Source organism: Genypterus blacodes, unplaced genomic scaffold (assembly GCF_046128005.1).
Source record: "Genypterus blacodes isolate CSIRO-AG114 ecotype Tasmania unplaced genomic scaffold, CSIRO-AGI_Gbla_v1 ptg000045l_1, whole genome shotgun sequence".
Classification (NCBI taxonomy): domain Eukaryota; kingdom Metazoa; phylum Chordata; class Actinopteri; order Ophidiiformes; family Ophidiidae; genus Genypterus; species Genypterus blacodes.
The window spans coordinates 2,858,524-2,925,000 of record NW_027466858.1 but is presented as its reverse complement, the minus strand read 5'-3'; the positions used below and the strand labels follow the sequence as shown (position 1 = coordinate 2,925,000).

The following is a 66,477-nucleotide window of genomic DNA, read 5'->3' as shown; positions in this document are numbered from 1 at the left end:
GGAGAGGGGGAGAGGGAGAGGGAGAGAGAGAGAGACAGGGTGAGAGAGGTTTAGAAATGCAGCTATCAGGCAGGTCAAGCGTCCTCACACATCATGTTTATTGCGTAATGAAGGAGCCAGGAGATGTAAATACTGTGCAGGATGAAGGAGGAGATGAGGAGAGGAGGAGAGGAGGAGAGGAGGAGAGGAGGAGAGGCCATCTGTCTCACTAAGAGGCTTCCTCCTTCCTCTGAGCCGCCGGGGCTGCAGGCTCCTCTCCTTCACCGGCCTGACAGCAAGCAGAGGTGCAGGGAAACACACATCTGCATCAAGACTCACCACCTCTCCACCAGGAGACGACTCGCTCCGGCTGTTAGAGGAACAACTGAGGGGGAAAACAAACAAAAGATCAATCAATCCAGCCGCTGACGGCATTCAATGTGGATCAACATGGATTCAGTCTTCAGCTGGATCTCTCTCCTGAGTCAAGGTGCAAAGGTGTGACTCCACACAGCAAACAGCCCCGTGTGTGTGTGTGTGTGTGTGTGTGTGTGTGTGTGTTCAGTCATCTGGATGAATGCCACAGGGGGCGCAGATAAAATGGTGAGCCCTGCTAAAACATGACTCACTCACTGGCTCACTGACTGGCGGCGTCCTTAGAGCGACGACACAAACACCGGCGGCCATGTTGGTCCCACAAAGACAGACAGAGCAGCAGACAGAGCAGACAGACAGAGCGACCTGCAGCTCAGGAGACAAACTTCAGAGAGATTACGCAACGTCGCTCTGGTGATGAATATTCACAAGTGCGGCCATGAAATATTAACAAATGAATTCTGAGGTAACTGCTAATGATTCCACTTCCTAATTAAGACACTTTAAGGGTTGACGAGGCTTTCCTTAAGGCTTTATGGTTGTGTTGCCAGGTTGTGTTGCCAGGTTTGTGATCCTACAGTATTATGGCCTCAACGCCTGCAGCACAAGACTCCGCCGTGTTTGATGCTACGCCTGAACACTTACACGCTTTCTGTTCGCCCACCCCCCCTGCTCGTTTAATCCAAAAGATCCATACTTGTGCCGTTAGGGACCCACGCAAAGGTCACGGGGTCAGAGGGACGCTGTAATTCAGCAAACTGGCAATGCAAAACGCACCATTATAACCTAGGTTGTGGTATTATGGGCTGTGTCTCTGCATCTCTGCTGCTTTGTCCACATGTGTGTGTGCGTGTGTGTGTGTGTGTGTGTGTGTGCCTGTGTGTGTGAGGCCCCTTTGTACAATCTGGGTTCCTCGTCCTCATCCTCATCTCTTTCATTAGCGCAATCTCTGCCTCTCCTCTCTCGTCTTGTCTCCCACTTTATCTCTGACTGTCTCCTGCCTTCACACACACACTGCCCCCGCGCCGAGCACACACACACACAAGTCAAGCGTACATTGTTTCACAGCTGACCCTGCACCAATAACGGAATGTTTTTTCATTAGTCGAGCATCATTTAGTGGGCAATGAAGGAGGACGACAGATTAGTGTGTGAGTGAGAAGGGAAGTTTAGACCCCAAAGACACACACACACAACTACACACACTTGTTTGTCTCCTCCTCTTTGTTTCCCTCAGCCAGCCCATGTTGTGTGTCTCATTCATTAAGCATCCATCTTCGTCCCAACATGCAGTTTGTCTGCAGGAAGGATAACAGGAGGACAAACAATCAGTGCAGGGGTCGGCGCTATCTGGGCTCCACACACAACAAACACCATGGCAGCGGCACCGACCATCGACTGCAGCTCTCTGACCTCAGGGAATTCAGTCAATGTGAGTCGATGTCGGGCTCCGCCGGGAGCAGCGAGACTCTGCTGAGATCAGATCAGACGGGGTGTGAGCGAGGAGGACGCTTTGTCCTCGGTTGTTACAGACATAATGGCAGCTGAAACACTCAGCTGGATCCATGCGGGTTCAAACGTGCGTGTGATGCGTGTTTACATGCCGTGTTTACATCCATACATCCATCCATCAGTGCTGCTCAGTCTCACACTTACTTATGTGTGACTCAAACCCGGAAAAGCAGTGGAAAATAGATGAATGGGCCGTTTGAAGTTGTATTTGTGCAATAGATGATCAATCACAGCAGCTGGATTGAAGAGTTTCTGCTGTTGAGTATCACTGCACGGGCCTCAGTAATGTGATTGAACTTGTTTGCTGAGTGTGTGACACGCGTTGCTTTAGATCTGAAACCCAAGTCTGTGTCAGAAGTTATGAATGGACATCAGCTCGGTGCATCGCTGCTGCTGAGCCCCACAGGAGCCGGAGTGAAGCAGAGTGAAGCAGAGTGAAGCAGAGCGACGCTCCGCCGCTCCCCAGGTTCAAGGCTCCACCAGCAGGCAAACTAATGAGCCGGAGCCTTCCTCCATTTGGGCCGCAGGAGGGGAAACACTTCATCGAAAGCAAATTCTACCCCAAATGATCCGACGCAGAGGAGATCCTTCATCACCAAGACGACGAAAAGGTCACGCAGCCTTTTTCTAGATTAGATTTTAGATGAGCCAAAGTGTGAGACAGTGGCATGTTTAGGTAGACAGGTCTGTTTGCTGCCGTGTACTAATCTGCATGAATGTAGGCCGACGCGCCTGTCAGCTTAACGTGTGCCGCCGTGAAAGGCGAGGGGGGAGGAGGAGGAAGAGGAGGAGGAGGGAGGGGGGTTTGATCAAAGCTGGGTAGAATCCTGTCTGCTGCAGCCTCACAGCCAGAGAGGAGATTCCCCCCAAGAAGAAGGTCTTACAGCTGAAAAGATACAGTTTGTAAATTGCTTCCACCTTGTTTTTATCCCTCTGGGTGACACATGCACACACACACACACACACACACACACGGCACAGCAGTAGCAGCAGCAGCAGCAGCAGCAGCAGCAGCAGCAGCAGCAGAGAGAGAGAGAGAGAGAGAGAGAGAGAGAGAGAGAGAGAGAGAGAGAGAGATTCTCCCCTCAGAAGGATTTCATGTTTCTATGGAGAAGATTGTCTATTTTTAGGTGTGATATAAATAGATTTTTCTGTAGCTCCAGCTCACATTCATACTGTATCAGCATGTAGCAGGCGGCCATGTGTGATTTTCTTATCCTGACGCGTCCCTGCGGAGGCTTCTCTCACTCTGTCCTCCTCTCTCTCTCTCTCTCTCTCTCTCTCTGACCTCCTCTCTCTCTCTCTCTCTCTCTCTCTCTGTCCTCCTCTCCTGCTGCCGTAACACCGGCGCTTAAACAGGCGACTCCCCGGCTCAGATCGGCAATTTGTCTCAAGTGACATTAGTGCTGAGGTGTACGGGCACAGCGGTCACGTTTACACCCAGGGAAGGAGTAAAGGCCTGTGTGTGTGTGTGTGTGTGTGTGTGTGTGTGTGTGTGTGGACCTTCTCCTTTTCCTCAGACCATTAAAAATCCCCAAAAGCCCCAAAGATAACGAGCATCTCTCCACACAAAGCAACACCGTCTGATACAGTGGAGCCATGGCGTCTGCTGGAGCGTCTCAGATCCACCCGCAGGTGTAAGCAGTGACATCACTGCGCCCACTGATGTCCGTGTGTTTGCTTCATCTGCGTGTTGAAGAAGTGGACACGACCGAGTGGAGGGACACACCGGTGTGGAGGTGGGTGGGCGGGTGAGACAGGGAGCAACTTTGTAGCCTTGGAAACAGTTGCTAAGTAGCAAAGCCGGCGATCCCTGGACAGAGAGGGACAAAGATCGAACGGTGACAGGAAGCAAAGTGCATCAAGAGAAGAAGAAAAGGAAGAAGTATCCAGATTAGTGACAACGCCAGAGGATTCACACGATGAGCTGAGTGATTTGATGAAATGGTGATGTGATGCTGTTATGGCAGCTTACAGTACATCAGTACGGCCATGAATGGAGGGGAAACACCCAGAGGAAAGCCATGACACTGAGTGAAAACATGGGAGCTCCACACAGACAGGAAGCTACACAGGGCCTCAAACCCAGAAGCTTCCTGATGTGAGGCGGCGGTGCTGCATCTGCATCTGGAGAGAGCTGCAGCCGCAGCCGCACTGCAAATAGGCTCATGCTTAATTGACATTTAGAGATGAAGATGAAGTTAAGTAAAGACTAAGACCATTGTCGTGTAAGCAAATGTGTCTGTCTGTCTGTCTGTCTGTCTGTCTGTCTGTCTGTCTGTCTGTCTGCCTGTCTGTCTGTCTGTCTGTCTGTCTGTCTGTCTGTCTGTCTGTCTGTCTGTCTGCCTGCCTGCCTGCCTGCCTGTGTATCTATGCCATCTTCCTCCTCATCTTCCTCCTCCTCCTCGTCCACAATGTGACATCACTCCTCGCTCGCTGTTGCAGAACCTGAGTGACAGACGACGGGGACAAAGAGGACATACCATTAATATGCTAATCCGTTGCGGCTGTGACTTTAACACGCAGAGCTCAGTCCGGATACACGTGTGTGTGTGTGTGTCAACTTAGAGGCGCGCTGTGTGAGGAAGATGATACGAATAGAACATGAGGGCGGCGAGCAGGCGGCACTGAGCCTTCAAGTTGTGATCCATCGGTGGCGTTGAGGGGGAAAACCCGAGACCTCCGCCCGCTGAGACCACACGTGCACGACGTCACGCGGGAACACGGACTTGTGCTCCGTGTGTGTGTGTGACTGGCGTGTCCTTGCCATGTGCGGCCTTGTCTGCTGCTTTGTGCCGCCATCAATAATGCATGAACGCCGCTCCTGCACAGCACTGGAGCCTTATGTAAGACAGTGTCGGGTCGGAGAGGAAGATCGACCCCCGAGGACGGCCTGAGTGATGACAACACACACACACACACACACACACACACACACACACACACACACACACACACACACTCATATGTCATCTTTAGATCTCACACGTACACACAGTATCAAACTGAAATGACCCTGTGGACCAATAGGTGTCGCTTCAGAAACATAACAAGTTTGTCTTTTTCTCTAAACATTATGTATTGTGTTTGTGTGTGTGTGTGTGTGTGACACGGCTGATGGTTCTGCTTTGTGTGGTTGTGTCGTGCTGAAGCGATGTGGCCTGATGTGCCTCTGGGCTCCCTCGCTCGCTCGCTCTCCCTTGCTCGCCCCTTCCCTGTGTCTATAAGGCGCTCTAAGTAGTCTCTCTCTCTCTCTGCCTCGCCGAGGAAGATAGAGACAGACAGCCAGAGAGACCGTTTCATCCTGTCTCCCTTATCTCCACTGACAAAATCCCCCCCTGCCTCCAGAAAGCAATTTAAAGGCCAGAGAGAGAGAGGAAGGGTGTGTGTGTGTGTGTGTGTGTGTGTGTGCGGCCTTAAGATAATGGGGCTATCAAATACTGAAAATGAATAAAACATACGCACATAAAATCTACATTAAAGTTGTAATAAAGGAATGATCTTTGATTTTATGACTTAAAAACTTTAATATCTGTTTCCCGATCACAAAGAATCCAAAATATGACCTAAAACAAGATGATAATGAAGCTAAAGTATAAGATGTTGTCCCTTATTACACCTGCACATGTGGGCGGTAAAGGGTTAAACACTGCAAAAGGATCCTCACCTTTAACTTTTGAATAATAATGATTGATTCTTTGGCGTTCGAGTTGCTTTAAGAACATTTGTGTGTTCATTATCAGAGCTCCTTTAATCACCGCTTAGCATTTGGCTTAATTTGACAAAACCTTTGTGGCACTTTAATTAAGCTTTAGTCCTTCACTCTGCACGAGGTGCTCACAGTATGAATATGAGGGAAAGTGTGTGTGTGTGTGTGTGTGTGTGTGTGTGTGTATATGTGTGTGTGTGTGTGTGTGTGTGTGTGAGATGCTGTCACAGATAATTAGCAGCTTGTTGTGTTTAAGACAACTAAACCCTCGGCTCTCTGTTGGTAATTAATGCATATTGGATTAGATTGTTGTATAGTTTAGTGTATATAGTAACTTTATATTGAGTGATATAAGGACCAGATACTAAAGATTCTAGCAGTGAGATCCTGACACACACACACACACACCTGGTCCAGAGTTTCATCTCATCCGCGGATCAGGGTGACGTAAACAAAGTAATTCATTTAAACCCAGATGACAACGGCTGATTGAACATTGAGGCATCTTAAATGGCCAGACCAGCCTTGTATCGTCCTCTTCCTCTCACAAGCCCCTCTCCCCCCTCCATCTGCATCATGTCAAAGCACCGCACGTGATCTTCTTCATCATCCAAACCAGAACGGCGGATCAGAGGGGAAGTCAGAGCCGCGAAAGCTATTAAGAATTATGAAATACAGTTATGAAATGGATTTTGATTGAATAAATCTGCCCTTACAAAACCCAACCTCTTCCTCTGCTCTGTGTGTGCCGGCTCAGATCAGCTCAGGCCTCTCAGTCAATGAGTTGTGATTTCCCAGAGGAGTCTGGGATTACGCCGGCAGCCGATCTCATGTGAGGCAGTAATCTGCTCTGTCATCCCGTCGTCAGGCTACTTTCACACTTCCCTTCACCCCTGGAGGTCAGTTAAGAAGTAAATGTGATTTCAAACTGGCCCAGAGCACGGTTGAACCTACTAATAAGCGGGGAAGTATAGAAATAAAGAAAGTAGGTCTTGTATGTGTAATATTCATCCGTTAAGATATGCAGAAATGGACCCGGGCCGTACTGGAGAACCCGATGAGCCGCAGCAGGAAGCCTGGGTCATTACAGGCTCATTGTGTGTGCAGCAGGCGAGGGCTGACCGCTGCCCAATCAGACCCACGCCTCAGGGACATGCAGTCTGATTGGGCCCCTGAAGCCTTGGAGACACTTTAGGATTACGAGGATCTACAAATAAACCCGACTGGGCTTGATTGTCTGAATATCCTGGAGTTTACTCGTGACCCCTGTGACCTTGAGGTGTAACTTTCAGAGAAGCGAGTGAAGCCGGGTTTAGACAATTACTGCTTCAGAAATGAACCTGAATCAAAATCGATACACACTTCCCCTTCAGCTGTTCAGGGTTCATATCCCAGCAGACACCAGGAGAAACCAAACCGCCCTAATAAGCATCAAACAGGTGAATACAAAGGTTTCTGTGCTGTAGAGACAATAGAGCTCTGAGGCCACAGTGGTGTAAGAGCTCTACTTAGTGGTTGTTCATCGTTACTACAACAGACGAGCAGAAACACAGCGTCTTCTCTACTGACCAAAGGTTTGTTTTGATTATTTTTCAAGCTACAATAAAAAAGGTTTACATCAACATGGTTTCATATTTAGTCACAGGTCAGTCAGTCATTAAAACATCAAGCCTGCACACAATGAAGTCAACATTTCTGTGAGGTCCAGTATTTTACAAGTTCCACCTGAAACACTTTCACTTAAACCCAGACTGAAGATGAGATTGATGGAAGAAGCAGCAGCACATTCTGGTAACAACTAATTTATTCTGATCAATCAGTGAATACAAAAACATTGGAGGTTGACTGACAGCACGAGTCAACAGGAAGTATTTACAAATGTGTATCTACAAGTAGGAATGGGATACTTGCTTTCCCAAAACGGGCCGGAATACACCAGAGACACCAAGTCAGAGTGAGCAAGTGGAGGACCATCAAACTGAGGTGTGTGTGTGTGAGTAACATGTCAGAGCAGATGACTGCAGCAGCTCTCTCGCTCAGGTTAAAGTCTCTGTCCACGGCTCTCCTCTATTCTCCCCCTTTGGTCCGTGACAAACAGCATCTAAGAGGCCTCTTCATCGATCTTGGGTGCCAGGTAATATTTCACGTGACCCATATCTGCAATCTTGTACTCCACCACTGTGAAAAGAAGGAAGTTCATCAGACTCACCGCATCTGTTAGACACTGAACCCAGGCCGACTACACTGGGAGTCAGAGGACACACACTTACCAAGGGGGATGTCAGCAGACATACTGAGGGTGACCGTCTTAGAGAGAGGAGTGGCCTTGGTGAAGAAGTTCAGGTAGTTGAGGGCGAAGATCAGCTGGACGGGCTCGTTCATCTCAATAGTGACCTAAAACAAAACAAAGGATCAAAATCAAAACCCAGGACAAGGAAACTAATCTGTCTGCCTCTAGGTGAAGCTCCTGAGGAGACGCTGCCACCCTCACACCAGGCCTGGACACTCACCGCCTCCTCCTCTTTGTCTACGCTGCTGGTCTGGGACAGCTTGACGTTTCCTGTGCCCAGCTCTCCAGAGGCGGAGAACTTGACTCCGTCCTTGGCGCAGGAGATCATGACGGCGTCGCCAATCTGGGACAGGTCGCGACAGATGCGGGCAAACTCCCCCGAGGGCATCTTCACCACGCAGCTGTACTCCTGCTCCTGGAGGGACAGAGACACGAAGCGGGTCAGGACAAAGACACAAGGCGGGTCAGGCCAGAAACATGAGGCCAGCAGACCCAAACAATCAAAGGCAGCAGACTGAGGTACTTACTGGGATACCAAGCTGCTCCACATCCAAGTCCATCAGCTTCATCTCATAGTCTGAGACTTTCTCCTGGTCTGCAAGAGTGAAGAGACAATATTAACTAATGCTGCAGAAATCAAACATTTAAGAGCCATGCTGCTTAATATATAAACAGTGTGTCTGTGTATACAATTAAAAAAAACTCACTGAGTGTCTCAAACACCAGGGCGAGTGTGTCTGCATTGTCTTCTGCTCTCAGAGTGATGATGTCCTCGTTTCCAGCACACTTCAGGATTTTTGACATACTGCATTAGAAAAGAAATACAAACATTTAATTAAAAAAATTGAAAAGTTTGATCCAGTCTAATGATTAAAAGTCCAGACTTCCATACATGTGTAAAGATAACATGTTTGTTGATATTATTTGATTCATACAATCCGTGAAATCATATATGCATCATATCCGTCCGTCTGCATCTCTGCAAGCTATAACAATCCGATCACATTAATATGTATTAACGCTGACGGTTGAAGTCAAATCAAAGCTAAATGCTAATGTGGTACACAATGAAAGAGGCAAGTGACCGCCGACCGGAAGTGGAAGTTCCCGGGTTCGAATACATTTCGCGCCAAGCTTCCCGGCAAATACTTTGGCGCTCAAATGACGTCACAGACAACGCTGACAAGTGAAGTCTCCCAAACAGTTACATTTATACAGAAACACCTCACAACAAAACAAATTAACAACTTTACACTCTAGTGATGATATGAGTGAACAGGGTGAGCTCTGACCGAGAGAGTGAATTTTGAGCCGGGCTCTCTGAGCGGGCATGCCCGGGCAAACCCGCCAAGATGGCTACCCCCCTTTGTCAGACTGTCAGCCCATCGTTTAAGCTGGCTAAGAAGGCGGCGGAACAGACTAACACGCCACAAAGAGGCGAAGAAAACAACCTAATCAATGTTAAATCAGACATGTTTATTTAACCTTCCCAGCGAATACAAACATCCGGGTATTTCCTGTCAGCTACATCACTGTCACTTTCTGCCTCACGCGCACACATACACATACACATACAGACACGGGATTTGAATGACGACTCAAAAACACAAAGTAGCTCTCAAAGTCTAAGCTGACAGTGGTGACAAGATAGAAGAATAACACCCCGGGCCTCACCTGCCGAGGTTGACCCCCATGGCGAGGTTTCTGTCGCAGCGGTACGAGTCGAAGCCGTCGCTCCGCAGGGTCAGCTGGACCAGGGAGACGTGAGAGGAGTCCATGCTCTGGAGGGAGATGCCGGACGAGCTCACGTCCCAGCAGGCCTCCGTGATCAGGTCCTTCAGAGCCTCCAGCACCTTCTTCAGGATGGAGCCTTGAACCAAGCGAGCCTCGAACATTTTGGCGGTGTGTTAAGTGCGTAGCTTCGAAAGAGAAATAAAAATGTTTTCTGGGTCGCGTCCCAAGTTTTCCTTTGCAGTTTGAAACTATGAGCAAGTGGGAAGAGCTCCGGTAAAGCGGCTCCTTTGTAAGTTGTTGTAAAGTAGGAAAAGTGCGACACAGAGCAGATCCTCCACTGCAGAGCGGCGTATATGGCGTTAGCGCGCGCCAACGTCAGGCTTTAATAATACGGCGTCTTTACGTCATTTCCGTATCCTCACAGGAAGTCGCGTAAATCTGCAACTGTGCAACAATGTCGACCATCTTGGTGAGGTCAGCTCAGATAGATAGATAGATAGATAGATAGATAGATAGATAGATAGATAGATAGATAGATAGATAGATAGATAGATAGATAGATAGATAGATAGATAGATAGATAGATAGATAGATAGATAGATAGATAGATAGATAGATAGATAGATAGATAGATAGATAGATAGATAGATAGATAGATAGATAGATAGATAGATAGATAGATAGATAGATAGATATTTGGAATTTATTTAAATAAAAAAAGAGGTGGACAGTTTAAGTCATGAAGTGAAATATTTTATCGATAGTCATTTTTTACATTTGCAAATACACTTCTTTCACGTCTTCTGCAATTTCAGCTTGTCTACACTTCAAGCGTTGCATTTTCTTCTCCAGGTATTCACAATCATCCACAGCGTCCTCAAAGTCCATGAGCAGGAATCTGTTGCCCCGCATTCCACAGAGGTCCTTCAGCTTGAGGTTGTCAATGTGCAGCTTCTTGCAGGTGTGCTTGATCCTGGTCAGGGCGCCAGTCTTCCTGACCGTCTGGCCCTCCAGCTCGGCCAGCTGGGCTTTGTTGGTCTGGACCGCGGTCTTGGTCAAGTCCTGCTTCTCTTTTACCTTTGGCAAGAGCTGAGAAAGCAAAATAAAATGAATAATGTCAATGTTAATCTCAGCCATATGTTTGTTGGGATTAGCCATCATCTGTACCGTACCTGCCTGGCACTTGTCATCTTTTTGTTGATCTTCCCTGACAGCTCATGTCGCTTTTCATTCTTCCGTTTGCCCTCTGGACTGTACAACGCCTGTATCTCCACCTTCTGATGAGGGTTGACGGCCAGATCTATGGCGTTCAGTTCTGCTTTTAACCTGTCAATTTTCATTTGGAGCTTGATGTGCTTTCGCCGCAGCTGGATCAGATCATCCTGTTGAACCTGCTCTAATCCCTGGATGGACTTCACCTTGGCCCTGGCTGCGTCTTTACCCGCATGCTGCACCATCACAGCTACGTCCTGTTTCATGGCCTTGTATTCAATCCATTCATTTTCCACCTGAGGATCAACATTTTATATACGTTTATATGTAGTCATATACTTCTCATGCACTTTTACACAGCAGCGAGACAGTCATATTTTCATCAGCAGTATCAGTTTTCTGGTGAGAGGCTTATAGAGTATGAGGCCTTAGAGTGTGTGGCCAAGACTTTACCTGTCAGTTAAACAATGGGCCCAATCCTGCTTTTTAGCGAGATGAAGCATGTTAAAGTTAGTTTCAAAGATTTATGTGGGCTAATTATCCCTTTGTTCAGCTACAGGGGTCATCTTTGCTCAAGCTTACAAATCAAATTATCTTCTATTAATTGCAAACCTGCTAGAGGCCTGAATGTCTCTAAATGTTCAGAGCAGGAACTTTGTTTGCAGTACAAGTTTCCAGTTGTAGATTTGTGTGAACATATCCTGTCCTGATAATTATTGTGATGAGACATAACAACACTTCTGCACATTATACAAACACTCAATAGCCTTTTTTAAATGTAAACATCGAACCAAAGCCAGCCAACCTTGTCCAACACCTCTTGGGCCTGAGCCCTCAGCTCTGCAGCCTGCTGCTGAGCCGTTTCTGAGTTGGCATTGAAGAGCTGATTCAGCCACTTAAAGGTGCTTAGGAAGTTGCTATACACCTGTTCAAGCCCTGGGGCATTCCTCTTTGCTGAGGGACCAGTCCCCCTCTTGAAGTATGCCACCAGCTTCATGTGCAGTTGTGCGCTGAGCGGCTTGACCGCCTCTTTATCTTCATACAGCCGGTAGAGGAGCTTCAGCTGTTCTTCATAACTCTGTTCTGTGAGAGGAGGAGCAGCAGCAGCATTGCTTTCCTCGTCTGATTGCTCCTCTTCTTGACTGGCCTCTCTCTCTTGGGTTTCTGGATCCACCGTGAGAAGTCCATCAACATTCGGGTTTTCAATGCTCCCTTCAAGCGGTTGCTCAATCAGGGTGTTTGTCTCACCGGCCTCCAGGTCGTCACTACAGTGGTCTTCTGCAGCCTTTTGTTCAACAGGGGCCTCCTCTGTGACTTCCATACAGTCAGGGAGTTCATCATGCTGCTCCTTTTCAGACACCACATCTTCTTTTCCATCATTAGTATCAGTAACTTGAGATGCACCCTCATCATTGGCTGGATCAGCAGAAACAGCCGCCTGTTCTTCATTCTGCAACTCCTTTTCCTCCTGATCTGGCTGCACATCCATTACAGATTCAATAAGAAAAGAAGAGCCAACTGTATTTTTCAAAATATCCAGCTCACAAGCTTCTGGCATCTTTTAAAGTCGGCCTCAGTCACCTATGAGGTCACTGAGGTCCATGGCTGTAACCAGCTATGAGGTCACCGAGCCCCTGACCCCTGTGATTGTTTCAAAGGTGAAAAATAAAAATCAGGTAGAAAACTGTATAAATAGTCGGGGGTTGAGTTTGTTTCCTTTGAGTGTCTGTCTGACTGCTGGAACTTTATGAAAAATGAGAGAGTAAGGATCAGTAGAGGCTCTACATTTTAATTTATTTTTATTGAGATGCAACATTTAAATCCTGATCCACACCAGTTGGTGGCAGTAATGCACCTCTTCATTGTTTGGCAACTGCCTTAAAAAATCATGAAGAAGAAGAAAAAGAGCAGCGGTGTTGGTGATGAGGCTACTGCAGGAAATCCCCAGAAGAAGAAACAGCAGCAGACGGATCCCGGTGGTAAGGATGGGCCGCCGCCGCCGCACCGAGGAGCTCAGTGACTTCCAGCGTGGCACCATCATCGGCTTCCACCGGTCCAACAAGTCGGTGCGGGAGATCTCTGCGCAGCTGGCCGTGCCGCGCTCCACCGTGAGCGCCGTCATCGTGAAGTGGAAACGACTCGGAGCCACGACCGCGCAGCCGAGGAGCGGCAGACCGCACAAGCTCACCAAGCGGGACCGCCGAGTGCTGCAGCGGCTGGTCGGCAAAAACCGGGACTCCTCGGTCGCTGCGCTCACGAGCGAGTTCCAAACTGCGTCCGGAAGCGACGTCAGCACGAGAACTGTGCGCCGCGAGCTCCGCGACCTCGGGTTCCGCGGGAGAGAGTCACGACAAAGGGCAAAGGTCAAGCCCAAGCACAGGGTCGAGAGCCGGCTAGAGTGGAGTGACACGCACCGCCACTGGAGCCTGGAGGAGTGGAGGCGAGTCCTTTGGAGCGGCGAGTCCCGCTTCACAGTGCGGGAGTCGGGGCGGGTGAGCCTGCTGGAGTGCCGCGGAGCACCGGCGAGGCGCGGCGGGGTGGAGGTGACGGTGTGGGGCTGTTTCTCCGGGTCCGGACTCGGACCCTTAGTCTCACTGCAGGGGACTCTTAACGCGATAACATATGACGACATTCTGAACAATAACGTGCTCCCGACTCTGTGGCAGCAGTTCGGTGAAGGACCTTTCCTCTTCCAGCACGACAGACCCACTTCACCGAGGAGATGGTTCGCAGAGTTCGGTGTGGAAGAGCTCGACTGGCCCGCACAGAGTCCAGACCTCAACCCCATCCAGCAGCTGTGGGCCGAGCTGGAGCGCAGACTCAGAGCCGCACCTCATCCCCCGGCGTCTGCTTCCGACCTCAGCGAGGCTCTCAAGGCTGAGTGGAGGCGAATCCCTGCAGCCACCATCCAGAGTCTGGTGGAGAGTCTCCCCAGCAGGGTGGAGGCTGTGAGGGCGGCACACGGGGGCGAAACTACACCTCCGGGACTGGAGTTAGGTGTTCAACAATGACGTAGAGGGGATAATAAAGACTGAAATTAATATATAACTTGACCTAAAAGACCTCTGATGTTCCTGGGATCCACAGCTGCCGTTAATTTATAAGAACCATCTTTTCCCAAAACACAAAGCTTCCTAAACCTGCACACAAATGACTTACAAGTGAAGAACAGTGACGTCTGAAAAGTTACTTTATTTATCAAGGAGTGACTGATCTGTCAAGACACACAACACCAATAATCACACAACCCTGGACCCCGTTTCTCCCACACACACCCGCTTGCTTTTCTCTGCCGTTAACCCCCTGAGTGTAAGTCGATGCAGGATCATTAAAGTTGTGTGTACTGGACGCACACCAGGTGAGCTTACAGAACAGAATGCTGAGGTATTAAGGAATGTTTGACAGACTGTTCAGAGTGTAGAGACCAGGTATGTGAGTGTGTGTATGCGTGAGTTAGTGTGTGTTTAAAGAGTGTCGCCGATGATGTAGTGGGTAGCCATGGCGATGATGGGCGCTCCCGTAGGCACACCGGGGAAAGGACCGCTGGAGCCGGCGATGTCCACGTGGGAGTAAGGCAGAGGCTTGGCCGAGTCCACGCCGTGCTGTGTGGGAAGCACAGGAAGAGAAGTGAGAGGTTAAGACACACACACACACACACACACACACACACACACACACACACACACACACACACACACACACACACACACACACACACACACACACACACACACACACACACACACACACACACACACACACACACACACACACACACACACACACACACACACACGGCAGGTTAACACGCTCTGATGATGGCCGCCACTCACCTTGTCCAGCCCGGAGGTCATGATGAGGAACGCTGCCGGGGCCTGATGTCCTCGGGGGGTAAGGGTGGACGGCAGGTTGTTGGCCTGCAGGATGTCCTCGTACTCGGACTTCCCCTTGTGGAAGTCGTAGTCCTCCCGTCTGATGGTGGACACCTCGAACACGTCGCCCAGCACCTCTCCAGCTGCACACACACACACACACTCTGTTAGTTTTTTTCAACGTCCCCCACGTGCCTCAGAACTGTGAAGCAATTTTGATAGAATAGTTTCAATTGTTGCCGCCCCCAATATTTTATTTAATTTTCTATATTTCTATGAAAAGCTTTATTTTGAAATGAATAAAATGAGAGCGTTCACATGGATGTTAAAGCTGTCTTCAGTCTTATTTTTTTGCACAGGACACCATGGCATTAATGCTATAACATATAAATGCTATAAAGTATGAAGACTCATTTTTAGAGCTCCTGGTGGAAAGTATGAACTCATCCATATCTCATTGGCTGAATTGTGATGATTTATTATTTGTTGGAATTGAGAATTTCCTCTTTGATTCTCCAGATTGATGGATAAATATCTACACACATATGTCGCTATAACACTTTGTGATATTGATGGTCTCACCTTTCTGCCACTGGCTGGCGTTTCCAGTGCGGTGGGCCGGTCCATTATCCATGATGATCTGCACAAACAATCAAACCAGGTTTAGCACACAGGCTGCTGAAGGTGCAGAGTGTGTGTGTGTGTGTGTGTGTGTGCACCCCCTCACAGAGTAGTTGGGTCCCATGGCTCTGATGGCGTGTCCAGTCAGAGTAGCGATGGTGAAGAGCTCAGGCGACGTCTCCAGCACAGCCTACAGGAGCAGATGACATCATCACACAGGTGCAGAGGACACGTGTCACTCAGGCAGTTTGAGTGAATTGGGATCTCTGTCTCTCACCTTCTCCTTCATCTCACACAGCAGGTCGGCCATCACCATGCGTCCCTCAGCGTCGGTGTTTCCCACCCTCACTCTGCGGCCGGCGCGGGAGAGAACCAGCTCGTCAGCCACATAGCAGTCTGAGCCAACGCTGTTCCTCACCATGGCCATTGAACCAACAACCTTCAGATGCTTTGGCTTCAACTTGGCAAGAATCTAAAGAAAACAGATGAAGTGAGGCAGAGTTGTGAACATTTTAAAGAACCTCAAGTCTGAGACGCCACTGCAGCTCTGGAGCTCTAAACCAGCTTCTATAGCAGGTCTAACCAGCAGAGCAGCGCCTGGCCCGTTTGCAGGCTCATCATCATCATCAGGTACGCAGACGCCTTACTCACCTGGAAGAAGCCGGCGACAGCAGCGGCTCCACACTTGTCCCTGTGCATCCCGGCCATGAACCCACCGGCCTTGATGTCTGCTCCACCCGTGTCATAGGTGATGCCCTGGAAACATGGTGTTAGATCTCAACACACACACACTCAGAACTCATCTCTCCCTCCCTCCCATAACAAACCACAAATATTCAACCCAATCTTCCCTTTATGGCTACATTAGGGCCATAATCTTGCAATTCACTAGTAAGTCTCAAGTCTTGGCTTCTTTCAGTTTGATGCGTTTGCGGCCCCAGACTGTGACGTCTGAGAGCGTCTCCTTCCGTCTCACCTTGCCCACTAGCATGAGGGTCTTCTGGATGGGTCCTTCTCCACAGTAGTGCAGCTTGATGACTCTGGCCTGGTGACGTGGCACAGCTGCACAGAGGAGCAAACTGAAAGTAAGCAACCATCCTAAGGCATGAGTGTGTATCTACAGAGCCGTGTGAGGAACGGGCGTTCGTACCGTTGGCACAGCGGTTGACAGCAGCCAGACAGGGATACTCCTTCTCCATGAACTTCACGTCTCTCAGCACCTCCACCTAGTGGTGAGACAACACACGCTGTCTTACCTAAGGCTTCAGATAAACTAACAAGACTGAACATGCAGGCTGGAGTGGTTCAGCCGGTAAAGTGTATAACCTTCACGGGGCTGTCTTTGAACAGCTCCGTCACGTAATCGGCCACACGGGGAGCCGCCATACGTTCGGGGTCTGAGCCGCCGATGTCCCGGTAAGCCAGTCTGAGGGAGAGAGGGCGTGGCTGTGAGTGAATGACTGGCACATCATGAGCCATTTTAATCAGGAAGGCGTCTCACTCACCTCCCACTCTCCATGGCGTGGGCCAGTTCCACCAGGCGCGGTCCCTGGGCCTCCTTGGCCACCCACAGACCCAGAACACAGGCTTTGTATTGGCTGGGTTTGATGTTAGCCTCCCTAACTTCCAGGGGCTTTTGGAAAAGTAGAGATTACATGGTAGCACAAGTTTAACACAAAGATATCATTTTTTGCACATTGTTTAAGATTTAACCCTGCATGCATCTTAAGGGTCCAGGTGTTGGGTTTTATTTCCCAGCTCTCACAGCTCAGTAAGGAAGACAAACTGTGTGTGCAGGTGGTGTTTGAGTCCGTCTACATATGGAGGAAGGCGTTTCTCACCATGTAGAGAGCATGAAGGGCCCCGAGCGCTGCCACCAAGGTGCTGTTCTTGTAGTCCTTGTGAGCAGGGCAGACCAGCAGAGGGCGCTGCATGCCTGCTTTCAAGGCCCTGGAGACACAGCAGACGGTCAGTGTCAGGGAAATATTACAAACTGTGTGGATGAGTGACACCAGCCACCGACTGACCGCTTGATGCCGTTGGCGGCCGCGTCGCCGAAGCGCCGGACGTCATCGTAGTCCCGGTTTACTGGACCAGTGGCGGCGTAGACCATTCGGTTACCAGGGAGACCAGGGACCTTCAGGAGCACCATCTCATCCCCCACGCCGCTGTCCACCTAGAGACACATGACGGCGAAATAAATCAGGACTGCTTCTTCATTGAGCTGATGTTGAAGCCACAGTGTGCTCGTGTGGACTCACAGAGCTGTAGTCCTGCAGGGGGGCTCTCAGACACTGCAGCTCAGCGGGCAGCGAGTCATGGCTCTGGGTCACCAAGATGAGCCCATCAAAACTGGGAGGAAGAGGAAGAAGAGGAGAACAACCATCATCTACCACAAGCCTGTGTCAGATGCACAGAGGTTAAAAGACAAACTGGTGTCTGGAGAGGAAGTGAAAGCTTTTCTTCTCTGAGTACTCACTTCTGGTTCTTGCAGTCGGCGGTCCATTCGATGGGCTGAGCGCTGAGCAAGGGAAACACAGAGTAAATTCTTTTTAGTTTTCAGTCGAGTCAGCAAGGAGCGAGTCGGGTTTTTGGCCCTCTGGAGTCACAGCTGCACGTTATCCTTCTATGATCGTGTCCTAATCAGGTGTGTGTGAAGTGGAGAACACGCAGTGCTGTGTATCAACAGGACTTTAATTCCCTCTGTTAATGATCGTTGAATGGGTCAAAGTCTGGAGAGCTGAGACTCCTTCAGGGTGTCTTTATCTCTAGGACTCCCTGCTGCATGATCAAGACTTTGCTCCTGATCTGGACTTTATAGACAATAAGTACCGCACTCAGCCTGTTACACCATTACAGCAGTTCGATTTTATAATTATGCCATTCAAGAGTGTTTTACAGTGCACACGCGCTCCCTGCATCACGCGATACTGTCAATCAATTAAACGTAATGTTATCAATCGGAGTGAATTTTTAGGCACCAACTGAGTCTGACTCGGCCGGGATTAGATCAGATTAGTCCATTCGATGCTTTCAGTAGAACTCAGTAAGTGGATTCTTTTGTTTTCAATTCAACCACAGCCTCGTGATCACGTCACGGTAGCTGCTCTGATTAAAACCCACCCGTGTTCAGGCGCACGGCAGGAAGCCGCAGGGTCGGGAACTAAAGCTGTAAAAGCAGCAGCAGCAGCACTATCGGTCTCACCTGGTGCACATCGTGCTCCTGATCTTCCTCGGTTGAGTCCGGACAGAAAGGAGCAGCTGACTGTCGCCGCGTACGGATACTGCGCGAGCTCCTCCTCGGTGCGATCACGTGACTGGCAGAAGCGCCTCTGATGCATTCAGGGACACTAGTTAGGCTCGGGATGGCAGCATGAGGGACCGCTTGACTCGAATTTGAGGGGTTTTGTGTGTACAAATGATGTCAAGTGATACCGAAAGTGTCTATGTAGGAGTCTAGTGAACCCCGAAGCCGAGATTTGAGTGATATGTCGGTTTATTTGACAGTTTGACAACGATATACGATACTCTCAATTCCAACTGTACATGAAGGCAACATTCACAGGCGCTGTCGGGAATAGTAGTTGCTAACTGACATAAAAACATTAAACGCAGACTTTAACGGAATAAATGCGCAATAAAACAAACACCACATGAAATTATTTAGTTACGATAGTACCTAGAGTTTGTTTCCTGGCTAGTAAGAGTTCGGTGTCGCCTTTCGAAGGAACAACGCGATGGACTACAAACACTGTCCCGGAAGTGCTTTGAATGTATCCTGTTCCAATGAGGGGTTTGTGTACAGAACAGAGAGGTGAGTTTGAACCAAAGAGGCTCAAAGGGCACAAAACGAGACTGCAGTGCAACTCAGCATGTCACACTGAGCAAGTAACTCATTTACATAATAACCTCACTTTACCCAAGACAGCAGCCGCAGCGGTTAGCACAGACGCGACCAGCAGCAGGTAGGAGAGTCAGCAGCTACTGAGGCTGATCATGTTGACATTGTTCTGATAAAGACTGTTCAGATTTGCTCACATATTTTTAATTGAACTCCTTTTGACCATTCACACGTCATTTAAAGTCATGCTGTTGTGCGCGTTTTGAATTTCCTTGCAGCCAGGAATTCACTTTGGTAATCTGATGGTGATCCAAGTGATTAATGAGGCAATAAAGGGAATTTGGGAACTACGTCATTTTCCAATTCAGCTTTTTCTCAGCTTGCTTTTTCCACTGCGAGCGGATTTTGCAACCCAGTGAACACAGTGCAGTGAACTCTGTGAACACAGTGCAGACTCAGGGAATACAATGCAGAGAAGTTCAACCTCAGAAAAATCAATCCTCTGCATTTTATCATATTTTCCTGTTTCCTTTCCTTTCTCACAGATGAGACTTCCTCTCCGCTCACTCTGCATCTTCAGGAGGTTTTTTTCCCGAACAAAAGCGACCAACACAGAGAGACGAGGCCTGTGCGGTGCGGCGATGCGTCTGGTGCAGTTTCATCTCCTGGACGATGACAGTGGAGGGGTCAGAGTGGGAGTGGAGCAGGGGGAGGGGCTTGATGTGGTGGACCTGAAGGCCTTTGACCCCTCCATGCCCTCTACCATGAGAGAGCTGCTGGAACTGGGAGACACAGGCCTGCAGTGTGCACACAGGTAACACGCACACGCACACGCGCACACACACACACACACACACACACACACACACACACACACACACACACACACACACACAGACATCATTTATCATGTACTTGTTCTGCAGCTTCTTTCTGCTTTGTAAAAAATCATTCTCCTGAATCATCCTTGCATCTTCCTCATCATCATCATCACTTTCTGTTCTTCCTAAATCATCTCATGTCACCTTCTCTCCCTCTTCCTCCTCTTGACTTTGCTCTTTTCCCCCACATGATCATCTTTTTGTAAATATCTTCATCTTCCTCCTCAGAGCCTTGTCCTCCGGTCAGTGTGTGTTGCGGCGCTCGGACGTGAGGCTGCTGTCTCCTATCCTTGCCCCGGAGAAGGTGGTGTGTGTGGGGATGAACTACCGCGATCACTGCCTGGAGCAGAACGCCCCCATACCCAAAGAGCCCATCATCTTCAGCAAGTTCCCCAGTGCCATCACAGGGCCGTACAGCGACATCACGCTGCCCCCCGAGAGCCAGGTGAGGGGGGCAGGGGGGCGGGGGATCACAGAGGGCATGGGGACGGTAGAGCAGTCGACTAGGATTCGGATGGTTCCTGGTTCAATACCGGGCTTCCACATTAACTAGCTGCCATAACAGAACACAGTGATTAAAGTGTGGGACAGTCATGATGCTGTTTGACGTGTTGAAGTGTAACGTGTCTTCTTCCTGTGTGACTGAAGGAGGTGGACTGGGAGGTGGAGCTGGCGTTTGTGATTGGACGAAAAGGAAAACACATCAAGGTGAGAGCAGCATCATGACGCTCTGTGGGCGGCCTGCTCTGGTTCTACCTCTGTTCCGCTCTTGTACAGGAGGAAGACGCTCTGTCACATGTGGCAGGTTTCACCGTTGCCAACGACGTCAGCGCTCGAGACTGGCAGATGAAGCGCAACGGGAAGCAGTGGCTGCTGGGAAAAACCTTTGACGGCTTCTGTCCGCTGGGCCCGGCTTTAGTGACCGCCGACGCCGTGAGAGGTGAGAGGAAACCAGGCGACTGGAGACGATATTAACGGCAATCACGTTGTTATCGGTTACTTCCTGCTGCAGCCGTCTGAAAGGTCACCACTCTCTGATTGGAACAGCAGGGCAGCAACAACACAGTCTCCATTTTAACCAAAGTGTCTCTTGATTCACTTCCAGATCCTCACAACCTGAACGTTGAGTGCCTGGTTAATGGGAGGACAGTCCAGAGCAGCAACACGGACCAGATGATCTTCAGGACGGAGGCGCTGGTCGCCTGGGTCTCAAAGTACGAGCGCTCAGTACATTGATGATGGTGATGGTGATGATGATGGTGACGATGATACTGGTCCAAAACATTCCAAACCAACAAGACGACTTTTAAAATGTGCCTATGCTGCTAAAGGGAATGAGTGTGTGTGTCTGTCATCTCAACATGTCACTTTAGAGCCCCCTAGTGTTTGTTATTGGTAACTCATGTTCCTCTGATCATCTCTCTACTGTGGTGCTCAGACAGTTTGTGGGTCAGAATCGGTGCACAATGTCTACAAACCGGGACCATGACATTCCTGTGTGTGTGTGTGTGTGTGTGTGTGTGAACAGACACACAAACACACACAAACTGTCTGGCAGGACATTGTTAGAAGGTGGAGCTCAGAGTGAATGATTGTTGTTATCAGAAACATTTTTGGGGGGGCTTGGAAAATGACATCGCCTGTGTGTGTGTGTGTGTTCAGCTCTGTGCCTTACATACCTGCCTGAGCTCAGACTCCTGGACCCTGAAGCGGTCTGACCCACTGGAGCGGTGTGATGTGATTAGAGCTCGAATGATGGGAAAGCTTCGCCCTCACTGTTTTGGTTTCTTTCCTTCACATTCTCCTCACCACTCTCACACACACACACACACTCTAACCTGGTCTGGGCCCAAATTGTGTGTTTCTGTGCTCCGTCAGGTTCGTGACATTAACTCCCGGAGATGTGTTCCTGACAGGCACGCCTCCAGGTGTTGGCGTGTTCAGAGAACCGCCTGTCTTCCTCAAGGTGATATCATACATGTCTCACACACACACACACACTTTAACATAAATACTTTAACACCAGTTGCATCAGTGTTTTTTGCTACAAATGGATTTTGTGTGTGTGTGTGTGTGTGTGTGTGTGCGTGCGGCTCACGTCTGTACATGTTTTCCCTTTCAGAGAGGAGATGTGATGGAGTGCCGGATCGAGCAGCTGGGCTCTATAATCAACAGAGTGGTCTAAAGCCTGCGCCGCTCTGTAAAGTCACTGATTAAAAAAGCCCCGGCAATCACGGCGGCTGTTTAGATGTTTGACCTGCCTCTGATTTGCTTTTTCCAGCTCTTAAAGCCCGACGGTGTGACGTGTTGGCGTGTAAATGTGTTACAGTGTGAGTGTTGCGTGGTTTTGTTTTCATCCTCTATCATTACGTGACTCAACACAATTTGCATTTGGACCTCAGTTATTTAGTCATCACCAACTCTTAAAATAGCTGCCAGCACACACACACGCACACACACACACTCCCGCTGCGCCGCACCAGCTCTCTAACCCCGCTGGCTTATTTTAAAATGTGCAAAAAGGAACATTAAGGTGGGAGGAGGATCAAACGCAGGAACATTCTCTTTTAAATAAAGCTGAATAAGGGATTCCACCTGAATAAAAATAAGGAAAATTCCCTCTTAGAAATCTTAATCTGTCTTTTTATTTTGCCCTGGAGAAATTAATCCAAATTATTTCAGCTCAAGCTTTGATTCATGCTCAGCTTGAGTTCTCAGTGAGTTTTAGTTCATCAAGTCTTCTAGTGTTGAACATGTGGGAGCAGGTTCATATTGAACCTGGTATCATCTTTGATTAAATGTTTCAATATGTGAGAAACTGGTGTGTGTGTGACTCATGTTGGGGCTTTAACAGTGCATGCAGTCCTCCAGCAGGTGGCAGTAGTGTTCCGTGGCAGGTGAGAGGCTCAGCAACTTTGGTTTGGTTTATGAGTTTGGGAGAATTACAGACAGACTGACAGAGTACAGACAGACTGCTGTAAACCTCCCGGCACTCAGCTGTGTCCTGATCAGAGCGAGGAATTGATTTCTGCCTCCGTCTCTGTGTCAAAGCCTTTGCCTTGAACTGACTGATTCCCCTGCTGTCTGACTCAGCACAAGCCGGGCTACAACTCAGAGTGAGTGGCTCAGAAAAAAACACGGCTACAAAGATGGGCTTCAATATGGAACAGGGACATATCTGTTTATTTTGGGTGTAAACTCAAATGGTGAAGTGTTAATTGAAAGTAGAAAAGGAGCCTAAAACAATGCTAATATATTACAACCAAAACTTCAGGAGTCTTCATTAGAACATAAACATGGTCAGAGCCCAAGCTGCACACAGCAGCGCCGGCTCACAGCTGATTACAGGCCTTCATAATCCTCCCCTCCTGGGGCTTTATGCTAATGCCATCACTAAAGATAAACTTAAAATCAATGTCTCATCACTGAAAAATCAAAATGCAATTAACTTAAAGACGCCGGCGTCCCAACTCAGCATGCGTCTACATTTAACTCCAACAGAAGAAGAAAAGGGAATCTGCCAGCCAACAAGGCAACGGGGAACACGGGCAGCACAGCCTCTACTCACACACACACGTTGACTTAGACACATGCTCCCTTACACACACACGTTGACTTAATCGCAGAGGTACTGTGAGATGAAGACGTGCAGCTTCTGCCTGTTTTCTGCTGACTGGAACAGCTGACTGACACCCAGGAAGACCTGCCCACTCTGCTGCTCCTCCACAAGAACCTGCATGAGCACACACACACACACACTTTTAATACATTAATCATCGTTGCTGTTTTGTGTGTCAGACCTTAAAAAACACTAAAATAATAAAGGATTAAACAAAGACCTTTGAAAACAACAGCACCTCAGAAATGATAAAAGGTGAAAGTACTGCACAATCTCTCAGCCAGCGAGGTCTGAATTAACGAGCAGAGCTTCAGGCTGCTCTACCTGTACGCTCGCCTTTGTGCCGCTCCTTTCACGGAAACTCCATCTGCCCCTTTGACTACAATGGAAGAACGGTGAAACTCAGCCGTTTCACCAAGCGTTTCAATTAGCTTTCAAACTATCTCCACAATAACCCTAATAAGAAAGTTAATGACAGCCTCATGAGGTCCCGGCAGATAAGTAGGTCAATGATGCTCTATTTTTAAAGGCAGTGATTCCCAGTGAAACAGGAGGCTGATGGGTGCAAAGAGTCGTCTCCTTCACTGAAGCACCAGGCTGAGCTGGGACGTGTGTGTAAGCCTCAGTGTGTGTAGGTTTGTGCCGAGCGTCCGGGCCGTCCTGCTCCTTTTCCCTTATTCCTCTGTGTTGTTTGCTCATTGGGTGTAGATGCAGATAACGGCGCTGACACACTCCTATCTGCAAGACGCACAACGCTCGCCTCCTTTCTTCACCCTCCTGCAGCAAAGGGAAACAATTTCCACCAACTTGGGAAAATTGCTGCAGACTGGATTCCGATCACAGCCGATATCGGGGCTCTTTCCTGCCGCAGCCGTCGTTTCTGTGTTTAAATTCATCTGATTGGGCCCCGATTTGAGTATTAGCATCCGCTGATGCTCAGGAGAGGAGCTGGAAGGTAACGCCAGAGAGAAACCTCCTACCATCTAAAGGCCCAGGAAGCAGCTCATCCACAGTTAGGCTTCATAAAGATAAAGCGGCCGAGACATTTCCTGTTGCAAACGGCGAGCAAAATAGCAGAATAATAGCGGATATGGCAACAACCTGGGCGCTATAACTCTTCATGACAGCAACGGCCCTCATTAAAGGTCCAATCTGTGATCTCAACGTAAACAGCAGCACAGAGGCGAACGTGGTTAAATTGGGATAAACCCATCCGTCCATTAATCTACATATGAACACACAATGAGAGAGCAGGAGGAGGGAAAGGTCACACACACCAGCAGGCGACGGAACAATTACTACAGAGGAACAACACCTCGGAAAAAAGGTGTTTTACTTTTCTTTAATCCCTCAAAATGGGATTGGACTCACAAATCTGGACCTGATTGAGGGAATGAGCAACTTTGGGATTTAGACTCACCTGGGAAAAGACTCAAGTCAGAGACGGATTGAGCCAAAAACTTTCAATCTGTAGTGGAAGTCAAACACACGCACGCACACACACACACACACACACTTACACACACACACTCACACACACACACAGCAGAGCTTCTTCTCACTCACCCCCAGGTCTATTAGCGTTCGAGCTGCGGTGCTTGCAGCCTCTTCGGTGCAGCTTTCTGTGAGACGTGCCACAGAAAGTACACATGAATGGGGAGAACACACACAGACACAACGTGGGAAAAGAAGCAGGCGGGGGAAGAGAACAAAGCTCCTTCCCCTTTTCCTCGGTATTGTGTATTACCAAAAAAGTATCATTTGGGGTAGTTTGTGCTTATTGTGTGTGAGTCTCTTCTGAATTAGCGGGGGAACGACACAATCACGAGCCGTTAAGGTGGCAGATCTTCGGGAGTGTTGGATCTGGATGTGTCGCTGCTGTGGCTCCGTACTCACCGTAATGCTGCTCCTGCTTATTTGCTGTGTCACTTAGGTGGGAGTGGATCTGAGCCACACACTGAGCTTCTGCACACGGGGGGGGAGACAGACGAGAAAAAGAGCCAATTATTCCACTAAATGGAAGGTGAGGATACAAACTCAGTCTTCTGGGGTTAATGGAATGCTAACAAATTCATTTATGACTGCTGGGTGGATCAGGAGGTCACAGAAAATTGGGCCGTAGCTCCAGGTGAAGCATTTAATATCCAAGAGAGGGAGAATATCATGAACACTCATTTGGTATTGGCAGGAGTTGAGTAACACACGCATTCAGGCTTTAATGGAGCATAAACGCTTGCACACACCTGGCAGAGGGACACTCAGGAGCTCCAGACCTTCAGCCGCCCAGCAGAGTGTCCTCAGATGTCCGGCGAGCATATTGCAGAGGAGGAAAAGCATCTCTGGGCACTTAGACGGCTGCTTTAACTACACAAACAGGCAGGAGGAGGAAATGTGAAAAGAAGGAGAAGAATGTTTACGTTTAACCCGCTTCACTTGATTTCGTTCAGATGTGGTGTTAAGGTGAAACGATTCTTCCTGATTCGGAGCAGACGATCTATATGGAAATCTGCAGACAATTGAACCTTGAGTGCAAATGCAGGTCTTTGTTCAAATACAGCAGTTGTACAGCAGATTGTAGCAAAATGATAAGAAATATAAACAAAAGATAAACAAAACCTTTATCCTGCCAAGATCAGATTTTATATATGGGACAGTTTGTGACAACTGAGCTAAAATTGGAGGAGGAGACGGACAAAAGAGTTTAGATTCGATGATGTAAGACCCGTGACAGCCTCGCTGAGCACTGAGTGAAAACCAAAACAGGAAGTGAATGCTGGCTTATAATTTCTAAGATGCTCAGATAAAGAAAGAAATCACCACTGTTATTTTTATAACCTTCACAAACTGAGGATTTCTCAAGACTGTTTCTGTTTCTTTTCTGCCCCTATCCAGCCAAAACAAGATTTTGACATGAACAACCTGTTTTATGAGCCTGCAGTCAAATCATGAAGTCAAATCAAACTTATTGATCGCTGTCACCACCATGGGATGTTGTTACAAAATGAGCTTCAATAAATATTTAGTTTATATTTAGTTTAGCACCTAAAAGCAGGGAGCAGCCATCTTCACACAAACAAAATGAGAGGAATCGGAGTAGTTGGGGGGATACACACACATTCTAAGTGATAAGGGTAGCAGATATCACAACCAGGCAGCAGAGGCTTTTTGTCATTTGCAATTTGCATTTGTTGTTGTTTTTTGTTGTATATGTAATTCCACTGATTGTTCTCTGTGAAGGATGTCTCATAAATCTCAGTGCATCAGATTTTGTTGCCATGTAAAGAATGCGTTCCCCCCCAGGTCGGATTTGAACCGCAACCCAAAAACAAAAACAGGAGGTTCTGAAGGCTGCACAACAACATGCTGTCTATCTTCCCTCCTGGCTCCCTACATGGCAGCACCACTGCCTTTTGGCTGCGTGCTGCTCCGGTGCCATCATCATTCCCCTGCCTGCCAGGTGCCTAAAGTAAACAAAGTGACCTCAGGCGAATCCAGCGGTCTGTGTGTACAATTCCTAAGCTATCACAAATTATTATATGAGCAGTGGAAGCGTCTGGAAAAGAATTTGGCAGAACATAAAGATGCAGGGATCGATTCTGTTTCTCTCTGGATCATCATCAAACAATACCTCTGTCAAGGAGCGAGTTTAAAGAGAATCGGTTACTACGACGACGCATTGTTTGCCGGCCGGCTTCGTAAAAACAATGAAAGTAAATCAATCTAATTGTTAAAATATCTGGATGATCTAGTTATCTTTCTTCCGGTTTAGGTAACGTGTGTGTGTGTGTGTGTGATCAACAGCAGATGTGTGATGCTGATGATCATCTACACTGAGACGCAATCACAGTGCCGCCCGGTTCTGCCGTGATTGTGTTGGGCGTTTGAGAGTGCAGTTCTGCTACTCCAGAGCGCCGAAAGACTCATTTAGATGCGTTTGTGACTGATGCACCTCCAGCTGTTTGGGCCTTTAGAAGCTGATTAGCGGCCCTGTGTGGCTTTGGAAAGTCACACACAAGAGACAGTTGGACATTTTCTAAAGCCGACACACGCTGATCATTCCAAAGTGCTTTCTCATGTGGGGCTTTTGTCATTTCTGTCACATTCCCTATAGGGAGTCGGCGAGGGAGCATTCTAGTTCACGATTGACATCGAAGCATTTCCGCCTTCGCATGTGCTTTGATTCCTGTAGAGATTCAGCCTGAAGCAGGTGGAGGAGCTGGACAGGTTCTGTACCTTGTAGGAATGCGACTCTTGCTCCTCACAGTCAGAGTCGCTGTCATACGGGTTGTCGGTCGTGGTCCAGGACAGGGCGCCGCTCTTTTTCCAGTAATCACAGACGGGGACGTCCCTGGGAACCTAGAAGGCATCGAGAGAGCACAAAAGAACCTGGGAGCAAATGTACAACGTGTGACTCATCTAATCTAATCACGGCTTTAGCAAACAGGATTTATGTTCCGTATCCTGAGGTAGAAAGGAGTTACAGCATCTGCTTCCTTTGCAACGTCTGTGGTACAATCATCCTAGTCTCCAGAGGATGAAGCAATTTGAGGATAATGTGACTTTTGCTGAAGAAGCAACACTTTAGTTCTAAAAATAATTTGTGATAGTTGTAGTAAAGAAGTAGATTTGTAATTTGCTACACTGGTTGCTGACAGCAGATCGTCTACAGTCCAAATGGTTCTGTCTCATTCCCGGTAAGAATCCCCAAATTAGTTTGAGTTTCCATCTTCTATTCATCCAACAAGTGCATTTTGTGGTGTGTAATGAATATGAGACTCTCTGAGGCTGCAGAGTGGATACACATTGTTAGTGGTGTATTAATATTAAATGAAGTCAGGGCCATAAAAGTGTCCAAAACAAACGTGTTGTGTTATGGGAGTGCAACTGTGTCAAAGGCTCTTACTTCCTCCGCACTCAGGACGCCACAGCGCACGAGACTGTCGACCGCATCCAGAGCGAAACTCAGAGATGACTGACAGGGCTGCAGACGGAGAGACGGAGAGGGGCAGAGATGAGACGGGGGGAAGGTTAGTGCGGGAAACGACTTCCCAGCTCCTGGCGCATATCTGAGGAGTGCAGAGGGAGACGGCTGACAGAGAGTGAGGCTGAGGTAAAGATGTAGCTAAAATGAGAGGAGAATGAGAGGTGGCCAGTGGGGGATTAGAGGGAGACGAGATATCTTTCAGAGAGGAACAAGGAAAGAAACATAGCTGCGAGCAGGAGAGACAACAAAGAGCAGATCCTGGAATGAAAGGTGGGGAAAGGAGAATAGTGTTTCTGGCTCCGATTTGGGGCCCTTGAAGTCAGCATGATGGAACACAGCCACACACACACACACACACGCACACACACATACAGACTGAGATAGAAGCAGCAGAGCAGGATGAATGGCTGTTCGGCTCCATTAAACATCCATTGAATGAGACACTGTGTGTGTGTGTGCCTGTGCCTGTGTGTGTGTTTGCGTGTGTGCGTGCGTGCGTGAGCGATATGACTTCAAACTTACTGGCATAAAGCCCGGAGGCAGTAGATGGCAGAGCTGCAGAGCCTTCTCCGTTAGCTCAGACTGGCCGAGCACCACCTCAGATTCCTGGGTACCTCTGACCTGCTCTCCCTCTCCATCAGCCCCCGTCCGGCTGCTGACGCCTCCTCTGACGGCCTCACACAGCATGGCTGACACCGCACACGCTGAGGAAATGAACAACACATGCATACGTTGACAAGGTTTGACCCGGTTCAATATTTTCAACGTTTCTGTACACACACACACACACACACACACACACACAAAAGCTGACCTGAGTGAAAATGGACAGATTTCTATTTGAGTCCAGAAAGTTTTTGCCTTAGACTTTTTGCTTTGGCTGAACCGGAGCCAGGATGGAGGGTTTGTCAGTGATGAGGCTTTTGAGAAGAGATGATCTTTACTCGCTCCCTTTAATCTTCTGACTGTCTCCTCTCTCTTCCCACTGGACCTCATTTCCAGTCATGTTCACTTCCCTGCTCTGTCAAAGCATCAGTGTAGTCTGGACTCTGTATGAATCAATATTGCATTATTTTCCTATTGATCTCTGTATTTAATTTTTTAGCCCCAAATATAGACCTGAATACATATGCTGAGGCAAAAAGTTCACCCGGAATTCCCCTGGAACACTGCAGTTAGACAGGCGGGCAAAGCTGGAGAAGAAACATTAAACACTCACACACTCACACACACACACACACACACAGACAGATCACATTTACTCTTGGTTTATTCTGCTACATGTGGCAGTAAAGCTTCTACACCCGGACCCTCAACATCATTTACACTAAAGTTTGTGTGAAGAAATGGAGCAAACAAGTGAGTGTGTGTGGAGGAGCCTGTTGCCTTCACTTTATAGCTTCATAAAACACTGGCTGATAGAGTTTAACCATATTAAATCTAAAATCATTTTAATATAAGAAGGGTTGCTTACGTTCCTCAACTGCTAAAAATTGTTACTTGATTTACAGCTGCCAACACCTGAACACCTGTGCAGCCCCAGGATCCTTCCCTAAAGGTCCCAGGATCGTTCCCTAAACAGCCCCAGGATCCTTCCCTAAAGGTCCCAGGATCCTTCCCTAAACAGCCCCAGGATCCTTCCCTAAAGGTCCCAGGATCGTTCCCTAAACAGCCCCAGGATCCTTCCCTAAAGGTCCCAGGATCCTTCCCTAAAGGGCCCTAGGATCCTTCCTTAAAGGTCCCCAGGATCCTTCCCTAAAGGGCCTCATGTTCTGGGTAAAAGCTTTTCCTTTGAGTCTCTGGTTTGTGTATTTTTCAATGTACTGTACACTGATGCACACACACACACACATACATATATTTCTTGAGTCAAAAATGATAGTAAACACACACAGAGCCCTTCTGTGAGAGGAAACTCATCTCAAAGCCCAGAGGAAAGAGCCTGAATCTGTAGAGAGTCCACAGTACACTTCTTCACAGTGAACTTTGAATATACTTTTGGGATAAACATGGAATGTAAAAATAATTCTAAAATGTCTGAGGAACCTTGACTCCAACTTCAGTTCAGTGACTGTAAATACATTTTTGAAAAAAAGGTTTTCCATGCAGACAAAGGGCCAAACTGACTGAAACATTCATATTGATCTGATGTCATATGTATGCATGTAAAGGTGGACTCAGGCCCTGAACAGACAGACGCTGGCTCTGGTTATACAGGAGATTACTGAAAGCTTGGTGTACTTTCAGTGCTGAAGCTTAAAATGTCACGTTTCAAACTGTTTTTCCAAAGTGATTTGCCAACAGCAGAAGCCGCAGCCAATTCCCTCCTACGAAAAACAAGGTGCCTGGGTCTTGAGATGATATTGAAGATGAACTGTGTAGCTGTCGTGAGAGCAGAGTCACTCACCGCCAACAGCTTCCATTATAAAGGCATGTGTGACAATCTGGGCATGGAGGGTGAGACTGTGTGTGGCAGCAGGAGAGGAGCGGGGACGGATGATGTAGTCCCTCCTACAAGAACGAAAACACCGGCGTGAACGGAGGAACGGACAGAGATGCAGATAAAGGTTTCCCACTTCACGCACGCTGCTTATCGCCCATAAATGCAGAACCGACCTGGATGGCACTGCGGCGATGATGAGGTGAGGGGCGAGCAGAGCGAGAGAACAGTGGAGCACCTGGAACAAAGCTCCCCCAAAGCCCACATCTTTGTGTCTGAACAGCAGCTGCTCTGTCAGCCAGGACACGTCAGCGCACAGAACAGATGCACGCACGCCCTGTGGAGGTGAAGGATGGAGGAGTCTCACTCCAAAATCAGACATAAGCATTAACCACATGGTGACATTCAATACAGCCCGCTGGGTGTGTGACGCAGGAAATCATTACCACAGTTTAATAAAGTACTAAAAACTCATTCTGTTTAAGAGCCTCTTGGAGTATTGATGGATCCTTGGTGGGGGGAAGAGTGGAGTCAACATTGACAGCACCATGGGAACTACTCAGCGTACACACACACACACACACACACAAACACACACAGAAGTGAATACCTTGCGGTGTCGATACAGCAGGAGACTGGACACCAGACTAGTGGACATCACAGCCTTGCAGGAGATTGCCACTGCAAAACGGGAAGAACCAACACACACACACACACACACACACACACACACACACACACACACACACACACGCACACACACACACACACACACACACACACACACACACACACACACACACACACACACTTCTCCATTCCATGACATCATTATATCAAAGGCGTCTCATGTTTCACTTGTGATTCAGCGCAGGTACATAATCCCGGGCTTACAGAAGATGAGGTGAAGAATGAGGGCAATGCTGAGGTCCCTGTCTGGATGAGCTGCCCCTTTGAGTTCAGACGCATAATGAGAAGGCAGGAGCCATGACATCATCCTTCGCCCAAACACACTCTGAGTGCTGCAGAGAGAAAGGGAAGATGAAGTGAGAGGGATGTCACAATACATTTATGGTAACGAGGTTCCACTTCCTGTCATGAGAGGCCGATTCAGTTAAGGAAGTGATTGATTTGTGCCACGGAAAAGAGCTGCATGCCTTTATTAAGTGCATAACTACAGAAACTAATATACTAATGACTAATATGGAGTTTAACCTTGGCTTTAAACACTTCATTACTTCACAACGTAGCTGGAGTTCTTAACAGTAGTTATTAAAACTCAATGAAGGATTTAACACCAGATTTCTGTCAATAAATGAAATCCGCACCTGGAAAATGAACTCCTAGAATAAGCTACTAGCAACTGCATCCCTTATAATGGATGAATGTATGATCCGGTGTATTGAGTGGGTGTATTAGGTAGCTTAGCTCGGCATCTTTGTGTGCATGCAAGTAGAGATAAATCAGATTCAGGATGCAGGAGCGAACTGCCGGCTCTGCAGAGCACGAATGCCTCAGTGTCAGCAGCGAAACAAACACAGGATAAATAGCAAATGTTTGCAGTAAAATTAATTAGATTAGTTTCAACTTTACTGCCTGCAGTGAGACGACAGAATGCAGATAAGCACATGACCAGATGTTTGGCGATTAGCTCGGAGGGGACGATGGCGTCGAATGCGGAGCTGAAGCTGATGAACAGCGGTCTCACATACGTACTGTCGCATGTTCTCACTTTGTCCAGCTGGGAGAGGGCAGAGTGTGGCTTTGCGCGGGTGAAGGTCCAGTGTGAGTGGAAGGCACAATTTGATCCGTGCCAACAGCAGCAGCCTCTGGAAGCTCTTGTCGTTGGTGGGCGTGAGTGCAACGAGTCATTCAGTCACACGGTGGTGTGTTTTGGCAGCGGCGTGATGGAAGCAGGGTTTGAAGCACGTGGAGGCAGCTGCTCGGGCCACTGACAGGTTGAAAATGTCCGTCAAGCCTTCTGCCAGCTGCCCGAGCGCACACAGGCCCCGAGCGTGTGGCCGGGGCGCCAGCAGCCTTACATGCATTAATCCTGCTGAGTGTTGCACAGACAGCGGCGGGGGAGAGTGTGAGGGGCCGGTGGTCTGCAGGCCTCGATGGCTCCCTGTCCAAGCAAGCATTAATGTTATTAAGCTGCTCAAGGGAGGAGGCGTTGCTGGTTGGAGACCACCTGTGTGTGTGTGTGTGTGTGTGTGTGTGTGTGTGTGTGTGTGTGTGTGTGTGTGTGTGTGTGTGTGTGTGTGTGTGTGTGTGTGTGTGTGTGTGTGTGTGTGTGTGTGTGTGTGTGTGTGTGTGTGTGTGTGTGTGGGGGGGGGGGGGTTGTCGGTGTGTGCTTCTGCTTGGCCTTCTTGATGCCCCAGTCCAGGTCAGCTCTGCAGGTCTGTGTGTCACCTGACCTGACAGCTGTTCATCCGTGGCTTCTCATCTGTGTTTCATCACGATCTGTTTGTGTGGTGACACTGTTGATGCTGGTGTTGATGTGATTCAGTACGGGGGAGGCATAAGAGTCATCCCCTGAGCCTCACACATGCACCGCCATCTTGGTGTTGTTGCATGCGTTTGAACGAGGAGACTGTGTGATGTTTTGGTACAGCAGCTATGTTGCCTTCATTCTCACATGGGACCAAAACAAACTTCAGTAGCTTAAACCATGTGGAGTATCATAGCATATTAATGATGATGAGGGATTCACAAAGAGCTGATAGCAATCTAACAATCTAACAATCCATCTCTGCATCATTCCATCCAACATCTTTTTCACTCTGCTTCCCACTCGCAGAGCAATTTTTTTGTAAAGTCAGGTCATTCTGCCTGTCAGAGGCCGAGCGCAGACTCAGAGTGACTTTCTGTGATCATTTCCACTGGCAGTGATTGATGTGTAACTGGACCAAGTCTAAGAGGATTAAAACCCATCAGACAACTGAGGCCTATTTATGCAAAATCTAAGGCTCAGATCAAACTTATCTTCAAATTTAAAGATAAACTAATTTTTTCAATTTCACAGATGTTAGATTAAACACAGTCCCGTTCGTTTCCCACGGCGGAACATTGATACCAAACACACATCAATGTTTAATCCTGTTTTCAGACATGTACACACACACACACACACACAGGTGGTTTGTTACCTGCTGTTGAGGATAACAGGCAGCAACAGGTCCTGTAGAGGGAGCCATCCATCCACTCTGCATCTCCCTGTTTCACACATCTCCTACACACACACACACACGTACGTATATACACAAGCAACATACACAATATGTACCCACACACACACTCAGACAACACTGAAGTATCAGTGAGTTAGACAAAGTTTCTATTGAATAATTTCCTCCCTTCCTTTGGCATTTCCACACTAATCACGTTACTGTCTATGAATTTAAGATTTGAACCTTAAGATGATCGTAGCTGTGCCCCGTTTACCACTGAGGACCCGGTGAAAAGCAGAGTGGAGTCCTTGATGATGATTCATACCTCATTTATAAAAAGCTAATTTACTTAGCCTGATCCAAAAGGTCAGTCAGATCCACAACCGGGCTTAATACTTGTAAATGTTAAGCAGAGTGAGCACCTTGAGAGAGAACGGCTGGGAGAGATGGATCCTCACATTTTCACCTGGTGTCCTCCAGACAAGAGACCAAAGGCTCTGCAATATCCAATGTAAGCCAACCTGAGATATGCAGCACACACAGACACGCGCACACACACGCACACACACAGTTAGAGATAATTCCATGATGAGCCTTTGCCTTTAGGAGGCACATTACAGCAGCAGGATCGCTAATGAGGAGGATCTATGATGAGCACTAAGATGAAGAGCCAGTCGGAGTGTGTGTTTACGAACACCGACTGAATATACACAACTGTGCAATGTGTCTCTGCACAAGAACAAATTGATGAGGCGAAGGCCTTATTATGGCAATTAACCGAAAACAACACCCACTCTCCAGCACCAAAGTGATGACAACAGAGGCCAAGACTAATGGAGACTAATGGCAATCACTGCTGCCACCAACATCAAATGGAAACCTCACCTAATCAACCAGCAGCGTCTCAAACTCTCAAAGCTACAATCAGTGGGAGTTTTGTTTTATCCTCAAACCGAATCTGTTGTGTAGCCGTTTGTGCGTTCACACACACACACGCGCGTACCTACCTGCATGTCAGCCTGAGGAACAGAGTCGTAGGAGATGCCGACAGTCACCACACTGACATCGGGCACAGTCTCCTCTTTGATGAGCTGTCTGATGTGAGCCAGCCACTGACCACCTTGGCCAGACTCCCGTGACACACCGACACTTATTGCCTGGCCTTCATGAAGCAGCTCACGTAGCAGCTGTGTGTGTGTGAGAGAGAGAGGCAGAGAGAAAGAGAGGGGGGAGGGAGAGAGAGAAAGATGGCAGAAACAACGGCATCTAAACGTCTGGGAGTCGGGGAGCGATTACCATAAAATGCCTGCCATACATTTTACAAGTGAACATAAGAAAGTGTGTAAACCTTGTAGATAAGACAAAGAGGTGGGACAGGAGGGCACACGAGGGAAGCTAGAGGGCAGGCGGGGGAGAGGGACATCAGCACACACAGGGCTGATGGGATAAGGAGTTGACTGGTGAGGGACTGTGGGGACTCTTAACCACATTCACACACACACTTGCATTGACCCGGATGGTGTTCTGGTCTCACAGACAGATATGGAAAATTCAATCACCGCTGAGAGGCAGCTAAGCAGGCCTATACTCGATAAACAATAACGCTCTATTAACATTGATATACAGCCAATACACAACAACTGCTATCTCACACACAACCAATATGCTTACTCACAAAATGGCCAATGAAAAAAAAAGGAAAATCTACTTACTGCGTCACTCATAAACAACCTGTTTATGCTCCACTCCGGCTGTACTATTGCAGATTAATGTCAAGCTGAGTCGTTTTATTGAGCCGTACAGCACCGTATTGATCTTAATAAAGCCAGTTACTCCTCGAAATGACACACACACACTTCCCCTGGCAAACTGGTAAAAACACTGTAAGGTCCCAGCCAGACACAAAGAGCGATGGATTCGTCATTAACAGGTGCTAATCACAACGACAGAAAGAGGCAACTGAGGCCCAGCAGGAGGCAGAGAGACGAGAGAGAGAGAGAGAGAGAGAGACGCCTGAGAAGAGTTTGCATGAAAGACTTCGAGAAGCCATTCAGAGAGAGCGTGAAAGACTTTCAAATGAGGTAAAACCCGACACATAGTGTTTCTATATAAACCGGACAGGACCTGCGTGGATGCGCCGAGCTCACACAATGAAGCGAACCCCCCCGTTGTTGCCCTCCCGCCTCGCTCCTCTCCCTTCTTTCATCGCTGCAGACAGCATCGGAGTTGCCGTCTCTGTTGTGAAACTCGGGGGTCTCTTGGTAGTTTTGAGAATGAACAGAGAGTAGAGAAGGAGCCGGGGAATGAGGCAGAGGGAGGAAGAGGCAGGTTGTATTGTGATTGAAGAGCCGACTGCGATAACGGCAGATTATGCGGCGCCAATGAAAAGCAACCGGCACGCCATTAAGTCTGAATTGAGCGAGTCGCACCCCTGAATGCACCGCTGAGTACATTGAATCTTTGCTTTACCCTGAAATGCTTTATTTACTTTGCTTGAGTGTTTATGAAAGTTACCGTTTAGTCAAAATGTTTGCTAATTTGTGATTTATTCAACATTGATTGGATCGCCTACAACTACCTCAACTTTACAGGTTTAAATCAGAGGCATGTCAGACTTACAGCGGCCATCACCGGGGTGTAGAGGTCGTCCTTCTCCGCGTCGTGCTCTGTAAGCGCCGAGGTCGGCAGGAGGAGCGCCCCTACTCTCTGCAGAACGGTGCTGTGGGGACGAACACACACACACGGCTGAATCTGTATCAGCAAACTCTGCTCTCTGCTGAACCTTGGAACAATTTCACGGACTTTCACAAATCCATTTTTGTATTGGAACGATACCCCTAGACCAGTTTTAGCTCCATCTCTTGGCTGAACATCACTGACTGATCAGGTTTAAGCCACATCCAGCTCAATTTGAAATACAGTTTTTGTTCAGGACATCTACATGTACATGCTGTGTGTGTGTGTGTGTGTATGTACCGTAGCCAGGAGCTGTTAATCTGAACGGGACAAAGAGTGTACGGGACTCTCAGGTGGTGAGAAAGGAGAACCAGAGGGATGAGGGCACAGTCCATGACGCTCTGGCGCACATACACATACACCAGCGGAGAGCCCTAATCAAAGACGAGCAGATGCAGTTTCAGATAGGATAAGATTCTTCACATTGTCATTCATCGTAGCAAACAAAGGTGGCCTGTGCACAGACTGCTAAACACCAAACCAGTCTGCCTGTGGCTTTGTATTGAACCAATATCAGCCATCAAACCCCACAAGCTTCAAGCCAAAACAGCAGAATGAGATATATTTATATCCTAAAGCCAGCTTAGATACTAAAACAATCATATCTCATCATGCATTATTTTTTACACGCGTGATCACGAGGAGCCCGCAGCGTGCAAAAGTTATTTTCAAGGTCAAGAGGGTTTGTTATGTATTCTCCCTCTGCTTTTCTTTGTTTCTGTTCTTTTGACTTTTTTTACTGCAGAGCTACGATTTCTACACTTTTCTCTGCTCAGATCCGCATGAACGCATCGCAACTTAGAGGACCACCATCGATCATGCAGCAGGACATTGATCCTAAACACCTATTGACCCAATTTAGTACATGTTCCTGATTCTGAGAAAAATGGCCCTGTTTTGAAACAAACACAGCTCTACACACTTTCAGCTTGAAACTTCAAATGGACATAAAAAAAGTTCAGAATTGAGATATTCTGGGTTGTCAGCAGACAATTTTAATATATTTCATAGTTGAGAAATATTCAACCTTTGCCTCGAAATTTGAAAATACTCAAATAACATTCAGCTATTTCCACTGGATGCCAGTTTCCCCATCAGTCAAAGTGAGAGAACCAGATTCAAATGTCACATTCTTTCCAACAGATCAAGCATGTGCTACATATTTTCTGATGGAAACTTGAGATGCGTTTTCAGATCGGACCTTTCATGCCAATCAGCAATCACCCCTGCACTTTCTTTACTCGCTGAACATTCATGCCATCTTTTAAGGTTATAAAGATTCTGACACGGACAACGAGCAGAGCACATTCTCCATGTTCTCCTCACTGGTGGAACTTCTTTACATTCTCAGTCCAATCACCTTCCTCTTCTCTGTTGATACAGTTTGTTATGTCAGCTTTGTTTAGTCTCCTTCTGCAGCTAATCCACACGTGGCTCACGTATCCTTCTTCTCATTAAGGACTTTTTCTCTATTTTTCTTTTCTCCCCCTCTCTGACTATGAAAACAATCTCCAAAATGTTTCATAACTGCATGCTCAATGTCATCTCAAATGCTTTCTTCTATCAAATTGTTCAGCAAAAAGATGCAGTATTTGAAATTTAGGATCAAATTGCACTTCATTGAAATAACAAAGGGGAAATCAGACGGATTGTGGTGGCAAACATTGTGTAATATATGTAATTACAATCTGTCACACTGCCCAGCCCTGAAATTAAAGACTTCTCAGACTGATGGAGACTATAATGCCTTTCTTTTACCACTTTTTTTAACACCTAAATGAAATGAAGACAAAGGCTAGTTAAATATTTAATAACATAACTTCAGCAACACTGGAATTTAAGAAATGATTTGATGATATCCCCATTTCAGGGGTTGAAATGTGTCTAGATGAATCTTATATGAAGCCTGAAGCACTCCATTAACTTCTGCTGGTGTTGCCTTCCTGAAGCTGCAGTCCACCTTCAATAACGCATCATCGCCCATCTTGAAACTCTGCCACAGCAGCATGACTCATACTTACTTGTGTGTATTTAGCCAAGCATGTAATGAAAGCTTTAACGTTATTCAGAGCGATACAACCCCAGAGCTTTTATAGATATGTAGGTAAAACAATCTCACTTCTTTGGTCAAATAGAAATGGAATGTAGTTGAGGTAAATGGGGAAGTAAATGTAGCTCTCTTATCTCATTAGCTGCCTGAGCACACTCTAATTTCACATCTTGAGCCAAGATTGTGGGGCCAAAACCCCCACAGCGTCCGTGTGCAAAGAGGCCGCACGCTTTCTGTATGTGGGAGAAAATGTCCACGACCTTTTGGAAAATCTTTGAATGAACATCTTATCCATGTAGTGTGTGTGAGCACCTCTTGTGAGTCCCTCTGCAGACCTGCCACATGGTTGAGGTTCACTTCCACGCTGCCAAATAAGGAGCCAAAAACCTTCAGCGTCACCCAGCCCACAAATCTAGTCAGGAGTGGTTGATAGGTGGAGAGATGCGCCGAGAGAAGGGTGGGAGAAAAGGCAATAAATGAGAGACTGCAGATAAGAGGCGAGACGGGGACAATGGGAAGAAATCACAAGGCAATAACGTACAGAATATATTGAAACTCGGAAAATAACGACGTAGATAAAAGGAGTTTTAGGGAAGGAAGTGAAGTAAGGACAGAGTTAAATGCGGCCAACATGGAAATGAGACGGAGATGATGAGACAGACAAAGAGCAGAGAAGAGTGATGAGGGTAAGAAAGCAAGAGGAAAGTGGTAAGATAGTGTGTGTCTGTGTGTGTGTGCGCGCGCGTGGTTGACAGCTATAGATAGAGGAAAGCAGAGGGACGAGAGCAGAGGGAGGAAATGAGAGACGGCGAGTGAGAATGTCAAAGTAAAGGCGCGGCAGTGAAAGTACAGGGAGATTTCAAACAGAGATTCCAACCGGAAAAAAGCCAAAACAAGAAAAAAATGTCATCAAAGAAAAGGTAGACGCTTCCGTTCCGCAAGTATTCTAACAGGACCTGTACTTACCCCTTAAACACAATCATAAGACCTGACATACTGTATCGCCCTAGAGCTGTTGAGCCCATGAAGCATGACAGATAATCAAGCAGCAGTATGTAAAATATCCTCCCTATCCAGATACATTGGACATTAATTCATGGTAATTGAGTGCAGGACACATCACAATGCAAATCATCCATCTACACACACACACACACACGTGCACACACACCGTAGGAGGCCGGGGGAAATGCAGGTGTTAATGAGGGGGAGGTAGTTTGAGAGGCGTTTGACTCGTCCTTCGCCATCTCCCCCCTCCTGTGCCTCCAGAGCCTCCTTCACCCTGTAAACACACGGTCACAGGACAGCAGGGCTAACACACAGCAACACACCACAAAGCCCCGCACCCGCCTCCCGGTGAGACGGCGATAACAACACCCTCGAGTACGGAGGTCAGGGAAAGGTTCAGCTCGTAATCATGATGAGGAAGGAGCGGGAAGACACGAGACTCAAAACTGCAGAGAGGGAAACTCTGACATCTGCCCCGAGTTGTCTCACGTTCCTTCAGTCAGCACAGTCCTGACATTTGCATCACTATGTGTGTCTCTCATCTCTTTTCCTTCCTTCTCTTTCCAGCAGAGGCCTGTTTCCTTGTCTAAATATAAATAATTTATCTACTCTCCTCTGGCATCTCGCCCCCCGATCCCCCTTTCTCTTTGGTACCTGTTACTCTGACAGACTCTCTCCAGTCTGTTGCAAACAGGACTGGGATAAACCTTGCATCCCTTCACAAACAGCACGCAGCAGAGCCTCCGCACCAGCCAGCCTCGATACCTAGAAGAGAAAACAAACGGAAATGTGCACGTCAGCACGGAAAGCATTTCTATAACGTTTGCCTCGACAGCAGCAGCAGGAGTTGCAATACCTGGTGTGAGTCTCAGCCACAGACAGAACGTTCCGGAAGCCGAGGGGAGCAGATTTTTGTCCGAGTGTCTTGCGCTGCGACGAGACAAAAGGAGAAACAAACACATCTCCGACTGACCTGACTATTAACATCAAACCACATTAAGCTGCAGTGTGTGTGACACAATCCCAGCTCTGGCTTCTCCAGGTCAACTACGGTTCAGACAAAACAAGGAATTTGAAGATGGAACCTCATTTGTAACGGACATCTGGGACTTTATTTTGACTAAAAGATTGATAAAAACAACTTGTAGCCCTATAATCCAATAAAGCCACAACTGATTACAAGACTCTAAAGGATGCCGTCTGTCAGTGTTGTTTGTTAGCTGAACTATCTGAACCGTTATATAAGGTATAATGAGTTTGTTTGATGTGTGTGTCCTCCGTCTTGACGCTCGTGTTGTCCCACTCACCAGGCTGTCCGGGGTGCACTGGTGGCAGCACCGGCTCACGTTTGGTCGGCACACGCCCAGAGAGGGAACCACCAGCATCAGCTTCTGCTTGAGCTTTGATGCTGAAAACAGCTGAGACCAAGAGAAACATAAAATGCAAACACAGCGTCACACACCCTTAATCTGTATCAAATCCCCATGAACCGCCATCACAGCCTGTTATTCAAATGATGTGGTGATTTATGGGGACTGGAGCTTCCCTCCTTCACTGGACCGGGTCAATGTGAAAGGGCCTGATTGGATGGGTGACAAACACACTGATGTCTACGACAAGCTGGCAACTGAAGCGGCGCAGGTGATGAAACGCTAAATTAGATTCTATCAATACAAAAGCATACATTGTTTGAAGAGCAAAACATTGGCCTGTCTTAACGTAGGACTGCCTTTATGTTCCATTCCATTTTCAATCCGTCATGACTTTGTTTCACGTTGGATCAAGTAGACTTTAGTATATTCTGTAGGAGAGGCAGTGAGTAGGAGTACAGAGCCATGTGAGGCTGCATCATGTATCCTGTACTAGTGTGTGTACAGCAATCAGTCCAAAGAACGTGACATCTTCCCCGTTTCCCAGGTATCAGCTTGATGTGTGTGAGAGGTGCCACGGTGTTATAAATGAACTGAACCACACACAAATTGATTATTGAATGAAAGCGGCCTAATGGATCAAACCCAATCAATGGCGCTTTCACCCGGTTGACTGATGGTTATGAATATCACAAACCAGACGAGTGGAGTGAATGAAAGCACGTGAAAGAAGTGACGGATCGTTACTGAAGGCTGGACTGTAGGGATGAAGACGGGACTTCCTCCTTTGATTTTAACAGGTTGTTGAAATCGAAAGAAGAATCGATCAATCAATCAAAAGACCTTTTATAAATACTTAGGTAACAAGTAACAAGTATTTATGTGTGTCAGTCAGCAAGGCTACATAATGACAAGGCCTCTGAAGAAAACACAGTGATACAATTGGATTAGTCACTTCTGTGTACAAGTCAACATGTCTAGTGTGAAGGAGACCCTGAGGGAGGTGCAGTGAGGAGGTGTCATGTACACTGTGTCCTTACACCAGGTCTGTTCTCATCCTGAACTGGTGGGGGGGGCGTCGGTTTGCGGCTGTGGCTCTCCTGTGCCATGGTGGGCCGATCCTACCCAGAGACCTGAGGAGAGGTATACGGCATAATGAGCATCAAACACACACGGTGAGGAGCTTTAAGACAACAGACCTGTGAATGTTAAGAAGGTAAAACGCCTCATCTGTTACAGAAAGGAATGCCCTTCAAGATGTTTTAGTTGGGGAGGAAACTGTGAGTGTCTGGGTTCAGCAATCAGACCCTCAGTCACAGGTAACACATTAAAACCAGGGTACAACTCCATCAGCTGCAAACCACTTATGTAACCAATTCTGGTCTCTTGCCCATTTAGAGATCCAGTAATGAGAGCAGGCGATATAGGCCACACAGACAGGCTGTGTGTGTGTGTGTGTGTGTGTGTGTGTTGCTGCGTCTTAAATAGGTTACCAAAGTGTCACAGCTCACACACAAGCCATGACTCCAGTTTAGTTCTGATACTACGACAGATCAAACACAGCGGGGTTAAACTACGAGAGAGCCGAGTCGATATCAGATCAACCGTCCTGAGGGAATGTTAACCTCGTTAGTATGAAGCTTCTGTCTCAGCTACACATGGAGGAAGGGAACATGAGCTGAGAGGCTGCTGCTGTCCTCTGGCACCCAGGCTGGCTAAAATAAATGATTACACCCACCAGGTTCAGATCTCTTATCTGGATCAATGAGAGATTTGACGTTTGCATCTCTGTCAACCCCACTCTGCCCAATTAAGTTGGCTTATTAAATCCCGAGCCTTCCCCTGTGGAAAGACGCTTCATCTCCAACTGACTCAGGTTCCCACATTCATTATCAATACCTGTGGGAACAAAGACATTGATAGAAGGTTCCTAAGGCTTTAGCGGTGCCTTTTGGGTGCAAAGGGGTGAGGCAGGGAACAATCCGGCTAAATAGGGAATAAAGGGTGCAAAGGTGGAAAATTACACAAGCTTGGAATTAGCGTCTATCACAGGAAAAAGCGCTGATGGGGTTTATACAGGCCGCTCCAGTGGGAATACGAGACCGCAGAAACAGCTGGAGACAGCAATATACCAACGCAAGACCTGTATCAAACCTGACAACAGCTTCCCACAGTATGCTCTCTCTCTCACACCCACACACACACACAGCCTCACTGTCATTATGCAACAGCAGAACGCACACACCGACACACACACACAGACATGGAAACACTGACAGGGATTCAAATGTGGGCATCTACTTCTTCTTCCTCGCAGCGTGTTTATTCTCTCTCTCTCTCTCTCTCTCTCTCTCTCTCTCTCTCTCTCTCTCTCTCTCTCTCTCTCTCTCTCTCTCTCTCTCTCTCTCTCTCTCTCTCTCTCTCTCTCTCTCTCTCTCTCTCTCTCTCTCTCTCTCTCTCTCTCTCTCTCTCTCTCTCTCTCTCTCTCTCTCTCTCTCTCTCTCTCTCTCTCTCTCTCTCTCTCTCTCTCTCTCTCTCTCTCCGGCAGTTAACTGATCAATTGTAGTATTTAATTAATATGCAGTATTTTGCTAATGTGGCGACACAGGTCTAAGTGGGCCCATGATGTGAAAGGATTAAAATCAGGAGCCATTAGGAGCTGCCAGGTCAGATTAGATTGAGCAGCAGAAGGAATGCTTACACTGTCCCCCAACTGCTCACTGATTAGGTGAAGGCTTTAAATACATCTGGGATCAATTTAAACGAGCGAGACAGCTAGAGAGAGCGAGAGAGACGGGGAGAGAGAGAGAGGGATGGGGAGAAGAACAGAGAGAGACAGAAAGAGAGGGATGGGAAGAGAGACAGAGAGAAATGGGGAGAGAGAGAGGGATGGGAAGAGAGACAGAGAGAGATGGGGAGAGAGAGAGAGAGATGGGGAAAGAGACAGAGAGAGATGGGGAGAGAGAGAGGGAGATGGGGAAAGAGACAGAGAGAGATGGGGAGAGAGAGAGGGATGGGTAGAGAGACAGAGAGATGGGAAAGAGACAGAGAGAGATGGGGAGAGAGAGAGAGAGAGAGAGAGAGAGAGGTGTTTCTCTGTGGAGAGGATTTGACTCAGTAGTTCAGCCCTTCCCTGCACACACACACTGTGTACTACACACCTTAAAGTGCCTGTGACAGTAGAGGAGGAACATGATCCAGTGTATCGGTCGGCTTATTTGTAACGGCAATAATATGTTCACATTGATTTGTTAATGAGATGTGCATTAATGAGTTTAGACTAACTGTCTTCAGGACCACAGGCTGATTTCATGGATTTCCTTTGGAGGGAATCTCACATTTTGCAGCCATGACAACAACCAACACATCCTGCCAAATATAGGACATACACAATAAGAGAAGAAGACCAAAAGCACAATATGCCAAACCTCTTAAATATCTGTGATGTCTGACGTCTGAATGCTCCAATAAATGCTAACTCTTCTTCTCTTTTGACCCTAATGACTTTCACCGAAGTTCATTTTGTGGCGTCAGAACATCTGCTGTACTGCGACTGCAACGACTGTGTTACATGTTGGATAAATACTGGATACAGGCAGGGGGGGGACAGACAGGCAGAGAATGTTAATGAAAAGAAACTAATCAGAGAAGCATTGGAACAGAAATTAATAAAAGATAAAAAGGAGCAGGAGCAAAGATGAAACACACGCGCACATGAATGGAGACGGCATTAAGAGCTCGTCTTTGACATGCTTAAGTGCCGTCCTAACAATCCAACGGGGAGCCGGGATTCTGCCGAGCTGGCAGACAGAAGAAGACCGCGGGGACGGGCGGCCATGTGACGGCCTTCTATTTACAGGCTGCGAGTACAACAGGCGCTTACAGAGGAATGTTAATACGGCAGAGGCGGGAGGTTGGTCGTCAGTATGGATTCCTCCTCTGCCTTCCGTTCCCATTGCGCAATTCTTATTTTAACAATCCATAAACACACAAACGATCGTGATTGGATTCGCCGCCTTTTTCCCTCGACCTCGTTTATTACAATTAAAACCACTGAAAATTTAAATAAATTATGGAAAAAGAAAAATCAAAGCTGAAAGTACCGAGCGCTCACTTTAGTCGAGCAATAATTCTACCCATTACTGTTAACGCGTCGTTAACCTCATTATATTTGTGCAAAGGTTCTTCGGTGACTATTCAGGCTTCAGAGACCCTGATTATTCAGTCACAAAGGAGAAGGTCAGGACAGGACAGGTCGTGGATGCTGCAAAAACAAAAAAAAAAGCGGCAAAAGGAGAGACTAAGTGAAGTTTTTGATGTTGGTGCATGACAGTAATTACAGCGTGTGAGAGGAAAGAGTGCGCTGTACGTTGAGGGAGAGCAGACAGACAGAGAGTGCAGAGGCAGAGAGGCAGGAAAGATTGTTTTTGACTCACAGAATCTGATGATAATTACACCGATCACTGTGTTTGATGAATAGGAAGTGAGGATAATTACACTGATCAGATAACTACGCTCAGATTCTGTCATTTCTTTTTTGTACTTCTCGGTGGATTCACACAGAAAAAAATGGGCTGCAGTTGTTCCAAATCACTTTTTCTCCCAGGTCTCCATCCTTCCTCTCGCTCCGTAGCATCATATTCCTCCCTCTCTCCTGCCCGTAAGCCCACCTCATCTCTTCCTCGCAGCCGTCTTGTTTTATTCACTCCTGGATCGCTACGTGACACCAAAGCCAAACTAGCCAGCCGTAATATTCCAAAAGTTATGTGGAGAGGGGAGATGAGTGTGATACGTACACACACAGGCCACAAAACACACTCCAACAGCTCACACACACACACAAACCTCTCAACATGTAATCTAACAGCACAATGACACAGACTAACTGTCGTATTACGCAACCGCCCCATTTAGTTTCCCTGAATTAAAAATATTCAGCACTCAGCGATGGTCGCAGCTTTTTACGTAATAAGCGAGAGGAGATACTGCAACCATACGTTCTGCTCAGCATCACTTGTTGTTTGGCTGCTGTAAAGCTGACTGAGCCCTCAATCTTACACCGAAAAATAACATGAATTGTGTTGAAACGTGTGGCGTTTAAGCTTGTTTGCCCGTGACATTAATTTTGTTTCATCATAATATGGATAATTGATAATTAATCCTTGACGCAGATCCGCCCTCCTGCTAGATCCAACAATGACACACACACACACACACACACACACAGTGGTAAGCCGCATGTACTGAGGAGACATAGAATGCAGTGTAATTTAAAGCAGGACTAAGTGACGAGGCTGACATTCATCTGTGCTGCACGCCGCGCAGCAGGCGGCTGGAAATAAATCAGTTACAGAAGCAAAGTGAATAAATTAAATCAAGCCAGCCACAATGAGTGATACCACTGTGCCTCTCTCTCTCTGTGGCACATAATGCTACGACCTAAATCTTGCTGCATGGAAATTGAACAAGAATGTATGACCTAAAATAACAACGTATAATCTGTGAGGAATGAGTGATACTGTTGTTGCAGAGTCCCTCGAGGTCTGGATATTTAGAGGAAGAAGCAGCGCGGCAAAGAATTAAAACAGAGACAAACAGCCCACTCCTTTAAGCTCTTTAGCATAATAAAGAATCATTCCAGTATTGGATTGAAAGAGTGGCATTATGCTGAGAAACTGCTAAGCCAAAAGAGAATTACTCCTTCTAATAATCCCTCTGTTCAGACACAATGAAGAGTAAACACACAAAGGGAAGAAGCCAGAGCGACTCTTAATGTGATGGCATCGGGGTTCAGGTTGTCAGCGAAGCTAATGAATACACCATGTCAACGATTCAATCAAACACTCCAGCAGACCAACGCCTCACAGCGGCCAGACCTCATTCCACTCAGGACATCGGCGCCGTGCCCACATCTACATGTGTGTGAAGGCATAAATCACATGCTCTGACATTTACTTACAAAGTGTGATTAATACGGACGCTACGGTATGTGTCTGTGTGTGTGTAAAGGGTGTGCCACAGTTCAGTTTGGTATGCATCACAGTTTTGAGGTCATAGTTTTGGTCTCCTATACCCCAAAGTGGTTCACTAAAGAGAACAAACAAACATTTCCTGTATGCTTTTATTTTGAAAATAATACTTAAAACAGCGATAACCCTTCCAGGAATAAAATCACTGGCTGTACTGGTTGAAGAGCTAAAGGCAGAACCAAATTGCTGGGCTGTGATGGGCTGAGTTCCATTACATTTGCATGGCACTTCAATCAGGAAACCTAATCGCAGTAATAAAAGAACCTAAGCACCCAAAACAAGATATTAGCTAAATGTCAGGGAACATATGCCGGCTCTTAACATGACGGCACTCGTCACAATTTATCTGCTACCCTTTTCCCTCTGCCAGGTTGTTGAAATAGCTTGAATTATGTATAAACCCCTCAGTGCTGCCCTCTGTTGGCTGATGTGTTACTACCCAGTGAAAGCTCTTGTTATTGATTATTTAGACGGCGTGTTCACTACATCGACTCGTGGCCGACTGCATCACCAACAACTGCCGCCGATTGCATCAACATTGGACCCGGGGCTGCAAACATCAGCCGTGTCCAATAATGATCAACCCCTCTCTCCCCTGAGGGTTCATCCCATTTCCTGATTGAGAGGAAAACTGATTTGATAACACTCGTTCATCCTGGGAATAACTAAGTGGGCATTTAGAGATCTACAGGAAAATGTGTCATCTTTTTTAAGGAGGCTCCACCGTAACAAACCTGAATCTTTCTGACCATATTTATGACTTATTTAGTGTGTTTGTGCTGGGGATCAATTGTGAAAACAAAACATACAGTATGGACAGAAGGCAAATGTGGTAAAAAAAACCAAAAAAAAAACAAGGCTGGGTTCAAACTGGGAACCATCCGACTGCTCACACAACCACACAACCTTAAGCAAGTTACACTCCAGTCAACCCTGTGCTGAAGTCCCAATGAAATAAGGGGAAGAAAAAAGAACTTTCATGAAGAGAGATGTTACATAATCAATGTCTGAACCTGCATTTCACTGTAACCTACTCCTAATGAGGAGTGAGTGTGTGTGTGTGTGTGTGTGTGTGTGTGTGTGTGTGTGTGTGTGTGTGTGTGTGTGTGTAGCAATATGAGCAAATGAAATAAATAGCAGCCGTCTAGTTTATTATACATTATACTCACAGGATTAGATTTGGAAAAAGCATGTAGACGGCATGTTGGGATGTTTATCTGAATGCATTTGCTATGTGCTGCCTCTCCTCTCCTCTCCTCTCCTCCCCTCTCAGTTTCCCATCCAAAAGCTCAAGGCTGAAAATATGAACAAGCTGCTAATTTGTTGCCTCTATTACCTCCATCAGTTTGCACAGGCCATTGACGCAAATTACTCAAACATGCGACGGGCGCTCGTGCCTGAGTGATGGCTGGTTGCCTGGTTGCAGAGCTCCCGGTTTTGGCGACTGCACGGCCGAGTCACGAGTGGCTCGTTCATTTAAAAAGGACGTCCCTTGGAGATAGACTTGACAAGTGCAATTTTGTTCATCCCATCCTTATATTTGAATATTCCATGGGCAGTCATTCATCCATTTCTAGAGACAGACATCTAGTTGACTTAACTGTACATAATTGGGTTCATGGTAAAGTTGTGGATTTCTCATCTCTGGTGTTTGTGGACTTGCTGTCACTGCCCTTGGGTGGGAAACACATTCCAGTCATTAAATCCATCTAAGAATTCATTTGTTAAGTGCTCTGGAAACAATCAAGTCCTTCTGGCTCTGACCTGCTACAAGCTGACCAGACAGAAAGCCTGCCTGAAGTTTAGACATTCTTGGTGTGCTGCTCACAACAGAAACATCAAGCTCCTCAAGGAAAAATCCATACTGTGAGGAGGAGAAGAAGGCTCTGTTTTGTTTGCTGCTTCTGCCACAGCGAGGCTTGAGTCTGTGCAGGACCCAATGGAACCAGGAGATTATCAAGGCCTCCTGGAGCCAAGCATACTGCCTTGTGTCAGAGAGCTCTGTTCCAGTCCAGGTCAGCGCTCCTCCGACAGGGTTACAACCCTGAGAGTGGAACAAACTATCAGCTGAGAAGTGTAGAAGTGTAGACGTCTCCTCCAGAGCTACAGAAAGAACTGAACTGCATTGTTTACATCAAAAAGCTTCAGGATTCCAATCGTTTAGTCCAGATCATTTTCATTTATCAGTGAAAAATAATCTTGAAAATCAATAGCAATAGCAATAACAGTAATAACTATGACTATGGACTCCTGCCACAAGGTCTAAAGAACTTGAGAGAAAGAAAGAAAGGGAATGGAATGTTTTAGATCCCATGATCAAAACTCAGACAGACAAATCTATCTCAATCAAGGCTGAGGGCACTGTGGCATGTGAGGGTCATTAGGTGGCCCAAAGAGAGGCCCGGGGGCCTGACAAGGGTGCATCTTCTACACAGCTCTCTTCCTCCCTCCCTTTCTCTATGGGTATAACTTTAAAGGAATATACCAGTGCTAGTTTACTTACAGCTCTCTTATTCCCCTGCTAAGTGGAAGGCAAATCTTCAGACTTCCAAGGATGAAAACACGGATGCTGCTCGACGCTGATTTAACTAACAAACACTCAATCGGCGTCTGTACAGAACAAAACACACTCTTTCTGACTGAATCTTCTTTTGTTCAAGGCTTTGCTGGAGGAGCGTCTGGTAGACAGACTGAAGCTCAACACACTGTGGCCTTGTTTGCATTAACTGGCTTGACAAAGTCTGAACTAACTTCACCCCAGGGACGAGTCCACATCTTGAATGTCCTTTTGTTGAGGAGGTCATGTTGTATTTAATGCTTTTGGAGGTTACTACAATTTAGTTTGTTTTGTTGTTATGTTTATTAGTAGAAATCAACCTGGTTTAAAACAATCCTTGGTTAAGATATGGCATAATTGGGAGGCAGTAGCTCAGTGGGTTGAACTTCCGCTTGGGAACCGGAGGGTCGCCGGTTCGAGTCCCTGCCGAGATGCCCCTGAGCAAGGCACCGAACACTCAATTGCTCCCCCCTCTGCGAAGGGTGGTTATGTAATGTAAGTCGCTTTGGATAAAAGCGTCTGCCAAATGATCGTAATGTAATGTAATGTTATTAAGTGAAACACCTTCATTTATTTCTATAACAAGTGTGGTTCTTGCTTTGTTTTAATGCAATACCATAGAATCCCCTTTTATTACAAAGTGTAATGGCTTCACTGAAAGCTAGACGATGCGACTGTGAAAATGTACAACATGTACTACTACAACCCACAGCAGCCCCAGAACCCTGCTGCATGGCTCAATACAACATCTGAGTACAACCACAGCATCAAAAATGACCAGAGATGAATCACCTCCGACACACTGTGAACAAACACATTAAGTGTGTGTGTGTACTTTACATCTGAGAAAGCTGAGGGCGAGAGAGGACAGAAGACACAGACGCCTGATTGTGTTCTTCATAGACTTGACAGCCCCCAAGACTTCACTATTTCTTTTTTTTCAACTTTCACACTTAAGGGCTTATGAACAAAGTGTACAGACATTGGAAAAGAAAAACTCATACAGGAGACAACAGGAGGAAGCAGTAAAAGAAAGGTGTGAGAGATGACTGCATTGTGTGTGTGTGTGTGTGTGTGTGTGTGTGTGTGTGTGTGTGTGTGTGTGTGTGTGTGTGTGTATTCCCCCTGAACAAGTGAGCTCTACACACACAGCTTTATTTGCTCGGTGGTGCTGTCATGTCTTCACTCAGCCTAATCCATCATCTATGACGATTAGAAAGCTCCTCGTCGTCTAATCTGTCGATGCCTCGTTCTCCCTCTTCCCGTCTTTGTCTCCATTTAATGCAGCAAATTGTATACCTGCTCTTTACAGGATTTGAATAACAAATGCAGTTTTCCCTCCAGCACCAATCAAACTGCGATGATGAATGAGCTCCAGTGTCGAGAGTATGTTTATGAATTTCTGTCCCTTCCTCCCACATTTTGCTGTCCTACATCGGGGAATGAACTCAAACACATCACGGATTAAAGCATAAATACAGTTTTAAGCGCTGCCACTTTTCTGTCATTTTGGAGATGACTTACTTTAGCCATAGTTAATCATTTCTGTCTGAGAAATAGCTACAAGTCCTTAGTAAAAGCAGAGATTCCCCCGACACCCCTGCCTCTCTCTTCGCACTCTCCACCAGCTGTGTGGATACACAATGCCGAGCTCAAGTGGAGAACAGAAACATCCCCAATGGCAGCCCGGGATGAGAGCTCTTGTAATTACGCTGCCTTGGCTTCTCCTTCCTTTCTTCCCTCCCTCCCCTTTGGCCCTCATAAATATTGCCTCTCCACTCTCGGCATCATTCCTTACCTCTCTGAATAACCAACCATGATAACCAACAGCCCCGTCCTCGTTTTAGACCCTCATTTTACCTTCATTTCTTCTTAATTTCACATTCTCTATATTTCCTTCATCTTCTGTCCTTGCCTCTTCTAGCTTCTGCCGTCTTTATAGCATTAAAGTTCAGTCTTTCCTCTATACAATGATCTCCTGCTCTGGACAATCATTTGCTCTGGCCATAATCGAATCTCCTCTCTTCAAACAACCTCTGTCTCTTGTTCCTATACAACAACTAGCCGGCGCTGCTCCCAGTGCCAACAGGGTCCGACTGTGGGAAAAAATGCTTTGTCAGGGAAGAGAATCCAAAAAAGTACAAAAAGTCAATCTGGCATCTCTTCATGTTGAAAAATGGCCAAATTAGTTCAACAATTAGAAACCACCTACACAGCACCACTGAGCTTGGGATGCTGATCTTACAATATCTTCACTTACAGTTACAAGAGAGACGTTCAAGCTCTACAATTTCATCTGACATCCCAGTGGCCGTCACTGAAACTGTCCGCAACCTGGTCCCTATCCTATTTCAGTGACAGGGAGCACTTTGCTGCCCTGGGTAGCTTTAGGTCTGATCCATCTCCGTGGTTCAGTCCAAGGCCCTCTGCTCGTCATCCTGCTGTCATCTGAAGCTGTGGTCTTCAGCTTCATTGCTATGCGGATGACACACACATTACGTACATGTGGGACCATCTAAACTGGCTGTGTTAGAGGTAAATTAAACCACAACCACAACACCTTCCCTGTGTCTGTAGAAGGACTCTCCTAAGTGCCAGTTACCTCTACAAAAGAATGATCAAACTACTCCGTCTGCCTGGATTTTCTCCGACTGTCTCTACCCTCAGAATGTTAGCATTTCATTACCATTCAATTGGAAATCAACAATGATTGAAGAAAAAGTATTATTAAGAAGCCAAATCAAACTGTACGAGTGGCAACGACAGGCCTCCTCCTGGCTCCACTGAAGGTCGGACCTTCTGTACTAGTTTCTCTGCGATGCTGGGAGTGCTTTGGCCTGAGACACAAAGGAGAGAAAACGCCCCCGCTTGACATCTTCACCCTCTTATTTGTTCTGACCGGAGCCTTCTGACTCACTCTTACCTTCTCTAAGCCTCCTGCTCTCCATAAGGACTTCACTCTCTCTGCACAGGAACTTTTTTGTGCCCAGAGAAGACAAACAGTCTCGCTCCCTATTTCCTCTGCTCCGGCCTCTTGAACAATAACTCACATCTTCCTGTTTGTATAATTATTTTGTTCATTCCTCCGTCTCATCTTCCCCTTTTTTAAAAATCTCCCTCAGAATCCTTCCTTGCCCGTCTTTCTCCGTCTCACACAGGTTTTTATTTCTCCTCCGGGAGCCAATCTAGCTGTGATTGATCCGCTCATCTCTTCTGCATTAGAGTGCCAGAGGAACAAACCTTAGCATTAACGCTGATAAAACTGATGACGGTAATAAAGAACCACAGCAGCATCATCAAAGCTGAGGATGTAAGTAATGGAAAAAGAGATATCTCGGTTAGATCCCCGTCACCGTTTCTCTCACACACACACACACTAAATCACATGTGTATGTACTGCCAAGAACATAAAATCTATTTAACAAGGCAATTTATGTTATAATTGGGCCATAACTGTCTAATTCATGAAGTATCCTCCTGCAGACTACCAATCAGATCACCCTGAATCATGCTGGCTATCCAGCATCCAGCAAGGTTCCCCCCTGCTGACACTGACAAATAGCTGACCTGCAGGAAAACAGTTGCAGAGAACGAGTGATATTCAAATATACAAACTGTATATCTAAGCACAATGCAGGTCTTAATCAATAGTTCAGGTCGGGGTCGGACTTGGGCCTCTTGGTCACTGTCTGGCCCAGACTCACCCCTTCACAGCAACAACAAAGGGCTTAAAGGGGAATAACATCTACTGGGATGGAGTCAACCTCCTGTCTCAGGCGCAGAAAGAGACTATTATTAGTGTTATTATTCCATTTGACACTTTGAAATTAAAGGTCTAACAATCATGCTTGCTTTTCACAGCAATTAGCCAGGTGTGAAAAGTGTCATCTGTGTAATGGACAGCAGGTTCTAATTTTAGAATGGGACAGCAAAGCAGAAACATAAAGCTAGGAGCACATAACTTCCTGTGAAAAGTTGTGGAAGTGTCTGCGTGGCAGCGAGCCTGAAGATGAGGAAGGCTTGAGCCAGCAGCTGTTCGCTTGATGACTGGATAACTGCCATATTAATCACAGCACAGTATTGATTCTATGAGTGAAAATACAAACATTCAAGGAGGGTCAGGGAGTGAAGTATCAGGGGAGAAGATGTGACGGGAGGGTCGGTAAGAAGAGGCAGATAGGCTCTGATACAGCTCTAACTAGCTGAAGTAAATCAAGGTGTGTCGTTTGTCAATCTCAGCCATCTTGTGAGCTTGTAAAGCCGTTTTACTAAATGTTTGCGTCTCACACAGCCAGACTGATGTGCACACAGGTCAGAAACTGCCTGTGCACTTCAGTGTTGCCCTCGGAAACCAGCTGACGAGCTTCTGAAAGGGGCGTGTCGTCTTCAGCAGCTTCTAGAAGACTTCTATAGCGTAATGAGTAATGAGCACTATTCCAAAACTTAAAAACAGGAACGGGGAGCTCTAAATGATAACCTGATGCCATGGACTTCTCTCTTGCTCCAGGCGTCTATGGCGTCAGTCTGTCAGTCAAAGACACAGCTGGTGCATCAGTAAAGGAGAGACGCAGCAGCTCCAGGTGTGTGTGGCTCTGTGTGTGACCGACAACACCACATGGAGCCCAAACTACCTCTCTGTTGTCCTTTTGTTTGATTAGAAAAAACAAATATGACTTAAAATAAATATGACTTACTTGATATTACTTGTGCGCCGTGCAAAAACGGTGTGTGTGTGTGTGTGTGTGTGTGTGTGTGTGTGTGTGTGTGTGTGTGTGTGTGTGTGTGTGTGTGTGTGTGTGTGTGTGTGTGTGTGTGTGTGTGTGTGTGTGTGTGTGTGTGTGTGTGTGTGTGCGCGCGTGTGCATGTCTGCCTGTCCCACTCTATCAGGAGCAGAATGATGTCATAAACCTCCTCCTGCTGCCCTGCAGGTAGACAGCTCTGGCATCACTGCCGCTCAGATTGATTTGACCAATAATTCCAGCAACACCTCATTTAGCTGAGGCGGGCCTCTTTGCCTCTTTGCCTCCCGTCTGTCACCCACTCCCTCACCCTCCGTCCTCTGAACTCTCTCCACCCTTATTTCCCGGCGAGTGGGAAAGCAGCCAAAATAGGAAAACAGAATCAATCAGGCACATCAAATAAACCGCCACATGGAGCCGTGACAATTTAAAGCTGATTCATTTTGCGGAGAAGTTATGGTCCTTTGCGCTGTGTGACATAAGAGAGAGAGCCAGCCTCTATCCTCCTGGCCCCATATGCCCACTTCATGCAAACATATGCCGGGGGAAATGCAAACAGATTCAAGTCCAAAGATCTAATGTGCTTTAGATTTACTGAGTGAGTGTGGTGAGAGTGTAGAGTGTGGTTTGACTGAGGGCTGAGAAGTTTGACGAACCCAAGTTTGAGGGGAGAAATGAGGCTTATGAGGTCAAATCCTACCTCACACTGAACACACAACCCCCTGGGATGAACTCTAAAGCCCTCTGACAGTTTGGCACCACCAGTTCTTCGGTGGGAGTTGTAAAACTTGCAAGGTGAAGACGAAGGGGAAGATAATACATCTGTAATCTGCAGGAGACACCGAGCTGATTGCGTCTACGCTTCAATTACCTTTTGTTGTTTCTCTCTTTGTGGTTATTTGCCTGTGACTTCACTTTAGTTGAAAATGTCCAGGACATAAAACAGAAAGGCAGCAGTCTTAATCAAACCATGAGAGGATTGTGTGACTGTTTGTTGCCATCAAATACACAAACGCAAATGAGTCCCGGTCCCACAGCACCTAGTTAGGTGTGAGGCAGCATCTGGAGCCGTAGCCATGGCTGAAGATGCAACAGTGCAATACAACACAACACCACGCAATAATCAGGATAAACAGGATTCGCCCAATGATCAAGCACAACGGAGCCACCGCAGGGTTGTGTTGTCTGGACGAGCATTCACTGTGACAGAATAATCTGCGGCTCACCAAAGTCTTCTTCATCTCTATGTACTAGTAGACAACTGTTTATGTGCTTAGCTGGCCTTGGACGCGTGTTCCCCCTCTGTGCAGTGATGTAGACGGCAGGTTTAAGAATAAAAAGACCCCATCTCTTCTCTACAAACACCCCAGTTTTATGACCTCTGTTACTACATTGTTTATCACTGTAGCCGCGGATTTAAGAACTTCTAAGCATTCCAAAAAAAAGGAACGTGCCAAAGAAACAAAGAGAAAAGCAGAAGATGAATGATTCTTACACTCAGCCAGATGAAGTCATCAGTAAGCAGCTTTATGAAGTTGAGCATGTTGGATCGCCTGGATGAGCCTGGATGATTTATCAACTCGTTTAGTTTAGAACAGTACTTAAGGATCCGGCTGTGACAGCTGTAACATTACAATGTGGAAGTATGAGGGATGTATCAACAGTGTGTTTAGCGGCGGCATTTGTCGGAGGAAGGCGGAGCTTAAAGGGCCGGGGACGCGGTAGTTAGATGTTTGTTTGTTTCATCCCGAGAGAAGACAAATAAAAGGAATCCTGCTGAAAGAGGATTTTCTACTTCTAAGAGATATTTAACAGCTCTAAGAGGAGCAAAGGAGCCTCAGAGGAAAGTGTGAAAAGAAATACGCAGCCATTTCCTTTGAACCTGTCTTCACCTTATGGCTTTCATTAGCGGTGAAATATATTCTTTGGTAACGAGCAGCTATCCCAAGTTCATTGGTTCGAGTTCAAACTATTAGATATCACACAATTTCAAACTACAGACTACAAGCGCCCTCCTCTAGAGATCCAGGAGCAACCGGGCCTTCATGTCAAGGACGCTGACATGACAAAGACAAAAGACACAACTGCTGTTTGAAAATAAAGTGAAGTAAATGAGAGAAATTGAGGGCGACTCCTGTGAAACGTCCTTCGGCAGAACTCACTGTGGAGCTGACAGGCGTGACATTGAGGGCACGGTGGAGAGCCTTTACTTTTTCTGACAACGTTTGACAACCTTACATCAACCCCATTCATTTTGACAAGTTCCATTTCACACGGAAAACTCAACGTCTCCTGGAGCTCTAAAGGCTCAGACACAACCTGGACCTTCTGACTAGAGACATGCATGAGGAAGGCAAATACACAACTTATTTGTTTATGCCTAGGGAGAGGCATTAACAACAGTTTTGCCCAATTGACATGTTAGTTCTGGGATGTTTTGAGCTTTTGCCTTACATTTGTTTGTAGTAAAAACAAGAGATACGAGCCCAAACAGTCGATTAGTAAGTGAATGCAAATGGAAAGTTTTCTGATAAAGCAAACATTCAAGTGGCTCTTACTGAAGCCAGCATTTAGCTCAGACAGACAGGCAGGCAGACAGACAGACAGGCAGACAGAGACACAAGCCTCCCTGTGACGGCGCCGGTCCGCTCTGAATCACAGCAGCCATAACTGCCACCTGTTTGTTAGCCTTTGTGATTGTTTACGGCCTTGTTTATGTTTATTGGTTCATACATCACAATGTTCCTGCTCCATATATTCATTTATTGAACACACACTCGCACTGCTCCCTCCACTCCAGCAATCGCAGCGCATTTGTCCGGTATTAGTCCAGGATGAGCGCACACACAGCCCACAGATTATTGCCGCTCAGTTTACTCTTCATATGACGTGTGTTTGTCATTATGTACATGATTTGAATTGTGTTGATCTTAGCCCACTTCTGTTGTTGTGTACACATCTCGTGCTAACAAAGGGAGCAGCTGCTGTGTGGATGTGTGTTGACCCGTCTCTGGATATTGTCTACCCCTGTATATTGTTGGGTTAGTTAGAACTCATTTGGTAATTTCCACACACTTTATGGTGTTAATCCAATTTCGAGCTCAGGCTGGCGCACGCACACGCACGCGCACGCACACGCACACGCACACGCACACACACACACACACACACACACACACACACACACACACACACACACACACACACACACACACACACACACACACACACACACACACACACTCTCCAGTTTTCACTCCACTCTGTGACATTTGCTAACTGAGGCTGGCAGCGCTCCAGCCTGGATCTCTGCTCTGGACGTTCTTGTAATTGTTGAGCTGTGGCATGTTTGAGAATTAATAACGGCTAGCTGTTTCATTAGTATAATGAATCTGCCGGGTGGAGACAGGGGTAATGTGTTCAGCCAGGCTACAAGTTCATTTTAAAAGGGGCTTATTGTTGACAAGGCAGGTTTTTCTTCCGCCTGCTGAAATTGGCACTACTTGGGCATGCAGGCACACACTGCTCTCCTCTAACCCCACTGCAGCACAATGCCACAAACAATAGTCTGTAGACGGCGGTGAAGGGGAAATTCAAATAGTCCTCTATAGATATATGCAGCTAATTGGCAACATAGCCTTGGTTGGCATGATGTGTTTGGAAGTACATCAAGCTTGCACATATGGCATGTTTCTTTAATGAAGTTACAGCAGCAGTGAGTCTGCCAGAGGAGTTCCACAGGGGTCATATTTTATCTGAGAACACTTCACATTACCCAATATCCTGTGCCGAACAGTGTTACTCACTCCTCTCAGTAACGGCTCGCTGAGGATATGTCACAGCCCTGTAAACTCAAACTCAAAGACAAACTCTGGGAAAGGGGCTCCGGGGGTATCCCACACACTTTTAAGCACGATTTAAATGCGCCCACACTCATTAAAAACATGATTTAAATGAACCCACAACATCCCCGTTAACCAGGCCGGAGGGACGGTTAGTGGGAGTACAGGAGGAGAGGATGGAGAGCAAATAACATTAAACCAAACAAGGTGCGTTTTTTAGTCTGGATTTAAAGATCGCATGAGATTCTGCCTCTTTCCCGAGTGCAGGAAGTTTGTTCCAAAGAAATGCAGTGTGCTACTAGAAGAGTTGGTTTAGATATTAAAAGCAGGAGCAGGGCCATGCAATATTTTATAAATAAACCTTCAAACCTGCCCTGCTGTTAACAGGAATATAGCTAATATGGCATCTGGTCTGTTTTTGTGTTGCAGCTTCAGACAGGAGAGTTTATTTCATTTAAAGTCAATCTCTGCTTCTTTGAACCTGAGATTAGCATTTCAGGTTTATCAACATTTAGGGGCAGAAGGTTCTTTGTGATGTGAACACAAATGTGCTCGTTCTATTGTATTTCCAGATTTTCACACACTGAACAGTTCATTGGAGAAGCAAGAACACGTCTGTATGAGTAATGAGGAATAATCCTCTGTGTGCTTGCATCTGTTCAAACCAGCAGTCAGGGAACTCCAACAACTCAAAGTGGATTCTGGGAGCGTTGGACCTATGTATGTATGTTTCCTGGGCCGTAAGTTTTATGGGCCAACTGGTCCAATGGGGCATTTCTGGAACTCTTGGGGGTTTTGGAATAATGGGCCTTCAGACAAACGGCACGGCACCTTTGAAGATCCACACTACAGTTGGCTGTGATGGAGTCGACACAAACAAGCTGAAGGCGGACAGAGCTCTGATCTAAACAGATGTGTGGCGGCTGAGCTGATGCAAACCCCAGACATGCTACTCCAGACACCCCCCCCTGGAGTAACCCCCTCGCCAACCCCATTAAAATAACACCTTTGGATCGATCTACACAATTCAAACAAGTGATCTGACTGTCAAACCAACAAAATTTGCCAGTTTGCATGTGTGAGTCACCGCAAACCTCAGAGCCTCACTCAGGCTGCTTCATTTCTCTGTATTTGAGAAGCATGATCACGTCTTCACCCTCTGTTTAAACATGATTGTGTAAAATTGATGTTCAAATATCAACTTAATTAGCTCCTTAGCTCCTTTTGTTTGATCAAACGGTTGAACATCTCAGGCCACATCGACACCACAGCTCTTTTTTCCTACTTTAACTTCTCTGCCTATATCAGAATTTTTAGAGTGTGTGTTTACGTCTACCTGATCCATATCTGGTGTATCAGGTGAGCCCTGAAGACGGATCGTTCCCCCGTAAACACAAACACGTTTGGTGGAGACAGTCTGGGTACGCTGATACATTTCTTTCTCCTCGCTATCAAAGGCAAAACTAAGCAAACAAATTCTACCTGAGCCTGTTTTTAAATGTTGTTTACAGTAGTGCAAAGAGCAGAGAGTGGGCTGTGTTTGCTGGCGCTCCACACAAAAGCACCTTAAATGCCGGTTCAGATGTGGAGTGAAAACATCCTCCCTGAGGTGCACAGGACAACGAGCACGCATTCACTTTCACCTACACTTTTGATCCTCACAATCTTTTCAGAGAACAACAAAAGGAAGTGGGGATTGTGTGGTAATTTGCAGCTATGGTACAGAGACTCACAGTTTAAGAACATTACTTTGCGGCACTAATTAGTATCGATATTAACAGTACAAGCTCGTGCAGGACAAGTTCTCATTCCTTGGCAGCCACGTTTGTCCACTTCTAACCAACTTAGTGAATCAGAACAGATTTGCAGTCCAGCTCCGACTCATTGCATCAACAAAGAGCTCATATCACACCCTTGCTTTCCTCCTCAGACTCACTCTTTGACTATTGTGACTGTCAATAATTCATGTCTCTCACCATTAATATTTAGCAGCAACTGCGTCTAACCCTGCCCAGAATAGAGATGCACCGGTGTCACGGTCTGGACAAAGGCAAAGAGAATAGGAAGTGAAGGAGTACGCAGAGAGATTCTTCATGGATCCGCAGCCTTTTGTACCTGACTCATCGTCACTCCGCACAACTTTTGCCAACTTTCAGCTGGAGAGAAAAAAAAGTACAAAGGAAACAAGAACAACAACAATGATTGACGCAGCCTCCGCATCAGACAGGGGTTTCACTTTTCTGTGTAGTAGTGATTGATTGATTGATGATTAGTGATGATGAAACTCCAAGGATTCTTAACCAAGGATGCATTTGTTGATTGCTACTAATAAACAAAAATTTATCATAAATAAATTAATAATTTATGATGTGGACTCACCAGTGGGGGGGAGACGGGACCAGAATAAAATGCTCAGATAGTGCTGATCCTAGCGTGTGTGTGTGTGTGTGTGTGTGTGTGTGTGTGTGTGTGTGTGTGTGTGTGTGTGTGTGTGTGTGTGTGTGTGTGTGTGTGTGTGTGTGCATTTTTGAGGTCTCAGCTCAAACTATCTTTTTCCCGCTGCGCTTTTTGTGGTTTTGTTTTCATCTCATTTCAGCTTTGGCGCCTTGCACTTTGTGCCACAAGTATTCTGTTTCCACGGTAATATGTGTCACCTATAACGAAACAAATGAGCCTGGGAGCTGTGAATGGGGAGAAACCTTGGGAGAAAAATTCCCTTTGAGCTACACTAACAAACAGCACCGTCAGGAGACACATATTTGGACTCCCTTAACACAGTGCTTAAGGGAATCACACTGCAACTGTGCTACCACAAAATCCAGACAAGTCCCAATTATAACACCCAAGTAAATAAAGGAATATAACCGCTTGGGTTGACTAATAAGCTTTCACTAAAAGGGAGAGAAAGGAAGATCCCGTGTGCTCCTTGGTTGGGGTCCATCTGTATTCCAGCTGTAAAGCCCTGATTGGTGGATATTGCATATTAATGCCCGTTATGCTGGTTGTGATTGTGCACTGTCTTGACAGCAGGCGGCCCAAAGCTCAGCAGAGCTGGCAGCACTGGGGCTTGGCTCTGACGCAGGACCGGCACTCTTGGACTATTTGGCTCCTGGCAACAAGCAGCCCTGGGGCCTTTATCAGGCAGGAACACTTGCAGGGAATCAGCCCCCATAATCAATCCATCAGAGCCATTAACACACACTGACCTGCACATCAATCCACAGCAAATAAAAAAAATGAAACCTGTAACCCCCCCTCCCACCGTCACACTCTGCATGGTGGGAAAGCCTGTGGCAGAGATGACAGAGATCATAAAGGAGGTTTGTGAGGTGTGATCCTGCAGGGTTTATGCTGCACGCTGAGGGAAAACACAAATACAGGCTTTATTTAATACATTAAGTGGCGAGCCTCAAACCACAGTTCAGGTGTGGACATATGTGTGTTTCCCTAGCTGCCAAACAGACGGATAGTTTGGCTTGCAAGTACAAATAAAGGTCGTTCTCAAATATAAGCCAGGCAGGAAAACACAAAGTCGCATTGTAGCGGCTCTTATTCTTAATGGAACTCATCCATTTCTGCAACTATTCCGTCAGTTAATAACTTACTGGTGATATTCCACTACGCTGCTCTGAGTTTCAGGAATGAAGCCATTAGCCTCTGATTAATTAATTGAGGGCAATTCTACTCGCAGCTTTTGGGCACTGAGCTATTACAGACTGGAAACACACTGCTGATTTCTCACAATGAAAGCCCCAGTGATTCAGGAGTCAGAATCAATTCCCTTGAAGGCTTTTATTGTTAAACAACTGCAGGCCGTGTTGAGTTTCATTAACAAACAGCGAAAGTCTATTAGAAGGGCAATCAATCAGTATGGGTGTGAAGGAGTTAACAAGCGATTAAAGAGCCCAAAAGAGAAACTCAGCATCGGAGTGGTCAGGGTCAAATAGAGTTAAAAACAGGGGAAATGAGCAGTAATGTGTGTGTGTGTGTGTGAATAGAGGACCGTCTGATATAAAGGCCTGGCTTTCTCTTCAGTTTAGTTTTCTCTGCACCGTTTGAAAATCTGTTCTCTCAGTTATTAGACAGAACTTTAGCATTTCCAAATACATGTTAACAAATAGTCACGATTCAGTCGATGTTATTAGTCACAGAATTAAAAACAGAGTGGGTGTCACTTAACCCAAAGAGGGGGGGGGGCGACCTCACACTCGCCTCTCCTGACCCCCACCCTTTTTCACCGCCAAATGGAATTCGCCGTGCATTTGTTCTGACAAAGGTTGACCTCAGTGCACTGATTTATCTTAGTCCATTTAACACATTAAAGGGCAAACACGCGCAATTTACTCTGGATGGAAAACACGAGCCGCGATAGCATTGAAAGCTAATACGACTGAAGGGGCAGGATGGATTCCAAACAACCCCATTCAACTCACTCTGAACGAGCATCTGGGCCCGCGAGCTTCCATTCCATTTGTTCGGAGACCCTCTCTGACCCCGTGCTACTGATTAAAAAGGGAATATAAAAACAAATGAATAAACAGCTGTTTACCTTTTCTACATACAAAGCCTTTTGTTAGACAATAATGCCTGACGGAGTGCTTCAGACGGCATGAAATGTATCTGCTAGTGGGTTGAGAATGAGTTTTGTTTTCATGGAATCTGTTAAGTGCCCCTTCAAATCTGAACATCGTGTTCTTGCGAGTGGACTAATGCAGCCCTGGAAAAGTCTTAGTTCAAGGCACGGATCCAGACTGCAGACTTCATTATTAGGACAACAGCACTTTTATTCTTTGATGGTATCTGCTTCAAAACTTGAGCCTAGAAATCTGCGGCCATTTTCCTAATCCAGACAAGACTTCAATGTTTCTTTACAATGTATTCTTTGTATTTGGTCCTGCAGCCTCAAAGCTTAAAATAATATTGGCAGCAGTGTAGCAGTGTGACTCCATCACACAGGTCCTGTCAGCTGTCTGTACAATGGAGCGAATTCATCTGACTACAGGGTGTAAAAGATTAACTGATTATCGATTAACTTTAGATTTTAGTCGCTTCAGAAAACATTTAACCGCCAACATAATTATAAAGTTCTGTATTATTTCCAGGCCAACTGACAGCGTGACTCTCACAGGCGCCCTCTGGGAGTGTGTGAGGTCTCACAAACTGCTGAGTTGGCAGGCAGCTCACTGCGATTGACTGGGATCATTTTGATCTCGCCTCCGACTGGTTAAAGTATGTCCAACGCATTTTCCTCTGATGTCTCCAATTTACTCACATGTTTTTCGTGGTTCCTGTGTTGGGATTCTTAACCTGGATATTTAATGAGTCAGTCACATCTTGACACATCTTTGTTATAACATCTTTTAAATGATTCATTTGTCTCATTGGGTTCGAATGGTTTCACAAAATGGAAGACGTCCGACATGCCCAGACAGGAGAACCGGGGAAAAAAGCTAAGTTGTGAAGTAAAATGCCTGTATTCCCTTATTATTCCCAGGCCTGCTTCCGAGAGATTTATGAATGGTTATATGAGCACCAATGCCATCAACACTGGTACAAGGTAACAAAATCAAAGAACCTAAAGACATGAAGTGATGCACCTGCTCAGACTGGGCATTCAAACTTCAATCAAACTACACCCCTACATTCCATCATGTTAGCATTAAGGATGATAAATACAAGTGACAGAACAATGGAGACGCTCTTACCCGGTGTAGAGCAGAACCACCACACCAGTGCATAGCTCTTCTACGATCAGGGCCAAAAAGCAATTAGAAGGTGAAATGGTTTGGGCAGTCAAACAGCCTCGGCCTGTCAGACCTACAGAGTGTGTTGCCTCATGTTCGAGCTCAGTCGCCGGCACTGAGCAGTGAATTAACTCCACTCAAAGCCTGTAGAATGCAGTGTGTATGTGGTGGCCTGCGCCTAACAGAGAGCAGGTCCACGGATGAGACACACGGTGTGTTTGGACTCTAACTATGTCCCGTCTCCTCCACTTCCACGTGTTTGAGTAACGATCCCACTCAATAGCCAGAGGTGTCGACTGGGGGCTACTGTACCGTGGCTACACAAGTCAGCACTTAAAGAAACACTGTTCTTCTTAAATAAACAACCGGTTAACTTATCTGAGTCAACTCTGACAAACTGTCTGCTGCACACGTAAGTACGAGGAGCGTCAGAACCCCCCACTTCCCCCTTTGCTGCTCCAGCAGCCCTGGCAACTTATGACGCAGATCCACTTTTCTTCTCTTCTTATGTTCGTGACTAAGAGCTAAAGGTGAGCTCTGTGCTACGTCCTGATGATGCATGATGATGACGTGGCTCAGTTTGATGTTTCCTCCAAAAACAACACCGCTGTGAGTGAAGACTGAGGCGTCGCCATTACTGGTATGAAGTACTAGAGTGAGTGCTAACAGCCAATACTTCACTTTACCTGTAGGTTCCTGTCCAGCAACATGACCGATGTTTTGTTTTTTATGTTGAAAATGGCAGAAGATGAAGGGGGACAGTGAAGAGGAGAAGAGTTGCTCCTCCTGCCAAATCGTCCAGATGGGAAATGAGGCAATTAGCAGAGGAGACAAGACACAGGCACGAGCTCCCAGCTTAGACAGAAGCTTTCTCCTTTGTGAAGTGTGTGTGTGTGTGAGGGAGAGAGAGAGAGAGCGAGCGAGCGAGAATGGGCGAGCACTCACACACGCACACACACACACTTGCGTAGCTCTCTAACCCTGGAGTCCAGGAGTCACATAGAATAGCAATGGACGGGATCCAACAGAGAACAAGGGAAAGTCACACACATCAAACAAAGTGTCAGGCTTTAGACACGCGTCTGAGAGGAGCCCGGTCCCCGTGCAATTAATTAGGACCGGGGAGAAATGTTAACGTTAACGACAGGTGTCATGGTCTCCGCTTACACTCCTCGCTTTAGGCTGTTTCAACTTGGACGGTGGTGGAATGTTTGGATGTTGAATGTGTTACTTATTTATCTCAACGCAGCGTGTTGTTATGATGAAGCGCGCTTTATGTCGGGGGCGGCAGGGGGAGGGGCTTGTGTGGAACAGAATGGCTCTGCCTCCTCCACAGGTTGCTGCACACTGAAGTCACATTGGCTCCACTCAGCTGTGCACAAAGGCTCAGACTGTTCTATTCTATGGAAAATATAAAATTGAAAGCTTTCCACAGGGGGACGTCGGGCCAGTGGCGCAATGGATAACGCGTCTGACTACGGATCAGAAGATTCCAGGTTCGACTCCTGGCTGGCTCGACTGTTTTCTCCCTTGGGATAAATAAACTATTGGGGCTGTAAATGACACATTGTAGCCGATACTGTAATGCATTATACAGTAGTTTAGGGGTAATTATGTGTCACTATCATGTACGTGTTTGCTCTGAATACAGGATGGTTAATTAATGACTTTACCGAGGCGCTCATGTAGGTCGGAACAACAGGAACAACAACGGCCCGTTTTGAATTCCTCTGTCAGACAAATAACAAATAATTATAAATCCTGCCCACACACACACACACACACACACACACAGGCTGACAGTGGAGCCTTTCAGCTCTCACTGGTGTATAAATCTCTTTTAGTCTCTTCCCTGTCACATAAACCTCCTTTTTCGTTCTATTGTCAGTGACACTCCCGCCACAACTCATCACGGTGATCACACTGTAAAAATAAAGAGGGACTGCGGCTGATGTGCGACCAGCCAGCGATTTAGAAATGAAAAGGGACAGAGCAGGAGGGAGAGAGGGGAGACAGAGCAGCAAAAACACACTTGGTGAGTCAGGGGAAATAGTCTGGGCTAAGCATTTAATGGAAACGTGATAATGGGAGCAGAGGTGCAGGAGGAAGGGAAGAGATCACAACGCAGACTCATAATCCATTCCTTCCAAATTAGATATGAGT

The 66,477-nt window shown here is 46.8% G+C and overlaps 5 protein-coding genes and 1 non-coding gene across 9 annotated transcripts; 2 read left to right on the top strand and 4 right to left on the bottom strand.

The window, feature by feature from the left end:
* Nucleotides 1-7,361: 7,361 nt before the first annotated feature.
* pcna (proliferating cell nuclear antigen) lies at nt 7,362-9,966 on the bottom strand. Its single transcript, XM_076149563.1, has 6 exons — nt 9,540-9,966; nt 8,573-8,670; nt 8,393-8,460; nt 8,086-8,280; nt 7,846-7,969; nt 7,362-7,753 (listed from the first exon to the last, which is right to left on the bottom strand). The coding sequence occupies exons 1-6, from the start codon at nt 9,758-9,760 to the stop codon at nt 7,677-7,679; spliced, it is 783 nt and encodes a 260-aa protein (XP_076005678.1). The 5' UTR covers nt 9,761-9,966; the 3' UTR covers nt 7,362-7,676.
* A 404-nt stretch (nt 9,967-10,370) lies between these two features.
* Nucleotides 10,371-12,300, bottom strand: LOC143000153 (cilia- and flagella-associated protein 184-like). Its single transcript, XM_076149361.1, has 3 exons — nt 11,617-12,300; nt 10,772-11,107; nt 10,371-10,688 (listed from the first exon to the last, which is right to left on the bottom strand). The coding sequence occupies exons 1-3, from the start codon at nt 12,298-12,300 to the stop codon at nt 10,371-10,373; spliced, it is 1,338 nt and encodes a 445-aa protein (XP_076005476.1).
* A 1,683-nt stretch (nt 12,301-13,983) lies between these two features.
* Nucleotides 13,984-18,622, bottom strand: LOC143000176 (putative aminopeptidase W07G4.4). The gene is made up of 15 exons (XM_076149406.1): nt 18,510-18,622; nt 17,784-17,825; nt 17,566-17,656; nt 17,332-17,480; nt 17,146-17,254; nt 16,810-16,937; nt 16,631-16,730; nt 16,455-16,530; nt 16,281-16,366; nt 15,956-16,060; nt 15,582-15,776; nt 15,411-15,494; nt 15,266-15,323; nt 14,645-14,826; nt 13,984-14,413 (listed from the first exon to the last, which is right to left on the bottom strand). The coding sequence occupies exons 1-15, from the start codon at nt 18,518-18,520 to the stop codon at nt 14,276-14,278; spliced, it is 1,554 nt and encodes a 517-aa protein (XP_076005521.1). The 5' UTR covers nt 18,521-18,622; the 3' UTR covers nt 13,984-14,275.
* Nucleotides 17,867-22,282, top strand: fahd2a (fumarylacetoacetate hydrolase domain containing 2A). 4 transcript variants are annotated; one of them, XM_076149409.1, is made up of 8 exons: nt 17,867-17,951; nt 19,691-19,959; nt 20,255-20,471; nt 20,675-20,734; nt 20,804-20,966; nt 21,132-21,240; nt 21,905-21,992; nt 22,149-22,282. In XM_076149409.1, the coding sequence occupies exons 2-8, from the start codon at nt 19,691-19,693 to the stop codon at nt 22,209-22,211; spliced, it is 969 nt and encodes a 322-aa protein (XP_076005524.1). In that variant the 5' UTR covers nt 17,867-17,951; the 3' UTR covers nt 22,212-22,282. The 4 variants fall into 4 exon arrangements, with proteins under 4 accessions (XP_076005524.1, XP_076005523.1, XP_076005522.1 ...); XM_076149408.1 differs by lacking the exon at nt 17,867-17,951 and adding an exon at nt 18,893-19,118; XM_076149407.1 differs by lacking the exon at nt 17,867-17,951 and adding an exon at nt 19,125-19,269.
* Nucleotides 22,283-23,583: 1,301 nt separating this feature from the next.
* gpat2 (glycerol-3-phosphate acyltransferase 2, mitochondrial) lies at nt 23,584-56,345 on the bottom strand. The gene is made up of 23 exons (XM_076149322.1): nt 56,224-56,345; nt 42,444-42,536; nt 41,341-41,451; nt 40,890-40,963; nt 40,688-40,798; nt 40,197-40,307; nt 39,338-39,437; nt 37,216-37,349; nt 36,859-36,958; nt 35,247-35,426; nt 34,662-34,760; nt 34,219-34,301; nt 31,964-32,091; nt 31,680-31,750; nt 31,246-31,406; nt 31,037-31,140; nt 29,152-29,333; nt 28,549-28,626; nt 27,879-28,001; nt 25,889-26,009; nt 25,542-25,610; nt 25,212-25,267; nt 23,584-23,759 (listed from the first exon to the last, which is right to left on the bottom strand). The coding sequence occupies exons 2-23, from the start codon at nt 42,510-42,512 to the stop codon at nt 23,643-23,645; spliced, it is 2,382 nt and encodes a 793-aa protein (XP_076005437.1). The 5' UTR covers nt 42,513-42,536; nt 56,224-56,345; the 3' UTR covers nt 23,584-23,642.
* A 9,413-nt stretch (nt 56,346-65,758) lies between these two features.
* Nucleotides 65,759-65,831, top strand: trnar-acg (transfer RNA arginine (anticodon ACG)). The gene has a single exon. It is a non-coding gene; the product is annotated as a tRNA-Arg (tRNA).
* Nucleotides 65,832-66,477: the final 646 nt, after the last annotated feature.

Coding starts and splice junctions, on each gene's coding strand:
- pcna (XM_076149563.1), bottom strand. CDS start 9,760: ATGTTCGAGGCTCGCTTGGTTCAAGGCTCCATCCTGAAGAAGGTGCTG. Junction 8,281..8,392: donor TGGAGCAGCTTGGTATCCCA/GTAAGTACCTCA, acceptor CTGTCCCTCCAG/GAGCAGGAGTACAGCTGCGT. Junction 7,754..7,845: donor GTCTGCTGACATCCCCCTTG/GTAAGTGTGTGT, acceptor TTCTTTTCACAG/TGGTGGAGTACAAGATTGCA.
- LOC143000153 (XM_076149361.1), bottom strand. CDS start 12,300: ATGGATGTGCAGCCAGATCAGGAGGAAAAGGAGTTGCAGAATGAAGAA. Junction 11,108..11,616: donor CCCAAGAGGTGTTGGACAAG/GTTGGCTGGCTT, acceptor GTTGATCCTCAG/GTGGAAAATGAATGGATTGA. Junction 10,689..10,771: donor AGATGACAAGTGCCAGGCAG/GTACGGTACAGA, acceptor TTGCTTTCTCAG/CTCTTGCCAAAGGTAAAAGA.
- LOC143000176 (XM_076149406.1), bottom strand. Junction 16,731..16,809: donor CACGCCATGGAGAGTGGGAG/GTGAGTGAGACG, acceptor TCTCTCCCTCAG/ACTGGCTTACCGGGACATCG. Junction 15,495..15,581: donor TGTGTGAGATGAAGGAGAAG/GTGAGAGACAGA, acceptor CTGCTCCTGTAG/GCTGTGCTGGAGACGTCGCC.
- fahd2a (XM_076149409.1), top strand. CDS start 19,691: ATGAGACTTCCTCTCCGCTCACTCTGCATCTTCAGGAGGTTTTTTTCC. Junction 20,967..21,131: donor GACCGCCGACGCCGTGAGAG/GTGAGAGGAAAC, acceptor ATTCACTTCCAG/ATCCTCACAACCTGAACGTT. Junction 21,241..21,904: donor CTGGTCGCCTGGGTCTCAAA/GTACGAGCGCTC, acceptor GTGCTCCGTCAG/GTTCGTGACATTAACTCCCG.
- gpat2 (XM_076149322.1), bottom strand. CDS start 42,512: ATGGCACAGGAGAGCCACAGCCGCAAACCGACGCCCCCCCCACCAGTT. Junction 36,959..37,215: donor ATTAACAGCTCCTGGCTACG/GTACATACACAC, acceptor TCGTCCCCACAG/CACCGTTCTGCAGAGAGTAG. Junction 31,751..31,963: donor CATTCTTCACCTCATCTTCT/GTAAGCCCGGGA, acceptor CCCGTTTTGCAG/TGGCAATCTCCTGCAAGGCT.